This window comes from Phoxinus phoxinus (assembly GCF_949152265.1).
Source record: "Phoxinus phoxinus genome assembly, chromosome: 9".
In the NCBI taxonomy this organism is placed as follows: Eukaryota; Metazoa; Chordata; class Actinopteri; order Cypriniformes; family Leuciscidae; genus Phoxinus; species Phoxinus phoxinus.
The window spans coordinates 24,954,179-25,021,087 of record NC_136884.1 but is presented as its reverse complement, the minus strand read 5'-3'; the positions used below and the strand labels follow the sequence as shown (position 1 = coordinate 25,021,087).

The window sequence follows — 66,909 nt, the reverse complement described above, 5'->3', positions numbered from 1 at the left end:
AGCTTTCCAGGTCGAATCGTGTTGAAAGCAGAGCTATAATCCTAGAAAAGCATTCTTACGTATGTTCCGCTCCGGTCCAGATGTTGAAGAGAGAGATGCAGAGCCATGGCCACTGCGTCGTCCACTGACCTATTAGGGCGATAGGCAAACTGTGATGGGTCAACATTGTCCGGAACCACAGAGTTAATGTGTCTTAGTACAAGTTTCTCTAGACATTTCATGGGGACTGATGTCAATGCGACTGGCCTGAAATCATTCAGGGTAGATGTATCTACTTTCTTGGGGACTGGTATAATAATCGACGACTTAAATAAGCGTGGTACCACTCCCTGTGTGAGAGACATATTGAAGATGTCTGTGTACACACCTGCCATTTGTTCGGCGCAGACCTTCAAAACTTTTGGCGATACCCCATCAGGTCCCACTTGTATGTAATTGTGATTGTGTGATTAGTGTGATTGTGTAAAACAAATAAACAACAATGAAATTACCTTGATGGAAGATTCAGCCCTCAAGCCTATGGCCCCGTTTACACGATGGGAAAACGCAGATATTTCGCTGCGTTTTGGCCTGTCATTTACACGAAAACGCAGTTTTTATCCCAGAAAACTATTATTTCTAAAAACTCCGGCCAAAGAGGAGATTTCTGAAAACTTCGGTTATATGTTGTCGTGTCAACTGGGAGAAACGGGGTTTTAGGTTCTCTCTTGTCGATTCTGAGGATTCTGATTGGCTTGCATGGCTTTATCCTTGGTTTGGCATAGTTATGATGGCGCTCGACGGCGTATTTATGCGGGTTGTGTGCACGATGTTATTATTGAAAACGGAGGGGGGGGAATATTCGTTTCTCTAAATACCCGGCTATGTGTAAATGTGGCCTATGTCTACCCTTTTGAGGGAGATCCAGTTCTTCTCATCAGAGATGTCCAATTTAATGAGCTACAGGGGGGTTAGGTCTTGAATGAGCTCCCTTCTGATGAAGCGCCTCAGTAAACTCTGATGATGACAACAAGCAGATAGTTACCAATCCATTCCATCAATTAATACAGGTTTACATTCAAATGAGTTAATCAAAACCTTTACAGTGATACTTACCAAGAGAAGCTGAGTTAAATCTTTTGCCAAAAATGGCAACACAGGCTCATCTGTCTGGTATTTTTGGAAAAAGGGGTTGAAACTTCTTGCAATGGAGAGGAAGAATTGGAGCTTTGGGATTAAGAGTGGATCCCCCTGTGCTGCCAGGATGGCGTCATAAGAGGCCGTGTTTGGTTTTTGAACCTTCTTATTCTCTGCAGCATTGATGTATTTCTGAATCATAGGCCAAATTTCCAGGACTCTCTCGGCAACTGGCACATTTCTACCCATCTGTGGCCACAGAAAGAGAGGGGAAAGCAGGACGACCCAGTGGTGATGGTGTAGTGGTGAACCGTAACAACCTCATCAACGGATCATGCACAGATAACATCTGTAGTTACATACACGGGAAAACATGGCGGCAGCGGCAGTAGGTAACAGTAGTAGCAGCTTGGCAGGCGCTGACTCTTCACCTATCCCTAAGACATCTGGGAAGCCGCTTGATACAAGAATTGCCGTAACAATCTGGCCATTGTGGCCATGGACAAAAGATATAAATGCCCAAGCCTTAAGTGTGCTAATTGTGTTGCTTTACCTGATGGCTCTCACTACTACACAAATGTTTGGGAGCTGGGTAGCTGCTTGCGAATGCTCAACTTCACTTGGCGGTGTGCCAAAGACGCTCGCTGCTCCCTTGGACTCGTGGAGCCAGTATATAATCTACTCTAACGTGCTGGACGGTGGGCGAGCCGTATGCCAGGATGATCACCGCGGTCAGCTACGCGCACGGAGAGTTTCTCGTCACGCAAAAGTTCAGCGAGGAGGTGCGACGATTCTTTGCATTACGTTACTACTATGCGGGGATGTCCATGCAAATCCTGGCCCTATGGTCTTACAACATTCACCGCAGCTGAATACATCTACGGCAACACCAGTGACCTCCATGCTACAAGGTAATATCTTAGCATGCTGTGCGTCTAAAACAGCAGAACTTAGCTCGCTGCAGACTATTGTCACCTCCAAACAACGAAACACTAAACTTTTTCAAACAGTAAATCATGCATCGGTACTATGGAATCCTAAAACAAAACCAAAAGTAATATTTGGCGGACATATAAATATACGTAGTGTGATTTCAAAAACGGAACAGTTGGAACATTTACTTTTGGACTTGGTTAACATCCAAAACTCCTTTATCCGTGTTTACAATTCCTGGATATAATGTTTACAGACGGGACAGAGGGAGGGGGAAAGGAGGTGGAGTCTTAATCTACGTGAAAGACAGCATCGATAGTCATCAAATAGACATTCCAGTGCAAACCTTGGAGTGCGTTGGTGTTACTATAACCCTTTCAGCACAAATGTCATTAATTTTACTTGCTGTATATCGACCACCAAATGCGACAAATGAATTTTATCTTGGCTTAGCTGAAATACTTAAAAAATATGAAAGAAAAGAAACTCTGTTAATGGGTGATCTGAATATAAACTGGCTTGATAAAATAAGAAAGAAAAAACTTAAGGATATCACAAATTCGGTACAAATGACTCAAATGATAAACAAGCCAACTAGACTAACAAAAAACTCCCAAACTTTGCTTGATCTCATATTTACAAATAAACCAGATAGGGTTACTAAAATATACAATTTAATAACAGGTTTGTCAGATCACAACCTGACTCTAGTTGCTAGAAAAATTAATAAATCCAGGTACAGGGACAAACAGCAAATAAATAATCAACATAAAATTTTCCATATTCCTAAGAGAAATCAAATTGCACTGATGAATGATTTAAATGAAATAGATTGGGAGTGTAAAGTTGACAGTAAAGGCTGTGAGTATACATGCAATAATATTATTTTAACTTTACAGGAGACCGTTACCAAATATACAGAATTAAAGAGAAACAAAACTAATAAAAAGAAATTGACATGGTTTTGTAGCTCTCTTTGGGATCTAATGAAGCAGAGAGACCTGGCACTTAAAACCTTTCTTAAATTAAAATTGACCACTGATCATTATGTATAGAAAAGTCTAAGGAACAAGGTTACCACGCAGCTTAGAAAAGCCATGGCAAACTTTTATTTAAATCTGATTAAAGATGCAAAAGGCAATAGTAAACTTCTTTGGAAAAGCATGGATAAATTACTTGGAAAAGAAAAAACAAATTGTTATCATGTACAACTTAAAATAAATGGAGTTATTCAAAATGACAATACAGAGGTGGCAACACATTTTAATGATTATTGTTTAAATTATGTGCGGGATCTGGCAGACACGTTTCCGAAATCAATGTGTATATAACTTAAATTGTGATGAGTCTTTTTTTAAATTATCTCATGTAGATGAAGGGACAGTTTTAAAAGTAATATCACACTTAAATAATAGTAAATCTAAAGATATTTTCTCCATTGATTCTGTGTTTTTAAAAGAGCACAAGGCATTTTTAACTCCAGTACTAACTAAAGTTATAAATCAGTCTATAAATGAAAGTATTTTCCCTACAGCTCTGAAAACAGCTATAGTAAAGCCTATACACAAGTCAGGAGACAAGCTCCAGGTCTCTAACTATCGACCTATAAGCATCCTTCCCACTATCTCCAAAGTATTTGAAAAAGTAGTTGCAGCGCAGCTAGTGGAACATCTTGATTACAATGCTGCATTACATCCTCTCCAGTTTGGTTTCAGAAAACGATACTCAACGGAGACAGCATGTTGCTATTTAATAGAGGAAATAAAATCAAGTCTAGATAGTGGAGGAGTTGTAGGAGCGGTCTTTCTTGACTTGCGTAAGGCATTTGATACAGTAAACCATGAACTACTGATAGATAAATTAACACATTTCTCTATTAGTAAAAGTATGATTAATTGGATTCAATCTTTTCTCAGTGCAAGGCAGCAGTGTGTATCGATAAATAATGTATCATCTCATATCATGTCACTGATCACTACATGGTAACTTGCATACTACGTACGGCTGAAATGTGTCATGTTGCGCCGCGTTATCGACCAGGCAGAACAATCCTTCCAACTACTATAGATAGATTCTTGAATAGCTTACCTGATCTATCTCAGCTTCTCAGTGAACCCAAACAAACAGATGAGCTAGAGGAAATGACTAGCAGTATGAGCACCATTTTCTCTAGTACATTAGAAATTGTTGCACCAATTGACCGTTCGCAAAAGCCACGCCCCTTAGTTATTGTTACTACGCCCGTCAAACAATTGAGAACCAGACACATGGCTGGGTTGAGCTCCATACATTAAGTGATTGGTTTTGGAGTAATGCAGCAGACATATCCTCCAAGGCACGACAGAAAGTATAGACAGAATAGCGCACGGGAGCACATGCACAAAACAGTTTTGTAAAATTATATATCAATAATTTTTATTTGATCATATATCATTTTACAAAACTGTTTTGCGCATGTGCTCCCGCGCGCGCTATTTCAGTCACAACACTGCAATCAGAGGACGCGCTGAAACCATCAACTATCCATGCTGTTCTCTTCATAACTCGTAGCCGACTGAGAAGGACATATTTGTGTAAATAAATAGTTGTGCAACTGCGCGAACTTTGTTTTGAAGTTTAATGCTTGAGTTCCAGAGGAATTTGTGACTGTGTACCTGTTAAACCACATCTAAGTTTCGTAATTAGTAAGTCCGTGCTTTTTCTCTTTTTTTCTCTCTTGTTTGCTGACTGATGAGGGGGCCGCAGTGCCGCAGTGAAACGGTGTTTGTACATGTAGCCTATTTTTTAATAATAGTTGCAAGCAATCATAAAATACAGCAAGTTTTAAGCCCGTGCAGACCTCACTGCCATAGGCGCATCATTGCACTATCTTGCTGAAATCGGAATGTTTGACGGAGGTCCTTCTCCTTAGTTACAGATGCTGAGCTAGGATTGGGATTTTGCGAACGGTCAATTAGATTAAAAAAGGTAAGAGAGAAAACTAAAGCACCATGGTACAACAGTGCTACGCATGTTATCAAGAGAGAAACTCGTAACTTAGAGCGCAAATGGAAACAAACAAATTTAGAGGTCTTTAGAATTGCGTGGAAAGACAGTATGTCACGTTATAAAAAGGCTCTAAAAGCAGCCAGGGCTGAGCATCTCCGCAAACTAATAGAAAATAACCAAAACAATCCAAGGTTTTTATTTAACACTGTGGCTAGATTAACAAATAAACAGACATCACCTGAACAAAATATTCCATTACATTTTAATAGTAATGATTTCATGAATTTCTTCACTGAGAAAATAGAAAGCATCAGAAACACAATTGTAAATGTACAATCTTTGACAGCGTCTTATGATTCAGCCTCAATTATCACCCCTCAAGAACAACTACAGCGCTTTACAACTATAGGACAGGAAGAGCTAAATAAACTTATCACTGCATCTAAACCAACAACATGTTTATTAGATCCAATACCCACTAAACTACTGAAAGAAGTGTTACCTGTAGTGGAAGAGCCTCTTCTCAATATTATTAACTCGTCTCTATCTTTAGGACATGTTCCAAAAACATTCAAGCTGGCAGTTATAAAGCCTCTTATTAAGAAACCACAATTAGATCCAAATAACCTAGCAAATTACTGACCCATTTCAAATCTTCCATTTATGTCTAAAATACTAGAAAAAGTTGTGTCCGCTCAACTGTGCTCTTTCTTGCAAGAAAACGATATCTATGAAAAGTTTCAGTCTGGATTCAGGCCACATCATAGCACAGAAACTGCGCTGGTTAAAATTACAAATGATTTACTTTTAGCTTCTGACCAAGGCTGTATCTCAATACTAGTTTTACTCGATCTTAGTGCTGCATTTGACACTATAGATCATAAAATACTCTTAGATCGACTTCAAAATTACACTGGTGTTCAGGGACAGGCATTAAGCTGGTTTAGATCGTACCTATCAGACCGTTACCATTTTGTCCATTTAAATGGGGAAAAATCAAAGATAACGTCAGTAAATTATGGAGTGCCGCAGGGATCTGTATTAGGCCCCCTGCTATTCTCAATTTATATGCTGCCACTTGGTAATATTATAAGAAAACATGGAATAAGTTTCCACTGTTATGCTGATGACACTCAATTATATATTTCATCAAGACCAGATGATAACACTAAATTATCTAAAATGACAGAGTGTGTTAAAGATATAAAATATTGGATGACGTGTCATTTTCTTCTATTAAATTCAGATAAAACGGAGGTATTACTGATTGGTCCAAAAAACTGCCCACAAAACCTCTTACAATACAACCTTAATCTAGATGGACGTCCTGTTACTTTATCCTCTACAGTAAAAGACCTGGGTGTTATACTAGACCGCAACTTGTCTTTTGAAAATCATATTTCAAATGTCACAAGAACAGCCTTTTTCCACCTTAGAAACATTGCTAAGCTACGTAATATGCTATCAGTTTCTGATGCAGAAAAGTTAGTTCATGCATTCATGACCTCGAGACTAGATTACTGTAATGCTTTATTAGCTGGTTGTCCTGCATCCTCAGTAAACAAGCTACAATTAGTCCAAAATGCAGCTGCTAGAGTTCTTACTAGGTCAAGAAAATATGATCATATAACACCAATTTTATCATCTCTACACTGGTTACCTATTAAGTTCCGTATCAATTACAAAGTATTGTTACTGACTTATAAAGCCCTAAATGGTTTAGCTCCTGTGTATTTAAGAGATCTTCTATCGCCATATAATCCATCGCGCTCTTTAAGATCGCTAAATTCGAGGCTTCTGGTCGTACCTAGGATAACTAAGTCCACTAAAGGAGGGAGGGCGTTTTCACATCTAGCTCCTAAACTCTGGAATAGCCTTCCTGATATTGTCCGAGGTTCAGACTCACTCTCCCAGTTTAAAACTAGATTAAAGACGCATCTCTTTAGCCAAGCATTCACATGATGCATCTCATACCTTTTATACTACAGTTAAATCAGATAAAATGCATTCATATTATGAACAGCAGCTACGCTAATTATTTCCCATCTGCCTTTTTTGTTGTTATCTCGGGACACCTGTCCCGAGATAACTCAAATAGAGTTCGTCAGCTCCAGTTATGTATCCAGCCTCTCATGGAGACTTCAGATGCCCCAACGCCTGTGATGAGACGACTCGACGCCTGTGAAGAGACGACCCAACGCCGGCGATATGTTATGCCCTAAATTTTATGATTAACTAACTGTATTTTTGTATGTATATTTTTGAAATGCATTTTCTGTAAAGCTGCTTTGAAACAATATGTATTGTGAAAAGCGCTATACAAATAAACTTGAATTGAATTGAATCTCCCTTACGAGCATGCACTATGGGTGTGCCGCAGGGCTCTATATTAGGGCCCTTGTTGTTTTCTCTTTATATTAATGATTTTCCGTCTGTGCGTATTAATGCTAAAATGATAATGTATGCTGATGATACAGTGGTGTATATTCATGGTAAAACTGTTAAGGATGTTGCCCGAAAGTTAACTGAGGAAATGGAAAAGATTACCATTTGGTTGAAAAACTCTCACTTAACTTTGAATGTTGACAAAACGGTTTCTATGTTTTTCACAAACCGCTGTAAGTTCTCACTATGTGAAACTGAACCAAAAATCATAATCGAAGGTCAAGAAATCTCAAGGGTTGACCAAATTAAATATTTAGGAGTCATTCTTGACCCAAATTTAAATTTTAAAAAACACATTAAAAAGATAACCAACACATTGAAAATTAACATAGCACATTTTAGATATATTAGGAATTCTTTGACCATAGATGCATCTAATATATATCTAAATGCGATGATAATTCCGCACTTTCGTTACTGCATGACGAGTTGGTCACAAGCATGTAAAACAGCATTAAGGCCCCTGGAATCATTGTACAAACGTTCTCTTAAGGTTTTTGACAAGAAATCTCGGCTATTTCACCATTGTCATATTCTTAAAAAACATAGTATATTAAGTTTTGAAAACATAATCACATATTCTACTCTCTGTCTTATGTTCAAGATAATAAATGGTACTGTAGCTCCTCCGTTAAAAAAGTTTATTTCACTGAGCTCAGAAAGTACTTCTCGAGCCACTCGATCGACTGTTCGGGGCGAGTGCAGGATTCCTCGTTGTAAAACAGCATTCGGCAGCTCAGCTTTCTCAAGTGTGGCCATCAGACAGTGGAATAAATTGCCAACAGAGCTAACCACATGTGTAAATTTTAACATTTTTTCACATCGGGCCAAAAAATGGTTTCTTTTAAAACAAACATGTTTACATAATGTATTGTAATTGATATGAATGTGAGTTGTATTTTTAAATGTTGTGGAATGAAGGAAGGGTGTGATTATTACTATTATTATTTTTGTTTTTTGTTTTTGTAAGACTATTGACATCAGCCTGCCGAGGGACTACAGGTGAAAATTAGCACAAGTGCTACAACCTGGTAAAATGCATCTCTCCTTTTTAAGGTTAATGTATATTTTGCATTGTCCCTGTTTAAATAAATAATAATAATTAAAAAAAATAGTCCTCTCTGCGGGCAGGAACGTTGTGAAAGAGGAAATGGAGCGCACGCAGGAGCTTGTCAATTTGCCAGGCTGTAAAGCCTGTCTTCATGGCATTGTGGAGAGTGTGAAGTCCACAGCTCCCAACTATCAGGACTTGAGCACCTCCATACAGCTCTGTATGCTCCTTTTGAAGGAGATCGAGGAGCTTGAAGTTTACGTTGGGGCCATCCATTTCCACAGAGAGGAGCCGCCTCATGTTGAGCTGAGAAAGTTTTGTTTAAATAACATTTTTTGATAAACCACATTCAATATACAGACCGACAGTAAAACTGTATACAGAATCAAAAATTATTTCTAAACGTATTTAGAGGTATGCATCACCTTTTATGTCAAATTCTTAAACAAATTATATTAATTTGTCAAATTAAATTATATTAGAATAACACAGTACCACTGTCAAATTAAATAATTAAATTAAAATCCATCCTTGCAGTGCAGAGAGGTGACACAGAAGCGGAATCCGAACTGGCATTACTACTCCTCTCCACTCCGACTTCAACAAACAGGAACTGGACAAATACTCTGATTCATTCTGAACTTCTGACCTGTAATGCTCCTGAATCATAATCATCCACTGTTCACTCATTGGCCAGAGGAGAACTGGCCCCCGACTGAGCCTGGGTTCTCCCAAGGTTTTTTTTCTCCCTTCTGTCACCTGATGGAGTTTTGGTTCCTTGCCGCTGTTGCCTTACCTTCTGGCTTGCTTAGTTGGGGACATTTAATATTCAACAATATTATAGATCTGCCTTAAAGGTGGATGATGATGAAATTGTTTTTTGTATTATTTTCAAGTTATCACTGTGAAGCTGCTTTGATACAATCTGTATTGTAAAAAGCGCTATATAAATAAAGGTGACTTGACTTGACTATATTTACACTTAATTTGCAATTGCATAAATAAAGCTATTCAATATTTAAATATGAAATTATTTATAATTTTAACATTTTAATTAAAGGGTACTTTAAATATGAAACTAAACCCGCCAGTAGGTGGCGGTAAGTCACTGTCTTAATAAGCGAGTTGTTGGAGTCATATTCAACCGATTTGTTCAAACGGACGATTCATTCATTGAATCAAATGATTCGTTCAAAACGCGGATTTCAGTTTTAAAGGGGTCATGACATGAGAAACCAAATTTGCCTTGATCTTTTGGTATATAAGAGGTCTTTGTACCATTAAAACGTCCTGCAAGTTTCATAGCTTAAGACGTCCTCCCCATTATAAACGAATCATTTATTTAATCAAGCTCTAAATACAGCTCGTTCTGGATCCATGGTAAGAAGTGACGTCACGGTACGAAGTGACGTACCAGCGTTTGCATATGACCGCCTCCGTCACAAGACAACTACGCTTAAAGCGCAAGACAACTACGCTCATTTCGTATCGTTGTCGCGCCCGCGCCGCGCGCCTCACAAGTGTTCAGTCGACGGACAGCGAGTGGGTCTGTGTACAGGGAGATTACGACGCCGCAGATGTGCTGTTCCTGGCTGTGGACAAACTACATCTTTGAATACGCTGCGAAAGATCCAGTCGGCAGGGAAAAATGGATGCACTTTATTTTTTGTGGACGTCTCAGTCACGGCAGTGTTAGTTTAAGCGTTTGTTCTGTACATTTGAAGGATGACTAACTTTGAGCTTTGCCAGAAAACTGTTGCTCAAAGATAAGTCCGTGCCGTCTATTCTGGGCTCAGCATCGACGACGCAAACTGTAAGTAATGTATTTAAAACTTTAAACTACTTTTTAAATACGCTGAAAGATCCAGTCGTCAGGGAAAAATGGATGCACTTTATTTTTTGCGGACGTCCCAGTCACGGCAGTGTTCTATACATTTGAAGGATGACTGTTTTGAGGAAAAAATCCCAATATGATGCTTGGCTTTGCCAGAAAACTGTTGCTCAAAGATAAGTCCGTGCCGACTCTTCTGGGCTCAATAAAGACGACGCAAACGTACTTTTTACCATGGCTAATATAAACACATTTGTATAAGAAAATCTTGAAAATATGTCGCCTTTCTAGTAGGCCTACATGTGATAGAACATTAAAAATGTTGCCTTTATCAATGCTGCATCTTCAAAGATGCCCTGTGCATGCATTTTTGTCCGTGGTACACCCTATCATTTCATTGGAATTAGTTAAATAATGTTAAACTGTTAGCAAATGAAGCTATAGGATAATTATGCAACAATAATCCGTTTTCAAGTGTCTCGGGTTAATTTTTTTTTATTAATTCAAAATAGTTTCACTTTCCATGTGGACACGGGCTGATCCAGTCTTCGTTGTTGTGGTGATGGTTCATTTTCCTCTGATTCCTCATCTGATTCCGGCTCAAACATAATAAGGTTTTATCATTGCAAGAGCCATCGCTTCGCATGCATCACCCGCTATTAAACAGTTACGCCGAATCCGCAAACGTTCTGGCTGGGGGCGTTAATAATTGATGCATAGGCACTGACGTTAGCCAATCATAACAGTGGGCGTTAACACTGAACTCTTAAAGGGGAAACACCCCCAAAACAGACTGTTTGGATCAGAGGATGAGAAATAGGGTGGGAAAAGGTCATAAATCACTACATTTTAAAAGTTTTTTGTAAAAAAAACTATAGTAATACTATAATTGCACCTAAGGGAACATAATAATAAAATAAAAAAAAAACATGTCATGACCCCTTTAAAAAAAGAATCGCTGTCTGTTGGACTACAGTTTCATTATGAAATTCTCGTCGGCGAAATAAAGGGGGAAACAAACAATATTGTGTCTAAAAAGTAACACACAATGTTAACTTTATTGTTAATTTAACTGTTGTATAAAATAAATAGCACATTTGCAATTGTGCACAGGAAAACGGCACTCTTGCTCGTGATATTCTAATATAACAACATATGATATAAATATAATAAGACAAAAACTAATTTGGGGACATAACGTTACCTATAACTGCACTGACACATCACGCAGTGAAAGCAAGCATGAGAGACAAATGCGATGTCAGCTCGCACTGGCAGTGACTCGTCCCCTTACAAAAATAACCTACAGGAATCCTGCAGGATTTTCATTTTTCTGCAGGTATCCTGCAGGAATGATAAAATCCTGCAGGATTTTTCACTTGTGCTGCACAACAGTCCTGCAGGAATTATAAAATCCTGCAGGATTAAAAAAAAATTCTGCAGGAATTATAAAATCCTGCAGGACTTTTCACTTGTACTGCACAGCAGTCCTGCAGGAATTATAAAATCCTGCAGAATTTTTTTTTTTTCTGCAGGAATTATAAAATCCTGCAGGATTGTTTCGCTTGTGCCAAAGAACGTATATTGACAAGAAGTGAAAGCCAATAGAACGTTCCATTGCAACACCAGCGCCCAGCAGCAGCCCTACGTTTCCGCCATTTTGGGGTGAAAGCGACTCGGCAGTCCACTACTAGTGATGTGTCGTTCGCGAAGGAGCCGGCTCTAAGAGCCGATTCTTTGAGAAGAGCCGGACTTCCCATCACTATCCACTAGCTTCTTGCTGTCGCTATGGCAATATCAGCTGCTTTATATATATAAAAAGTAAATTAAAGATCAAATCCTAACTGAATGATGACAACATATAATAACGTACAATCACTGATCATCAAATCCCGTTTAACAGTTTATTTCACAGACTTAGACAAGTCACTGCTTTCTTTTATTCCACTTGGACTTCATTGTCATTCTGTTTGTTTATGTGTAACTGTTACGGTAACTGTTATCTGTGCTGTTGTCCAGTAACTCCAGTTGGAATCTTCACCCCAAAATGGCGGCCGCGCCACCTAGTGGCTGTTACCCAGAAAGCATCAGAGTTTCGCCTCTTGTTCTTCTATACTCTTTGCTTGTGCTGCACAGCAGTCCTGCAGGAATTATAAAATCCTGAAGGATTACATTTTTTTTCTGCAGGAATTATAAAATCCTGCAGGACTTTTCACTTGTCCTGCACAGCAGTCTGGACTGTCGTGCACCTCATGCAGAAACAAAATGTTTCCTTACAGGAGTTTTTTCCTTTAAATAAAAAATAAATAAATACAAAATGACAAATACATACCTACAGGTTTTGGTTTCAGGATAGGCTATATAATGTCTAGACTAGAGAATAAAACTCTGATAGCTGCTGTAGTTTTATACAATTCATGCAATTTATTTCATTAGATTAATTTCATGGAACTATTTTTTTATATGTTATGCTCTGTCTGTTGGCAGCAATAGAAACAATGAATCTTAACAAATAAATTAATAAAATTAAGAGTAAGAAAAGATATATGCAATTATAAAAAATTAACCATTTCTCTAAATCATTTCAAAATTATGCATTTATGCAAGCATCCGAGACATTTCAACATTCACGAGATAGGAGTCTGTATACTGTACACTTTTACCTTGTATAACATTAAGATGCAAATCCAGCTATTTATTTTTAATCCAACTCCCATCTATTTGGTTGGATGCAAAAAAAAATATTTGCAATACCTGGTAGGTCCTTGAGGTAGACACAGGTTGAATGTATGTCTGTGCATTTTACAAGTTCAACTGAGTCTATTCCTCTTTCTTTTAAAATGCTTGTTGCTGTTATCCCCGATTCTCTGTCTTTGCTGATGTCATTACTTGTTGTTTTCATAACATCAATGAAAGCATGACCCTCTCCTTGTGCATTACCTACATCTATAAATGATCGTATTAATGCTATAGACCCATGTTTGGTTTGAACTGCATGATTGATTCTTTTAGATAAAGATTTTGCTCCTTTTGAATGGATTCGCTTGCCATTAACCACAGCCCTAGAATAAAAACTGAAAGCTTTATTTACACTAAAACCTGACTCTTGAAGGAGATAAGACTCTCTTGGGGTTGGCTGTCGTACATGTGGGCATCCAAGAAACATCACGCTAGAACTACCAATACACTTTTTCACAATCTTGGTGCCTCCCAACATTTTTTCAACAAAGCTTTTGCTTTGCTGTGTTTGTTCATCATTGAATACAGCAGCAATGAGTCGTGGAACATGTTGGTAAAGATTAAACATGTTAACAATTTGTTCTGCTACAGCTTGTGTGCCATGAAAGAGTTTCTGAAGGTGTCCATTATGGGACTCATATAAGAATGCACTGTGACTCCATAAAGGACCCCAATTTTTCACAGATGCTGCTGCATGTACAAGTATGTGGACATTATAAGACACATGACACTTTACATACAGAGACTCAAAACGGCCAACAAATGCTTTTAAAAGGCCATCAGCTTTATCAATGTCGTGGGGGGGAATTGAATCTTGAAGAAGAATGTATGTAGCCTGTACTAGAAGTAGTAAATGTTCAAGATATTTTCTGGGTAAAATGCCGAACAAACAGGGAAGGCTGTAAAATAAGAGAAAGTGTCTGTATTCCGAAGCTTTCCAATATTTACGCAAAGAAATTGAACGAGGTGGTCTTGTTATACTTGCAGGTGGTTTAATGGCAAGTAACCTTCTTTCAATTTGCTCGATTTCTCTTCCAATGTACCAAGGCTCTGTATGGTATTTGGAGTCAAACCATAGGGTAGTCAGCTGGCGACAAACACCAAGTAATATGCCATGCATGTAATCATATGCAAATCCAGAAACCATGTTAAAAAACATCAGCAGCATTAGAGGAGATGGACCTTTTACACCATTTATGCATGTTCCAGAATCAACAGCTTGCTGAGCATCTTTAGTGTGTTTTTTGTGTGATCTCAGCTCTGGCTCCGTTGACTGCAAAGGATACACCCTTGTAAACCCATTACCCTTTTCTACAACTTCACCCTTTTCTAAATTGCTTGACATTCTGTACAGCACACCGAGCCACTGAATCACAAATGCAAAGCAAACTGTAAACATGGACTATTGAGTTTTCTCCTTTCCACTGACAAGGTAACCCTTGGTTTTCAAGACTTCGCAATTCATTAACAAATGATTGCAGAAATGAGTTCATTTCTGGCTTTCTTGGGCCAAACCACAAACCGCCAAGAATGACATGCTTTGCCCTAAGATTAGGGGGGAGCTCGTTGATTGTAACTTGAAGTGGCCAGATATGAAAAGGAGAAGATTTGAAAATTGGAACACCATCAACATTCCATGACACTGAAATATTCGCCAAATATGGTTCATTTAGTGCATCAATAGATTTGTACATAGTGCCATCAAATATGTCTTCAACATTTTTTGAGTTGCACTTTGTCCTTGACCATTTGTAATTCAGAGACTGACAAAAATCGGTATCCTTAAATTTACCTCTTAATTGATCTGAAATAGATAACTTGATAAAGACAGAGCCAGATTTGATTAGGTTTACCATGTCCCCTGGGGTACCATTGCATGAAGAACAATGGGTGGGGATTTCATTACCAAAGAAATATTGGCAGGATGGGCAAATATACTGGACTTCAAAAGTGTCACAGTGAAAGGATTTCATGAACTTGTATAAGCTATCTGGAACACCATTGGTTGAATCAGGAGAGTGGAGATTGATAAGATCTAACAAGTCACTCAAAGCCACTTTGGATGTTGTATGCCTGAGGCTGTAGGCAAGTATACACAGTAGAGATTCTTCATTAGTGATTTTGGCATTTGGATATATTTTTTCCTCACTGGCACGCCACTCTTCTCTTTCTTCTGTGCTTCCCTCACAAACTGCACTGTGGTTTCTGTCAATCTAGAAAGTAAATATTGCACTAATTACAAGCTTACACATAAAGAAGTGTGTGTTTTTAAAAAAGTATGAGACTAGACTAGATACAAATTCAAAGCTGCATTCTCACATGAGTCTGTGGAAAGTTCTCATAAGCAGCGCTAAAAACATCATCCTCGTCATCAGCGGAAAAGCTTTCCTGTCAGAAATTGCGCATTTATTGCACATTAAAACAAAATCCATATATGAACACAGATATTTACAAATGTATGCAAAAAACATTGGATTAAAAAAAAAGATCGGAAAAAACATTCTCACATCAGCATCTGAAAAGTTCCCATCAGCATAGCTGACGACCTCATTCTCATCATCAGAAGAAAAGGTTTCCTGTAAGACGTACAGATACTTGGACCACTAGTTTTATGCATGTAAATTCAATTGAATTCAATATACTAGTGTATATACTTTTCACTTTCCAATTTAGATATGTAGGCTACTGGCTGAAAAGGAACAAAGAATTGCCAACCTTATGACAATAAAGAATCACAATTCTAAAAAAAATTTAAAATAAACTATTCTCACATGAGCATCAGGGGAGTTCCTGTTAGATTGGCTGATATTGTCACCACTGTCATCATTGGAAATGTTTTACTATGCAATTATAAACATACAGGAGCATGTTAGACATGGCTTCTTGTCTACAACAAATGACCATGAATTTATCACTGAAAATGTTTTTAGGCCAACATCAAAACCTGAATTACTTCAACTATATCGGGAATAAGCCATGTCTTGTATGATCTTCTTTTTTTTGCGCCTGAAGAAGAAGAAGAAAGAGCAGACGTCTTTGCTTATTTGATTAATGTAAGTCAATGTGTAACTGTACAATAAGAAGCAAATTGGCTGAATTACAGTTATTTGCATATTCTGAATTCAGCAACCTATTATATTCTGTGTCCATCGTCTTTTTGTAGCTGCTGGAACAGGTGCCTCTTCGTTTAAGTATACTTTATACTCCATTTGTATCCTTCAAAAAGAAACAATTTAGTGTTATTTCTTTGTAAATATAATAAAGTTTTTTTTTTTTTCATTAACCAAATAGCTTAATCCAAATTTTAATGAGAACTAAATGGCTACAATAACGAATCTGGGTATTTGACAAAATTGACTTAGTAATAATAGGATCACATTGGCCTATTTTATTTTAGAAGGCTATTTTTTTTAAAGAAAATAAAAGTTTGGTCGTGAAAGAATAGTGTTTCAAGGAATGTTGAATAAGAGTCTTTCACCCTCAAAAAAGACGCTCGTGTAACTTACATAAACAACTGGTAAATGAATCTTTTTAGAGATTCGATTCACTGAGGTGACGTGTTTCATTGACGCCCTACTCGCTACACGTAGCCGATTCACGTGACGTCATTAAACGTCATTCAACTGTCACTTTGTCTTGTGAAGGTAAGTCCGCCTTTTATTATATATTAATTGTATCGTTATAATGCTTTAAATTACTGTTCTGTTATACTTTTCTAAATTAATGTGTATTTGTAACACTAAAACATATGAAGTTGATTTTTTTCTTTCTTTTTTTGCTGTCGATGATATTATAGGCTATATTATAGGCTAATGATACAGCCTATCAAAACTTTTTAAAATAAATTACTATACAAAAATTTGCTTTATCTATTGTTAACAAAAAACATTAATTTGTTTTGTATTATTTTCATCACTAATAATTGATATATTGTACCCTTTTCTTACCTTAGATTATAAATAAATTATCTGCACCGGACGAGACCGCTGGCTTGTTGACGTTAAAGGTAACACTGTTGTCATGGATACAATCAGCTGAAGGCAACAGATGAATGTGAATGATGAGACTTTAGAGTTTTGTACACCTTTGGATTCATATATATTTTATTAATGTATACATTTATTTATGTACATTCTATTGTATGTATGTAAATATGTATGCATGTAATTATTTATTTATTTAGAAAATGAACAAAATATGGGTTCTGGTGGAATGGAGGGAGGAGCCTCCCACCTATGATATTGTCCCTAAAAAGGACATACTAAAAAAAAAGTTTGAACCTGGAGATGTTGTGGATGTGGTGTATGAAGAGGAAAGTTCCCCAGCCACAGTTATAGATATTGATGGTAAAAGTTCAGCAAACAAGACTCAGTCATGATAGAAGATATGCATTTCCTACTTGAGTATTTTTTGTCCCTTTAGAGAGCAAAGAAACCCTCAGGAGGAGGATGTTTAGGCTAGAGGGGAAAAGAAAAAAACAGCCATGCATGCTAAATGAAGCAAAAAGAGTGGCAAAGAAAAAAAAAACATACACTCCAACTCAGTCCCCATCTCACTCCAAAACGTCCCCATCATCTGACCAAGAGCCTCCGGTCAAACATCAAGTAATACCTACATCTTTTAAATGGCTACTTTTATGATACTTTTTTAAATCACAAATATGAATGACACCGAGATACTAATATTGTGTGTCCATCTTTAGGTCATCCAAAGAAAAGATAGCGTTTTAATGCAAGTAATAAACAGCATGGACAGTCAGGCTGGAGAGCCTTCAAGCCGAGAAACTCGACTTGAAAACGAAATTCGCAAACTGAAACAAGAAAATGAACATCTCAGAGCTCTTAATATATCTCTGCAACAAGGTATTATTACTTTTTTATGTATTTCTGCCTATCCATATATCAATGTATCTGTCAGTGTGGTTGTCTGTTAATAATCTTGGTTTTATTTTTATTTTTGTAAAGAAATTCTTCCAATGCTCAAGAGCATGAACCATGAACCTCTTGTTAATCAACCACAAGATAGTTCAAGACAGAAGAATCCCCCTGAAAAGGTGAATAAAAATATATTTGTTTGTTTATAAAGCCTATATTCACGTAACGTGTTCTGCAGAAGTCGTAGAGGGCATGTTAACTTTTGTAACAAAATACAAATTTGGTATAATCACCCCCTTGCCTATAATACAGCTGGCACACTAAAGCAAAATATAGAACTTTTTAGAATCTATAAGCCTAACACTTTTGCACAGTATCTATGTAGTCAACGTTAAATGCTTTTAGATATAGTGTCCCTCATTTTTTTTTCTTGACAGACACAGGGGCTAGGAGTTAGTACAGCTGTCCTGACAAGTTGTGGACGGGGTGGCACATCATGTTCTGCCATGGTAAAAGATCTGGCGGTGGCAGTGTTTGGGAGAGAGACATTGGCCACACATGGGCTATCTGGAAGGGCTGGCAATGCTAACAAAGACGCTATAGCAAAGCCAGCTCTTGACCAGGACAAAGTTGTGCTGATCCTAGGTGAGTAAAATGTAATGATGAAAACATGATTTTGCAGTACAGTGTAAAATTGTAATCATGTTATCAGATATGATAAGTGGAATTGCATTTACAGACACAGTGCAAAAAAAGTTTCCTGATGTTCCCAAAAAGTTCATCAGGGCAGCACTAAGGGAAAAGCTAAATGATGAGCACAAGTTACGAGTAAGGTAATAATTTGTCATTCGCTCGCCTCTCTCTCTCTCTCGACTCGATCTCTCTCTCTCTCTCTCTCTCTCTCTCTTTCTCACACACACACACACACACACACACCTCACACATTCATCTCTCTCTCTCTCTCTCTCTCTCTCTCTCTCACACGTTCATCTCTCTCTCTCTCTCTCTCTCACACACCTCACACGTTCATCTCTCTCTCTCTCACACACACACACACACACACACACACACACACTCACACACACACACACACACACACACACACACACACACACACACAATTAAAAACATTTTTTGTTCTTTTTTTTCAGGAAACCAGTGTAGAGGCTTTATTATCTGATAGAGCAACATTTGGCTGTGAATTGGACTCCGCTTCGCTCTGCTCTGACAGTTTCAATAAATAAAATAAATAATTTGTGAAAATACATTTGTTATTTGTGAAAAAGTTTGTTGTGAAGTAAATTCCCCTGCATGAATCGTGCAGAAGACAACTTGCAACTCTGCAATAATTGCATCATGCACAACAGTCCTGCAGGAAGTTACAGTTTTTTTGGATTGCTTAAGCACGATTTTCAAAACAGGGCCCGTGTTTTCAAAACACTACACACAGTTAGCAGAACCACACACCCAATAAGCAAAACCCTACAGATCCTTTGCATAATTAAACACACTTGTAAAAACTATACACTTCTGTTTTAAAACCACACTTTGTTACCATATGAAACACACACGTTTCACATTGCTATACTCTGTTTGCACGAGTTACACTCTGCTGTGATAAACCTAAAACACTTTTAGCACTTACTTCCCTGTGATTAGAGTAGGCTACCATCAACAAAGTATATATAATGTAAATTCACCAAACACTACACAAGACCAATGTTGCAGACTGAAGAAACTCATTTATTTCTCAACTCGCCCAAAATGTTGACATGGAGATTCATAATACTGTAACAAAATGTCCCTTTACGTATTGTACTGTAAGTTTACTGTAAAAAAATAAAATAAACTAGACATTGTCTCTTCGCCTATAGCTGGATCTGGCCAGAGAATTTCATCGCAAGCAATGTTGCAATGTTGTCATTAGCAAGACACCTTGGAAAGACACATCTTGAATGACGAATCCATCCTTGCATTGCTGCTACCTCCATCTGGTCACAGGCGTCCTCCATGGCTTGGATGAGGGGTACCTCAGCCTGGAGATGGAGATCATACACCTTCCACCGCCATGCCGAGAAAAACTCTTCTATAGGGTTGAGGAATGGAGAGGATGGTGGAAGATATAGGACGGTGAAATGTGGATGTTGCTGAAACCAGTTCTGAACCAGAGCAGAGCGGTGGAAAGACACATTGTCCCAGACAACAATGTATTGCATATGAACTCTGCATATGATCGATTTGATTTGCTGCTGTTATGTTGTGCAATTGGTCCAAGAATGTAAGTATGAGTGCTGTGTTGTAAGGGCCCATAAGGGCATGGCGGTGGAGGACCCCATTCTGTGTAATGGCTGCACAGTGTTATATTACCCCCACGTTGCCCTGGGACATTGACTATAGCCCTGTGGCCAATGATGTTTCTTCCCCTCCTTCGTGTTCTCGTCAGGTTGAACCCAGCCTAATCTACGTAAATGAACTCATGCTGGATCTCCTCTCCATCCATTCGTAAAACTCTCTGAAGAACAGTGTCAGGCAAAATTGTGCAGTTCAGTGTAGATCTAGTACCTATTTTCCAATCGAAATGTTCTTATCACACTAGCCATTGTGTATCGGCTTAGATTTGGCTGTACTCGCAGTCCAGCCTCCCTCAGCGTCAGGCCGTGGTTGACAACGTGGTCAACCAGTGTTGCGCGGATCTCATTTGTCAGATTCGGTCCTCATTGAGCACCTTCTTGTCTTCCTCTTCCTCTACCTCCAGCATGGCCTCCATATCTTCCTCTTCCTCTGTTGATTCCTCTTCCTTCTCTTCCTCCCCTTCCTCCTCCTCCTTGTCCTCCTCCTTGTTCTCCTCATTCTCATTCTCCTCCTCGTCTTACTCTTTCTCTGACTCTTTCCATTGTACTTGAAGACCGATGAACTCACCTGCTGCTTTTTATAGTGCTTATACCTGATTGCTGTGTCTACAATTAAGCAGACAAGTGTTTGCACACCTGATGACTGTGTTGAACCAATTGGTTGGACGGTGCGGTAATTTGACAGTCAGTGCTTTGGTATTGCAAGGAAGTGACTTCATGATAGATTTTTGTGTGTAATGTATGTTAAGTGTGCTTAGTGTTTTGCAAATCACTGTGTGTAGAGTTTTGCAACAAGTGTGAGGTTGACAATGTGCTTATAGTTGTGCAAATATGGCCTGATGTTTTGCTTCTTGAGTGTAAGGTTTTGCTAATAGTGTACTACTTTTAATTTTAGTGTGTAAGCAATCCAAAAAAACTGTAAATATTATATTATATTATATTATATTAAAACCCTGCAGGGATGTAATTCCTGGAGGATATAATTCCTGCATGTTTTCCTTCATAAAATTCCTGCAGGTATTCCTTCAGGAAAATGAGCTGAAAATCCTGTAGGAAATCTGCATAATATTCCTGCAGGATTTCTGTAGGTTATTTTTGTAAGGGTCGTACGTAGTTTAAACAATGATTACAATATCATCATAGTTCATAGACAATCCTAAGCACAAAGAATGAACTTACTATTGAACTGACATTTACTCGTTTTCTTATCCTCTCCTCTCGCGTGCAGGAGACAGACGAATGCTTATACGCTGCCGTAAATGACGCGAATTGTCACGTGAACAAGCAAATCCACAAAGATAGAATAATAAAAAATAATACGTACGCTAATTAGATAGTTTTCATTTGGAAAGAATATAGATAGCCTACGTCAAAGTGTCATCTAAAATTTAAGACATTTCATAGGTAAAAATAAGACTTTTCATAAGTAAAAATAAGACTTTAAGGCTTTTTATGGCCTTAAATAATAAAAAAAAAAATCGAATTTAAGACCTTTTAAGACTTTTTAAGGATCCGCGGGGACCCTGTCTAGTGATCAATAAAACTGTAAGACAAACTAATAGGCAAAAATGACAAGATAGCTTATTAAACTGTTCTCAATGCTTGAAAACAAGTAAGTTATATAAAAATAAACTTAGTTTGATGTGCTGCAACAGATCCTCAGCTATTCCATGTCCCAGAAATTGTGAGCCAAAATACCTCAAGCGGACACAGCCATCCTCCAAAAAACGAATGTGTATGTCCATTTGTTTTTTCTTTGACGATTCATTCAGACTCTCATCAAACATAAGTACGTATGGTCCGGCATGATTTATAGCTTCAACCAGTTGCTTCTTAAAATAGGGGGCGATGCATAATTTAATCATCTTTGGCCAAAGCAAACGATTTGGCGATTTGGGAATCCGGGAACATCATGCTAAACAGCTCTCCTATGCCATCATTGGACTTGAACGAGTGGTGTTTCACTGCCTAGTCTAAACACCATAGTACTTCAGCCTGTAGCGTAGCGGTGGTGGTGCAGATCGTCTGTATGCTGGTGGTAGGAGGATTACTGGCAGTGGACTGCGAGGAGCGAGCAGGCAAGGTTGAGGAAGCAGTGGAGGTTGATGGCGTCGATGTAGCCGTTGGTCCAGCGCAAAACAGCGGTAGCTGGGTGTTACGTCCTCCCCGCATCCTGGCTTGGTGGCTAGTAGACTCCCTGTGGGAATTAACCGCCTTCACCCCCATCCAAGTAATATTTATCGTTTTCTTGCAAACGTTGTATTTTTTCTTATCAGTGCAAAAGATATTCAAAATACTCTGTTGGTTTTGATCTTACATTTAAGTGTTTAACATCATTCGATCCAGTTAAGTTTCTATTTTTTTTGTGTATACTCACAATAAAAACAAAGTGTTGTGTTTTTCGCCAAATAAAGAAAAATAAACATGATGCGAGTTCTGCCTTCTCTCTGTCAGGGAAGTCCATTCTGAAACGCGTCCGAAAAACTTGTCACTCAGGAACGAGAGAGATTTGTCTTTATGAAGCTAGAATTCTCTTCTTTTAAATGAAGTAATTTATATTAAAAAACACATATTCTTAGTTTATGTAATCCATTTGAAACCAAGGAGAGGCACAGTTTTTCGTTCTCCCTTCATTATTTTTAATGAGCTGAGGCTGACACGCCCCCCGGCGCTATTCACATGGTAATAGTTTAGGTGATCTATATGCCTCGCACACGCCCCCCGATCAAAACATGCAGTTTCTTCGTCAGATTCACGGATAGTTCATCGCGTTTTGAGGATGGCACGCTTCTCCGGTAAAGTCGTCCTCCAGATGATTATGGACAGCGAGGAAGAGTTGAGTTCACCTTTTCCTCAGAGAAAGATCGCATCTCAGAAGACGAACGGCTCCATTTTCAAGAGCGAATTGATCCCGCCGAAGATACAAGTTCGAGTAAGTTGTTTAGTGTTATATAATTATTTTTCTCATTATATATAACTCTCATGAATTTTCAGACTAATTTCAGATGAATTTTTTGCTTAGTTTTGGTTAGCTTTTGACATCTTACAAGAAAGATTGCCTTACAATATCCCTAACATATGGTCGTGTAAACTGTTTCAATGTGATATTACTCTCTAAACATATTTGTATTATATTTCACTCCGTTTTGATTAGCTTATGACACTGATTATCATGCTAAAAATACTGACTTTTGCATAATGTAGCTTATTTGCGAATATCTGCTTAGGTAAATATGATTTCGTTCAAATATATTTCAGCCTCCGGTAAAATGTGATAGGCCTACTGTCTAAATACTAGACATTATATTTTTATATATAAATGTTTGGTTTTGGTTAGCCTATGACACTTATCTTGCTAAAATATTGCCACAGATGATTGTGAATACAGGTGAAAATGTTTGAAATGCTGTAAGTGCGTGCGGTCTAAATGGCCATCAACAGCTCGCGATGACGCGATCTATGGCCCATAAATAGATATTTCTCCGTCCTATGGCCCATTAACAGATATATAGACTACATGCATTGTGCGTCCATACCCATTAATCGCCCATCTTTGGATAATGTATGCTAACAGTTGTTTTTATTTTTTTAGGAATGTGTCTGCATCACGCTCTCCTTCTCCAGCAGAGAGGCGCGCAGGTGTCGTTCAGTTCTCAATCGAGAATGATGGTAAGTGCACTGACGTAATATTTTACTGATGAAATGTAATTGTATTGACATCGTCATAATATACAAGTAGGGCCTACCTATTCTTGTGTGAAATTACAAAAACTGTTGTCTTTTTTTTAATCCATGTCCATTAGTGATGGATAATGATAATAATACAGTTTCTTTGATTGTGTTATCAACAGATGTGACAATGAACATGTCCAAGCACCGGTCCCGAAGAGAGCCATGGCAAACAAGCAGGCAAGCAACAGGTCCAAGTCCACCCTGTCATGGAAAACCGAGACTGATGTTGACATGGTTGCACAGACTGCACGATTCCTGCCCGCACGGGAAACTGGACTGCAACTGACCTCTGTTGACTCACATTCGCCCATGAGTCTGTTTGAAACAGTATACACTACCTTTCTTTCTTTTTTTGAAAGGATGTGTTAAGTTATATTGTTAGGAAAGATTTCTATTTTGAATAAATGCTTTTCTTTTTAATCAGTGAATCCTGAAAAAGGTATCACAGGTTATAAAAAAATATTAAGCAGCACAACGGTTTCCAACGTTGATAATACCTGATTATCAAATCAGGATATTATACTGATTTCTGAAGGATCATGTGACACTGAAGACTGGAGTAAGGATGCTGAAAATTCAGCTTTGATCAAATAAATAAATTATATTTTGAAGTATATTAAAATAGAAAATCATTATTTTAAAGGGGGGGTAAAATACTTAGTTTCAGTCAATCTCATGTTAATCTTGAGTACCTATAGAGTAATAGTGCGTCCTTCATATCTCCAAAAAGTCTTTAGTTTCATCATATTTATAAAATAAAAATACAGCTTTCCGATTCTATCCGGAAAAAGCCGAGGTCCTTGATTCTGGGCGTGGGCGGAGCTATAGAGTCAAGCGGGAGCAGCTTGAGCCAGCAGTAACACTGGGTTCTTTGGGAAGCTGAACAAGGTAAACTTTCCCTCACATCCCAAAACACACTTTTTTGGAGACATTCTTGACATCAACCATTCCTATTTAGCGCTGCAGATGATGATTTCCGGTAGTAACGCGTCGATGAGCGCGGCCTTTCTCTCCTCTGGTCGACGTGTGCGTGAACGCGCTTTTCCGAGAGCAATGCTCATATAAGGAGTTCCACTCTGGTCTACGTCATTTGATCTACGATAGAAAAAAAACAGCCGAAACGTGTTGCAACCCGGAAGTATGATTTTCAGCACAGAAATTCTCTGTTATTCGTTCAAAATAACTTTTCAAACTTTGGCCATTATTAGCATGAGAATCCATCTCTTTAACACTGTAAACAACTCTGAATATATGAAACACCATTGTACCCCCCCTTTAAATTGTAATAATATTTCACAATATTACTGTTGTTTCTGTATTTTTGATCAAATAAATGCAGCCTTCTTCCAAAAATATTAAAAATGGTAATGTGTCCAAACGTTTGACTGGTACTATATGTTTATATATGTACGGTAGCACTGTGGTCTTGTGAGGCACAGCATTTAGTTCCTCCACATAGAGTAATTACAATAAAAACAGATTAAAAAACAAAACCTTTGAATCTCCTCTCATTCTCAGATTCTCCTCTCTGTGATGGGGGCATTAGTCATTGATGGGGGGAGTGTCTATTGTCTCCCCTCATTCATATTCATGGTCATCAACACCCCTACGCATAAAGCAGTGCTGGCACAAAAACTGACTTACAAAGTTTAAATCGTTATATTGTTGTTTTGTGAAAGAGTGATCAGAATGATTTTCACATCATTTTGTAGTAAACATTCTAGCCTACAAGAATGGTAACTCAAAAGTCTTGTGCCAAACTATTCAGTATGAGTTATATGGGCTCATTGCCGCGACAATTTTTCCCCCAAAACTTACTAACCACGCATAATATTTTTTTCCTATAAAATGCAAACATGTAACTTCCATTTTGCTCACATATTATTGTAGCAGAGATTGTGCTGAATACAGCAGAATTATGAGTTGGCCAAAGGTATGTTGTAAGTAGCAGAAATAAGCACAAATGTCAGGGCATGTCAAAACATTTCAAGGCCCCCCAAAACCCCTCAGACCCCAGAGGGTTAATTGCAAAAACTGCACCTCTTCTGTGGCTAATATTAATTCTCCGTGAAGTCAAGCAGCAAAAGTTAAGTGATAATGTGCAAATATTACTGGTCCATTTTGGGGTGAACTAATATGCAAGACTAGTCTTACATGTCACTGTTTATAACACAGAGCGTTCATCCTTTGCTGGGACGCTTAAAAAAATATTGGGGGCATAAATTAAGAGTATACCCACTTCTCCAGGCACCACTACATCACTGGCTCCAACCCATGAGCCCGCTGCATGTACATTAGGTAAGAGCATCGCTTTTCTTATTTTCTTTTCCTGATGTTGGATTGCAGCCTTCTTTTGAATGTAGTCAAAATCATGCAACACAACTTAGACCAACACAACAGAATCCACTCCAGAGCGTGATCCAGCCCATGGGCACCCTACAGAATTCAGTCAAGCCCATGAGCCTGCTCTAGGTAAATCAGGTAAGAGCATCACTTTACCTTTTTTCCTCATGTTGATTTGCCACCCTCTTTTAAGTCAAAATCATGCAACGCAAATTCAGTTGAAGTAATCAAAATCATGCAACGCATCGTCAATGCATTGTGATATTAAATTGAACCGAATCATTGACATGATAATCGTAATTTAATCAAATCGTGAGACCATTGAATAGTTTTTATTTTTTATTTTTATCATCCTCTCAGTGTGATTTATTCTGACAAGCATTAGCTGAATCAATCAATTTCAAAAGGGAAAGTGTATTTTCTTCTTTCTTTCAGTTTGTAAGAAACACAGTATAAAATCTGAACAACTGTCCTCTTTTGAGAAATGTCTGGCTTGCCATGGACCACTCTCCTCTCTAAAGTGGTCTGGAGTCAAATGTATAGGTCATTGGATTTGTCTGGATTTGTTTTATAGATATTTTGAATAACACTAAATTATTGGCCAGTTCTCAACAACAATAAATGGTGAACAGTTTGTAATTGTGAAATAATCTAATTACATGTACCATATTTGAAAATCTCATTGTGCTGTTTTTAATCTGTCTTCATTTGTGGTTGCCTTCTTTATTTTCAATTTGAACTGATTAAATTATTTGTACTTCGCAGCTTGCTTCACTGTATGGCACGCACAATGTTTCGAAAAACTGAGAAATTATGTAAGCAATTACCATAAATAATTCCATCAAAATATATTAAATAATTTTCTATGCATGCATATGAAATTTAATTATGTAACATCTACTCCCCAATGTTTCTGAAACCATGCCTGTGTCTATTTCTATGGACTACACAGTGGTTCAAGATACAACACAAAAAAAAATATTTTCCTGACAGCTATTCAGAAACTCAAGCATCACCAACACTCGCCAAAGCAGGGCAAAATTTTAGCTTTGTGTGTGGAGAACCTCAATCCAAAATTTCAGGACACTTTAAAGTCCATGCCAAGGAAGACATGGATATAGCAAAGGCTCTGAGTTTACCTGCACAATTGAAACAAAGGAAACAACTGCTTTAAAATTGATAAACCGAGGCAACTTCAACCACTACAACAATGTCCTTAAAACAATAGAATGTACATTAAAAGTAAAACTACGGACACAGGTTCAACCCAGAAGAAATATGAATACTGCTTCTATTGCAAGGGAATGTTTTTGTGAAATGAGCTGTGGAGGCACATGAGAGGATGCAAGTCCAAACCAGGCAAGACAGATAAGACTACTGAGGGCAGACAGAGAGTCCTCTCCATTGCTGCAGTGGCAAAATCTGCCTTCTCTGGTAAAACAGATGAAGGGGTAATGAGAATATTGAGTAAAATTAATGAAGATGAAATTGCCCATGTTGTGAGACATGATTCTGGTCTTCAAATTGCTCAGTCCATATAATCGCCACGGATTTCACACAACAAAGCATGAATACATCCCGCCAGAAGGTCCGTGAGCTTGGCATATTCATAATAACATTGCGCAAAAAATGTCCATCTGCAACTCTAGATGATGCCATGAAGCCAACAAATTTCATGAATGTCATTCAAGCAGTTAGAGAAACTGCAGGATTTCATGAAAACACACATTCTTACCAAACTCCAAGCGTAGCTTTAAAAATCGGACACTCCCTCTTAAAAGTTATTATTGCTGAAAACGCAGAGTTGGCAAGCAGAACAGAAGCATTCCAGAAACTGTACAAATCAAAGTGGTCAAAGTGGCCACTCACTCAAGACATTGAAAAGCTTAATGACTATCTACAAAGAAGTGCAGAATCGGCCTTCCAGAAACTTAGCCAAAAGACCTCAGAGGGCAACTATGCATGTCTCACCAAGCTAACAATGACAAGAATCATCTTGTTAAACAGACGATAGGTTGAGGAGGTCTCCAAGATGCATTTAAAAAAATTCCTCCAAAGAGATGGGCCATCTGACGAGCTGGGACTTTCAGATACACTGAAGATTTTTTTTATACAATGCCCATTTTGCAGGTTTTCCCACTTACAAAGCATGTAGAAGTCTGTAATTTTTATCACTTTAACTGTGAGTGACGGAATCTAAAACAAAAATCCAGAAAATCACATTGTATGATGTTTAAGTAATTAATTAGCATTTTATTGCATGACATAAGTATTTGATACATCAGAAAAGCAGAACTTAATATTTGGTACAGAAACCTTTGTTTGCAATTAAAGAGATCATACGTTTCCTGTAGTTCTTCACCAGGTTTGCACACACTGCACACACAGATGCTTCTTACGGAGCCACTCCTTAGTTGCCCTGGCTGTGTGTTTCGGGGCGTTGTCATGCTGGAAGACCCAGCCACGACCCATCTTCAATGCTCTTACTGAGGAAAGGAGGTTGTTGGCCAAGATCTCGCGATACACGGCCCCATCCATCCTCCCCTTAATACGGTGCAGTCGTCCTGTCCCCTTTGCAGAAAGCATTCCCAAAGAATGATGTTTCCACTTCCATGCTTCACGGTTGGGATGGTGTTCTTGGGGTTGTACTTCATCCTTCTTCCTCCAAACACAGCGAGTGGAGTTTAGACCAAAAAGCTCTATTTTTGTCTCATCAGACCACATGACCTTCTCCCATTCCTCCTCTGGGTCATCCAGGTGGTCATTGGCAAACTTCAGATGGGCCTGGACATGCGCTGGCTTGAGCAGGGGGACCTTGTGTGCACTGCAGGGTTTTAATCCATGACGGCGTAGTGTGTTACTAATGGTTTCTTTGAGACTGTGGTCCCAGCTCTCTTCGGGTCATTGACCAGTTCCTGCCGTGTAGTAATGAGTGGACAACAGGAGGACTTCTTAAAGAAAAACGAACAGGTCTGTGAGAGCCGGAATTCTTACTGGTTGGTAGGTGTTTAAATTGAGCGTCAGCTCAATTTTATTGTCTGTGTGTTCTGTGTTCTTGACTTTATGGACCTGACAGAAATACTTATGTCATGCAATAAAATGCTAATTAATTATTTAAAAATCATACAATGTGATTTTCTGGATTTTTTTTTTAAACCTGCAAAATCGGCAGTGTATCAAATACTATCAATATACAAATACCACTGTATATTACAGTCGGGTAGAAAACAAAGTATACAACACTATCCATTCTAAAACACATATTTTATGTATTCAGATGTAAATTTACAATATCAACCATTTATTCACAAGCAATTTTTCAGAGCCCCAAAATGGAATTGAAAAAAAATTTAATATTACGCCATGTGTCAGTTACGGTTACTATCATCATAAGGTCACGATTTCATCTTTAAAACAGATGAAGAAATCAACAAATTGTGGTGTTGAGCTGAGAGGGTTGTGGTCTGCTGTTTTTTAGCTTATATCTTTCAATGCAGGTTTATATTGTTTCAACCATTTTTGCCTGACCCCTGGGGGCTCCGTATATTTCTGATAATATTTGTGGAGAAACATTACAGTTTTAATTCAGAATCCTAACCATACATTGTACTTATTAAATTAAGTAAAATAAAAAAATAACACAAAAGGTCAATGAATCTGTACCAGAAGTGACAGTGCAATGTAGCAGCTAAAGTAAAATTGCTAAATAAACCAAAATCCTTGGTGAATCTGGAGGGGGGAAAGACGAAATGATTCAATGAAAAGTCCTTAAAAAGCAGTTTTTTTTTTTTTTTTTTTTACCATTCCTTTAAAGGAACAAGCTGACTTTTCGGGATTTTAGCTTATTCACCGTATCCCCCAGAGTTAGATAAGTCCATACATACACTTTTCATCTCCGTGCGTGCCGTAACTCTGTCTGACGCACCCACCGCTAGCCTAGATTAGCACAAAGACTGGAGGTAAACGGCTCCAGCTAGCATACTACTCTCAATAAGTAACAAAATAACACCAACATTTTCCTATTTACATGTTGTGATTAGTATAGTCACAGCGTGTACAAATAACAAGGTCACATGAGACGCAGCCATCTTCTAACCGAAGCACTGCTACTTCTGCGGAGTGATTTGCTCGCAGCATCTGAGAAGCCCCGTGGTGAGGAGCAGAGAGTTCGCTCAGTGTTGCGCTAATCACTCCGCAGAAGTAGCAGTGCTTCACCTTCTGAGAATATAGTTCCCATGTATACTGTTAGAAGATCTCATGGGGCCTGTTTCAGAAAGGAGGTTAAGTGAAAACTCTGAGTATGTTAACCCCGAAATGAGGGAAACTCTGGGTTTTCCATTTCAGAATGGGAGGTATATCAAACCCGAGAAACCCGAGTAAGTCAAGCCCATTTCTGAAAGAGAGATAACTTATACTCAGAGTCAGTTACCATGGTAACTTAGGCCTACTATTTGTCATCATTTCTGGTGTATTGGCTACTTACAACTGCCTGGGGTTCTGTTGGGACAGGAGGCTCCAAAAGACAGATATTACCATCAGAATATGTTGGGACCAATGAAAAACCCAACCCAAAGTAAAATAAATGGAAATATAAAAATAGCACATATGTATACAAATTTATATGGGTATACAAAAATACCCATACAAAAATAGGACATATGTAGACCTCTTACATTTTATGAAGGCCCTTGGATCTCCGGGAGTGACTGGCTCTGATGAAGGAATTCCCTGAGCCAAAAATGCTGCTGCACTGTTAGACACTGGATGCTATTTAGTTATTTAATATGTCAAATGTTTGTAAAGTCAGGTAGCCTACACCCATGATATGCTCAAGCCTTACCTGATTGAATTATGTTTTTATATTTCATTTTCAGCTGCTGCCACATTCTTTTAATGCCTGCAGGATTGCACCTAGCCTACATGCAAATTAAAATTAGGTTGAATAACTGTTCTTCCAGTTTCACCTGATATTATAACAGTTGGGTAAGTTAAAATAGTAAATAATTACTAACTACAAATGATGTCGTCAACAGTGTAGTTAGATTAATGTAATAATTACTATCTTTAGAAAGTATTGGTCTACTTAATATTAATTACTAAATCCCATATCAACCTCAACCACTTGAAAAATACAAGGAGAGACAAGAAACTGCACTTCTAATGCTTTCAAATTAACAATATACAAGTGCATGAATTATTCTTGAATTGACCAAAGTGTGTAGATGGAGAAGGTTACATTAAAAAATATACCTTTTAAAAATGTATGTTAAATCCACTGTTGTTTTATACAGAATTGTTCTATAGTCTATGCAGTAGCCTCCTTAATGTAATTACATCAGATTTTATTTTAAATGACAGTAGAATTAAGAGTAATCCCTTTAACTAAATTACAATATTTAGATTACATGGTAATTAATTACACCCAACACTGTATAACAGTAATTCCTCTTTTTGTTTGGCGCTGTTGCCATGGTTACTCATAATATCTGCGCTCCATTGATAATGGCTTTTTATAGTTGTGGTGCACGCGCTTAACTCAGAGTCAGTCAACTTAGAGTTGATTGAACTAACTAATTTCAGCTGATCTGTAACCGAAAACTCAGAGTTTCCCATCTCAGGGTAAGTCAACTCAGAGTTCAAGTTTTAACTCAGAGTTGGTTGAACCTCCTTATTGAAACAGGCCCCTGTTCTCTATTTTCTCTATTTGTTATTTTAACTTCAAAATAGAGGGAGTCATATTTTTGAAGTCATACTTTTTTCTTCTTTTTTTTTTATTAATTTGTTTACGTGATAAACTAATAATGATGAAATAAACATGTAGAAAAGTTTTTATTTATGAAATGTGCTTTTTTGTCAAATAAACTATGATTATCTTTTTTATGTTTGTGCACATGATTCTCTCATATGTTATGTATTCAACCTCACATTCACCAGGTTCTAGTCTGTACAGTCTTTAAACACCAAGCCTGGTACCCTTAGCCACTTGGTGCATCATAGAAATGCTCCTAGCAAACACAAATAGCAAAATCAATACATTTAAATATGAAAGCATATCCAAACATCAACCAAAATTGAATCTGATCAAATAATTACTTACCCATTCTAAAAAAAATTGGTCCTCCAAATAAGGAAATAAAGTGGCAATTTCATGTGCATTGTTGGTCCGAAGTTTGTGGAGTTGTTGTTCTGTTTTTCAGTTAGGTTTCAGTTAATATAGGTGTGCTATTTGCACATCACAAATATTGTCATAAAACAAAATAACATTATAAAATACGTATTGTAAATTAGTAAAACACTTACTCTGTGTTTTCACTGTTAAAAGCAAACTGAGTCAAAGATGTAGGGGCCTAGTCTGTGAGAAAGGTTTAGGCGCGCACATAACTTAAATATCGTTATAAAACAATATAATCCCATGAAATACATGTTGTAAATCGGGTTAAAACACTTACTTTCTGTGTTTTCACTGTTAACGTTACAAGCAAACCTCGTCGTCAGCTCCGTATTGAGTCAAAGATGTCGCCCTTGAGAAAAGTTTTGGCTCTTTAAGCGCGCATAGCATTTAAATATCGCTATAAATCAATATGTTATAAAATACATATTGTAAATTAGATAAAACACTTACTTTCGTCGTTTCACTGTTTAAAAGCAACCTCATCCTGGTCTGCTCCTCATCGCGCGTCAACGGAAATGCCTTTCTGAGAGCGGTTTAGCCGTGCACTGCACATAAATATTGTTATAAAACAATATGATGTAATAAAATGTTATAAAATGCATATATAAATGCGATAAAACACTTAATGTATGTGTTCTCCCTCTTCATATGCCTTGCATCGCGAGTCTCGCGTAAATGTCCCGGATGTAATTAACGAGTTTGTTTGCCCATAAAATCTTTAAGATATTAGGTTAAACTTATTTGGCTTGCTGTCCACTGGAGAGGGGCTCGATGAAGCAGCTTCAACTCAAGCTCTGATATACCCCCCAGTGGCTAAAATGTAGGATATAATGATTAAAAGGGGCAAGGTACCTAAGATGAAGGTGGAGTTTGGGGAGGTGGAGGGATACTGGAACAGCTGATGCTAGGGAGAGGTAAGCGGCTGCTTATATACTGTACTCGGCTGATGATTGAAAGATTAGATTGGCTCACTCCTCCCTAACTTACGTTTAGAAACTTCATCTAATTACACTCTCTCTGTGTTATTTAGATTTAACTCTACATATTTTCACCAGCCAGAGGGTGCGGTTTACACTAGCAGTGTTAATTCAACACCAGAAAATTAACTCTTTACTCTAAGAGTCCTTAACACCAGGATTTCAACACTGGAGATTTTGCTGTGTAGAGATTACAGACTACAACCTGAGGCAACCATCCAGGTGACCAAAATTTCAAAACTGATTCTAGCCCTTGAAAAGGGAAAGCTGACAGAATTAAAAGGAAAATCTCTTGATGAAATCCAAGGTACAGTTACTATTATTATTATTTTAATCAATCAAGTAATGAGTACAAACTAACATCAAAGGAGCATGTTAAGCTTATTTTTCCATTGTGTTTTCTAAGATTTTACAGAGAAGGATGACGACCAGAACATTGACAGCAATGAAGACTCCATTGGAGCCATACCTCTGGAGCTCAACTCAATCAGTAATGGTATTTGTTATTAAATTTGTGTAAACGTGTATGTATGATGATTAATTTCAGTTAATTATCCAACCCAACCCCCATAGATGCACGTGAAGCGTCAAGTGTAAGCGTCCCAAGTTAACCCCCTGAAGATGTTGAAAAGGAGATCTAAAGTGTGGCTACATTTCTCGAGGCTCGATGCCAACACCGCGCGATGCCATATTTGCGGCAAAATAATTGCTGCAAAGACCGGTACCACGAGTAATATGACAAAGCACTTGACAGTGCACGGACTAAACCTAAGAGCAGAAAGTTGCTCCGTCTTCGACTGCAAGAAGACCAACCCTGTGCAGTCATCCCGTCCTCCTGCTAGTGCTATACGAGTCTTCCTCCAAAACTACAGATGAAGGCAGCGCTACGAGTGGGACTCCGACAGGTAATATTAGCATTTAAAAATTAAAAAATAAAAAGAATAATAATAGGCTAACTTACTTGTAGTGGTACATGCTTATGTACTATTTAAGTTAACGTTTCTGTGCATGCCTGCATGGTGACTTATGCTGCCGTCTGGTGCTCTCGGAATTAATGTAAATACTAGTTTTCTAGTTTAAAACAAATTGACATGAACGCCCTTTCACGTCAACATTTGAATGCAATGAGCTCGTAATCACGACTTTAGGAGTGGAAATACCCCTATTTCTCATAGCACGTGAAGGCAGCATAACTTCTAATAACTGGGACCTATGTAACGTTAGATATTGTTAGGCTGTATGGCTATAGATGGCTAGCTAAATCGATGCTAAAAATGCTTTAAGGTTGACAGTAACATTAAACTAGTTATCTTGTTAAAGCGTGCAATGTTAAAAATCTTGTATAATATTAGTTGCTGTATTTTCTTCTGTTTGCTTGGTTTTTATTGTATGTAATTGTATTTTTGTAATTCATTTTTTGCCATGAAAATAGTCACAGATGCTGACATGGCATTAAATAAAACTATACTGATACTATTAAAGTGTTCTTATCCTTAAGGTTGGCTGCATTAACAGGTTAGCTTTCTTGTTTTTTTCCCCTCTTCACATTAATGTTATTATAGCCTCTGCCCCTGCCGAGTCCGACCCTGGCATGAGGAGACCATCATCAAGTGTCAATCCTTTCACACTGGCAAAAAAAGGGAAAATGATTAAGGAAAGGCAAGATGAGTGCCACAGGGCAGTCACAAACTTCATTGTGAAAAGTTTGCTGCCTTCTTCTACAGTGGAGGCTCCATGGTGGAGGTAAGATAAGAAAGCTGTAAGTGGTGGTGGTGTTGTAGGTTGTTGGCCAGGTGTTTTTAGGTAGATAATGTTTTTCATTTTAATTTTGTAAAAAAATAAATAAAGATTTTTCTTTTTTTTACACACCTTTTTATAGTAAGCAACACTGATAAAACAATGCTATTTTTATGTTTTGTTTTCTGATTATGTAAATTATAGGGAGATGATAAGGGCCTTAAACCCCAGATATCAGTCCCCCAGTCGAGACATGCTCTCAAATACCCTCATACCTGTATGGTATGCAGTAGAAAAAGAAAACATCAAGTAAGAGTTACAAGATGTGAGGGATGTGGCTGTGACTGCTGATGGATGGACCAGCATGGCACAAGACCACTACTTGACAGTGTCAGTCCACTATGTGAGAGAGGGCTCCATGAAAGAGAAAGTCCTACATACAAGGGCAGTATACACATCCCAGACAGGGGAAATTGTTGCAGAAGAGATAGGAGATATTCAATGTGATGATGATGAATTCAATAAAAAGGACAGAGTAGTTGCAGTCACAGTAGATAATGCAGCAAACATGGATGTAGCAATAAAAAAGACGAGTATTAAAAAGATTGTCTGCTTTGCTCATACTCTCAATATTGCTGCACAAAAGCTTTACACTATACCCTCAGTCTCACAGTGGGCAGGGAGGATCAGAGCAATGGTGGTATGGCTGAAAAGGTCCAGCCTGGCTAAACCTGTCCTTAAAGAGAAGCAGCGTCTTCTCGGTAAGTAGAAATCAAAATAGGTCAATCTAACTCTTTGGCTAAATAGTTAGAATAAAATCCTTTGCTAAATCATTTAGTAAAAAATCTCTGCAAAGGAACAATCACTTTTGTAACCACACATATATCCACACTCACCAATTTCCTCTCTTTCTATTTCTCTCTCTCTCTCTCTAGGCCTTGCAGAACATGCTGTCATCCTGGATGTGAGGACAAGGTGGAATAGCCTGTTCCTGATGGTGGAGCGATTCCTGGAGCAGTTCCCTGCCATCCAGGCTGCCTCAATAAGAAATCAATGGAGAAGGACAGGTAAAGAAATTTGTCATTAGCTTAATTTAATTTCAGCCATTTTCAGTGTGAATCATTGTGCATCATTGTGCTCATAAAACTAGAGGGCAGCTATGAAATTATATTTTTCAGACTGCAGAGAGTTTCTGATGAGGATTTCAGAAAAGCAGAAGAGTTTGTCAAAATAACAAAGATACTTTACACTTCAACCCTCTGCGTCTCTGCTGATAGGAGCCCAACGCTGGGTCAGATTCTGCCAATCTTGGATAAACTCCAGCACCACTTCACAGTTAATGATGATGAGGACTCCTCCTTTACAAAAACCATCAAGAAAACTATCTGGAATGACCTCTCAAAAAGATACCAGGTGTGTAGTGTAATCCTATTGATTTATCACTTGTTTTCATTTGGATTATTGAGGGAGTTCTTGGAGGAGGGCACAGCCTTGGATCCCAGATTTAAGTCAAAAGTGAAAGATGAAGTGTGGACCAGACTGAATGAGGAGCTGATGAGAAGGACCCCAGGACAGGTGTTATTTTTTTTCAAATTGGTAATCTACTTCTCCTTAATTGTAGATCTATATATTAGGGCTGTCCCCGACCATGAATTTTCATAGTCGAATCAGAATTTTCGAATCTTTCTATAGTCGACCGATCGTCGAATCATCTATGTGTGTGTGAATGGGTTGGGAGGGGCACGACACTATAGTCAGCAGGAGGGTAAAACTATTTTTATTTTATTTTACACACTGCACACAGCAACAACTTTTAATAAAGCGACCAAAACTGCATGCCAACTGACAGACGAACTTATTTAGGTTTAAATAAAAAGGGTAATGTGGTGGATAAACATTTGTAAAAGTTTTCTCATAATATTCTAAAGCCGCGATCGAAATACAGAACATCAGACAAATAATAAAAGAACATTTTGATAAATAAACCTAAAAAAAACACATTTTGCGAAATGAAATTAAATCGGCAAAATTGCCTGTGCCAGCATGCTTTCAGTGCAGCGCAACATCGACACACACAAAAAAGCATTAATTTAAAGAATTAAATTAGAACAGATTATACATTTCTAATAATAAAAAATAAAAATAAAAAACGAAATAAAGTCAGAATCAAGTCACAGGGAGCATAACAAATGTGTGCAAAATGCCAAAGTGCAGGGGAACATATATATATATATATATATATATAAAATAAATAAATAAATAAAACACAGTTAAATTAGGTAACCCTGAGTGATCAATGAATAAAATAAAACGAAATAAATGATTAGAACACTGAAAGTTTAGCCAGAATTGTGAACGCTCTCTTTTTAACTGCCGAAACAACAATAAACGCAAACTGGCAGTTTTTTACAGGGTCCCCGCGGATCCTTAAAAAGTATTAAAAGGTCTTAAATTCGATATTTAAAATTTAAGGCCTTAAAAAGTCTTAAAGTCTTATTTTTACTTATGAAAAGTCTTATTTTTACCTATGAAAGGTCTTAAATTTTAGATGACACTTTGACGACGTATCTAAATGCTTTCCAAATGAAAACTATCTAATTAGCGTACGTATTATTTTTATTATTCTATCTTTGTGGATTTGCTTGTTCACGTGACAATTCGCGTAATTTACGGCAGCGTATAGCCTGCGTCTGTCTCCTGCACGCGAGAGGAGAGGATAAGAGATCGAGTAAATGTCAGTTCAATAGTAAGTTCATTCTTTGTGCTTAGGATTGTCTATGAACTATGATGATATTGTAATCATTGTTTTAACTAACGTTACGTACGAGGCACTGCGAATTCGAGCTGACATCGCGTTTGTCTCTCATGCTTGCTTTCACTGCGTGATGTGTCGGTGCAGTTATAAGTATGTCCCCAAATGAGTTTTTGTCTTATTATATTTATATCATATTATGTTGTTATATTAGAATATCACGAGCAAGAGTGCCGTTTTCCTGTGCACAATTGCAAATGTGCTATTTATTTTATACAACAGTTAAATTAACAATAAAGTTAACATTGTGTGTTACTTTTTATATTGTCAATATTGTTTGTTTCCCCCTTTATTTCGCCGACGAGAATTTCATAATGAAACTGTAGTCCAACAGACAGCGATTCTTTTTTAAAAACGGAAATCCGCGTTTTGAACGAATCATTTGATTCAATGAATGAATCTGCCGTTTGAACAAATCGGTTGAATAAAACTCCCAACAACTCGCTTATTAAGACAGTGACTTACTGCCACCTACTGGCGGGTTTAGTTTCATATTTAAAGTACCCTAAGTTAATTAAAATGTTAAAATTATAAATCATTTCATATTTAAATATTGAATAGCTTTATTTATGCAATTGCAAATTAAGTGTAAATATAGTAATGCCAGTTCGGATGCCGCTTCTGTGTCACCTCTGCACTGCAAGGATGGTTTTTTATTTAATTATTTAATTTGACAGTGGGTACGGTCTTATTCTAATAGAATTTAATTTGAATGTTAGATTTTGACATAAAAGGTGATGCATACCTCTAAATACGTTTAGAAATAATTTCCATATTTAGGTGAAAATGCCCCTGGAAATCAATTTAAGGTGGCAAATATTGTTTATAAATATTGTTATAATTTTTTTTATTTTAGTCACTGTGAACTGACCACTGCATAGATAGAATATGTTAAATATGAATATCTTTGTGAGTCTGCTGTCAACAACAGGCCTAAACCAGCCATAGTATCAGTAAAATATCATCTAATTAATTATCAACAAAACTTTGAAAATATCGAGATATATTTTTGTTAATATTGCAAACCCCTAATGTACGGTATTAATTTTGATTTCTTCAGGTCTTAAAAAGGTCTTAAAAAGCCTTAAATTTGACTTTAAAAAATGTGCAGATACCCTGTTTTAGCTAAACATGTTCACAGCCAATTAAAATGAGAAAACGGCTGAAATGTTTGAAAACAATTGTACCCTACCCGATCAAAAAAAATCCAGTCTTTCACTCTGCTTGTGTGCGTTTGAGGCCACATTTACACATAGCCGGGTATTTAGAGAAACGAATATTTCTCCCCCTCCGTTTTCAATAATAACATCGTGCACACAACCCGCATAAATACGCCGTCGAGCGCCTTTATAACTATGCTAAACCTATGGGCGGCAGTGTAGGGAGAAGGATAAAGCCATGCAAGCCAATCAGAATCCTCAGAATCGACAAGAGAGAACCTAAAACCCCGTTTCTCCCAGTTGACACGGCAACATATAACCGGCGTTTTCAGAAATCTCCACTTTGGCCAGAGTTTTTAGAAATGATCGTTTTCTGGGATAAAAACGGCGTTTTCGTGTAAATGACAGGCCAAAACGCAGAGAAATATCTGCGTTTTCCCATCGTGTAAACGGGGCCTGAGTCTTTTCAAATTGTCTGTTTTCTTAATCCAGACATTGTTAAATAGCCTAATCCCTGCCGTCAAGATGGTCCTCGTCTCGTCATGGATCAGGGAAAGTGAAACTTAAATCTGTCACAGGGGTGGTTGGATTTATTCACAAACACGTTAAAATTATTTATTGAACGCTTCTTTCTTTTCACTTTTTTTTTTACTGCATTATCATAATCTAAGGCTGTATATAACTTAATATAACCATACAAAACCAGTAGTTCTGTGTGCAATTAGACATTGAGCACCCCCATATTGCCAAAATGGTATGATGCTCGTTTCACCCGCGAAGATTCGACTGTGAGATCGGTGGTCGAATCAGGCTCCGCATATCGATGCATCGAATCTTCGATTATTCGGGGACAGCCCTACTATATATATAATTTTTTTTCTTATTCTATTGAATACAGATTCAGTACCAGCAGATGGAACAGGGGCTCGAAGAGAGAGCAGGAGCAGGTGACCAAGCTGACAGCTCATCTGATGAAGAGCATCTTCAGTAGCAACACTGGTAAGAAAATTAACTTCAGAAGAACATTATCTTGTTCACATTTACCTTGATAGTGTTTTACATGATTCTTTATTTCTTTACTTATTTGTTCACAGAAGAGGCCAAAGCTCTCTGCCCTTGAGGAGCTATTTGCTATGGAGGACATGGAAATTGAAATAAGAAAAGAGACCACTGTCAGCAGCACTAAAGAGAAGATACAGGCAGAGTTAAATAACTACAGATCACTTCCATCTACGCTATCCTCAGTGAGTCCAGTAACCTGGTGGTGGGATATGAAGGACACTCTGCCAATGCTTTCTGATTTGGCAACAAGGTATCTCTGTGTGCAAGCATCATCCACACCCTCAGAGCGTACATTTTCTATCGCTGGGGACATTATCAGTCAGGAGGGCGCTTGTCTGTCTCCTAAAAAAGTAGACATGCTATTTTTTTTAAAGAAGAACTGCTGACTAAGTGATTTAAAATATTTTATGTAAGCAGCAGTCTTGAGCCTCACAAAACTGTTCATTTTGCACTGAAACTTTATTAAATCTATTTGGACTGATGTATGTTGGTTACATTTTGTTCCTTTGTGCTTTTTTTGTTCCTTTGTTCACTGGCTAAGGAGGAGCATGAGTCAAACTAAAAAAATAAAACCAAAGTTTTTCTAAGGTTTATGTGTTATGTAATCTTGTTAAAATGGATTTCATAAAATTGGTATCGAAAAAAGTATCGTTCAGGAACCGGTATCGAAATCAAGGTATCGGTATCGGTACCGAAATTGTTTGAACGATACCCAGCCCTACCGCTAAGAGAAGTCTGTAGGAAAAATGGTACACTTGAGTATTAGGTACCACAACTAAACCAATGTACTGTGATACACCAGCAATACAATACATTCCAGCATGAGGTAGTGAGGTGATGATTCGATTTCATGATTATTTCTACGGACAGTAGGCTATGCGATGCTGTTGTAATGAACAATTTTTACCTTTTTCAATGAGGTTTTGGCTGCTATATTAGACTGCATTAGCTGTAGCCATATTCATCCATTAACCTTCATCAACATTTACCTGCTGTACATTCCAAGAAAAGAGAAGCCGGTGTGCTTTGGCGCAAAGTGAATGGAATGCCTCCAAGGAAAATGTTTGGTGTTGTGGTGAGAGCTGTCGAATGTCCTTCAGCAGGCCCTTTCTGGAAGCAACACTTTCCAACTTTATCGCAGCTGTTGATCCTGTATAAAACAGTGTATTTTATAAGTACTGTGTTATTATTATTACAAAACACTGACAAGGCATGACTACATTTAATAATCTTTAATAATGCCAGTGTTTCCCCTACAATGTATTCAGCACCGCTGTAAAATCTTCACATGATCAGTAATATCATGACATTTACTTCATTCACTTACACATCTAAAAACACTTGTTGACAAGAAAGGAGGAAAGAGCCACATATGGAAATATTTACGATTAGGCTATGTCACGTTGCCATAAGGGGCTGTTCACATAGCACGTTTTTTGGGCGTGCAAATTCGTTATTTCAAATGTAGGGGCGTGGCAAGCGTGCTCATAATAGAAGCGGCGCGGCTCGCCTCTGTTCATGGTTACATAGCAACGACAGACGCCACGGGAGAGCAAACGCTTTCTGGAAAGGAGAAAGTGGTACGAATTGGGCTAATCACAAACAGATCTTTTGTACGTTTAAGGCATTAAATATACTGTAGGCTACATTCTCTTATCACCAAGCAGAAAGACGTGTTCTGATAACTTTCACATTCTCTGACGATGAAACGAACGGTCTTCGCTGAGGCGCACTTCAATAAAGATGGTCAGCTATGTTAATATTTTATTGTCTCACTTTATTTATAGGTTTCTCCACATATTACAAAATTCCAACCAATCCAGAACAGCTACGTTAATATTGAGGAAGGTCTGTAACGTTAACGTTAGTTAGGATAAGGTAAGATTAGGATAGCTACGTTAATACTCTTTATTGGGTTAATTGAGCTGTATAACTGAGGGAGTGACGGAAGAATAGTGAGTTTTTTGTTTTTTTTATACGTGGGTTTGTTGTTTTGGGACACCTACTGCCCATAGTCCTGTAAGCTGTAAGCTAGTCACCTTTTAAACTAATGAAAAGTTTAATTTAGATTTTAACCCTCTGGGGTCTGAGGGGTTTTTGGGGCCCTTGAGATGTTTTGACATGCCCTGACATTTGTGCTTATTTCAGCTACTTACAATATACCTTTGGCCAACTCATAAATATGCTGTATTCAGCACAAACTCTGCTACAATAATATGTGAGCAAAATGGAAGTTACATGTTTGCATTTTATAGAAAAAAAATATTATGCGTGGTTAGTAAGTTTTGGGGAAAAAATTGTCACTGCAATGAGCCCATATAACTCATACTGAATAGTTTGCCACAAGACTTTTGAGTTTCCATTCTTGTAGGCTAGAATGTTTACTACAAAATTATGTGAAAATCATTCTAATCACTCTTTCACAAAACAACAATATAACCATTGAAACTTTGTAATTCCGTTTTTGTGCCAGCACTGCTTTATGCGTAGGGGTGTTGATGGCCATGAATATGAATGAGGGGAGACAATAGACACTCCCCCATCAATGGCTAATGCCCCATCACGGTGCTGTGAGGCAGAGAGGAGAATCTGAGAATGAGAAGAGATTCAAAGGTTTTGTTTTTCAATCTGATTTTATTGTAATTCCTAAATGTTGTGCCTCACAAGACCACAGTGCTACCGTACATATATAAACATATAGTACCAGTCAAACGTTTGGACACATTACCATTTTTAATATTTTTGGAAAGCTGCATTTATTTGATCAAAAATACAGAAACAACAGTAATGAAATATTACTACAATTTAAAATAATGATTTTCTATTTTAATATACTTTAAAATATAATTTATTTATTTGATCAAAGCTGAATTTTCAGCATCCTTACTCCAGTCTTCAGTGTCACATGATCCTTCAGAAATCATTCTAATATCATGATTTGATAATCAGGTATTATCAATGTTGGAAACCGTTGTGCTGCTTAATATTTTTTTAATCTATGATACTTTTTTCAGGATTCACTGATTAAAAAGAAAAGCATTTATTAAAAATAGAAATCTTTCCTAACAATATAACTTAACACATCCTTTCAAAAAAAGAAAGAAAGGTATATACTGTTACAAACAGACTCATGCAAATGTGAGTCAACAGAGGTCAGTTGCGGTCCAGTTTCCCGTGCGGGCAGGAATCGTGCAGTCTGTGCAACCATGTCAACATCAGTCTCAGTTTTCCATGACAGGGTGGACTTGGACCTGTTGCTTGCCTGCTTGTTTGCCTTGGCTCTCTTCGGGACAGGTGCTTGGACATGTTCATTGTCACATCTGTTGATAACACAATCAAAGAAACTGTATTATTATCATTATCAATCACTAATGGCCATGGATAAAAAAAAGACAACAGTTTTTGTAATTTCACACAAGAATAGGTAGGCCCTACTTGTATATTATGACGATGTAAACACAATTACATTTCATCAGTAAAATATTACATCTGTGCACTTTGTATGATTCTCCATCGCACTGAACGAAGGAGAAGGAGAGCGTGATGCAGACACATTCCTAAAAAAAATAAAAACAACTGTTAGCATACATTATCCAAAGATGGGCGATTAATGGGTATGGACGCACAATGCATGTAGTCTATATATCTGTTGATGGGCCATAGGACGGAGAAATATCTATTTATGGGCCATAGATCACGTCACTGCGAGCTGTTGATGGCCATATAGACCGCACGCATTTAGAGCATTTCAAACATTTACACCTGTATTCACAATCATCTGTGGCAATATTTTAGCAAGATAAGTGTCATAGGCTAACCAAAACCGAAACATTTATATATAAAAATATAATGTCTAGTATTTAGACAGTAGGCCTATCACATTTTACCGGAGCACAAAATCATATTTACACCAAGCAGATATTCGCAAATAAGCTACATTACGCAAAAGTCAGTATTTTTTGCATGATAATCAGTGTCATAAGCTAATACAAACGGAGTGAAATATAATACAAATATGTTTAGAGAGTAATATCACATTGAAACGACCATATACACGAATGTTAGGGATATTGTAAGGCAATCTTTCCTGTAAGATGTCAAAAGCTAAGCAAAATATAGTCTGAAAATTCACATGAGTTCTATATAATCAGAAAAATAATTATATAACACTAAACAATTTACTCGAACTTGTATCCTCGGATATCAATTCGCTTTTGAAAATGCAGCCGTTCTCCGTCTGAGATGCAACCGTTTCTCTGAGGAAAAGGTGAATTCTTCCTCGCTGTCCAGAAGAATCGTCTGAAGGCCGACTTTACCGGAGAAGCGTGCCATCCTCAAAACGCGATGAACTATCAGTGAATCTGACGAAGAAGTATTACCATGTGAATAGCGCCGGGGGGGGGCGTGGCGGCCTCAGCTCATTAAAAATAATGAAGGGAGAACGAAAAACTGTGCCTCTCCTTGGTTTCAAACGGATTACATAAACTAAGAATATGTGTTTTTTAATATAAATTACTTCATTTAAAAGAAGAGAATTCTAGCTTCATAAAGACAAATCTCTCGTTCCTGAGTGACAAGTATTCGCTGAGTTACAGTTCATTTTCGGACGCGTTTCAGAATGGACTTCCCTGACAGAGAGAAGGCAGAACTCGCATCATGTTTATTTTTCTTTATTTGGCGAAAGACACAACACTTTGTTTTTTATTGTGAGTATACACAAAAAAAAATAAACTTAACTGGATCGAATGATGTAAAAAACTTAAATGTAAGATCAAAACCAACAGAGTATTTTGAATCTCTTTTGCACTGATAAGAAAAAAAGCGAGCAGATCACGCCAGCGTGATTGCCGACCCCAGAGGGTTAATGTTAAAAATGTCTACAGGATAAAGTAAATGAAAGTACTGGTTACAAGTATCTAAGTGTTAGTGTGTTAAAGAAAAAAAGATCAGTAGTGCAGGTGAGAGAGGAAAGAGACCTCAAGGAAGAGACTCCAAGAGAGCAAGAGAGAGAGGCTGCATTGGTAGGACATGAGCGAGATGACCGAGGAAAAGTGAGAGGACAGGACCAAGGAGAGACTACAAGAGAGCAGGAGAGAGAAGCTGTAGTGGTAGGACATGAGCGAGAGGAGGTGCGAGGAGAGGTGGATGGACAGGACCAAGGAGAACGACCAAGGACAGCAACAACTACAGGACGACACAGGCGGTCTGGATGGGACCCTAACTGGGTTGATATCTCCAGATTCAAGCCTTGGTTGTACCACGTACAAAGCCATGGTGATTATTCAACATAACCTGATTTATCCACCATATTTGTACTTTTGAGAGAAAATATAATAAATCTTTTGTTGCCTGTAGGAATGTTCTGTCGCTTGTGCCGACAGCACAAGAAGGCACCCAAAAGAGGTGTGGGAAAGAGGCCGTTTATCGAAATTGGGAGCCAGCTTTATCGAGTTGGACAAGCACCTCAACACTCAACATCACCAGGAGAGTGTAAAATCTCACTTCTCACTGATACAAGGTAAGATCCTGTGTAAATGGCCTGTTGGCATATTAAAGGGGTCATGACATGAGAAACCAAATTTGCCTTGATCTTTTGGTATATAAGAGGTCTTTGTACCATTAAAACGTCCTGCAAGTTTCATAGCTTAAGACGTCCTCCCCATTATAAATGAATCATTTATTTAATCAAGCTCTAAATACAGCTCGTTCTGGATCCATGGTAAGAAGTGACGTCACGGTGCGAAGTGACGTACCAGCGTTTGCATATGACCGCCTCCAGCGCAAGACAACTACGCTCATTTCGTATCGTTGTCGCCCTGCGCGCCTCACAAGTGTTCAGTCGACGGACAGCGAGTGGGTCTGTGTACAGTAAAATTACGATGCCGCAGATGTGCTGTTCCTGGCTGTGGACAAACAGCATTTTTGAATACGCTGCCGAAAGATCCAGACGTCAGGGAAAAATGGATGCAGTTTATTTTTTGTGGACGTCCCAGTCACGGCAGTGTTAATTTAAGCGTTTGTTCTATACGTTTTAAGGATGACTGTTTTGAGGAAAAAAATCCCAATATGATGCTGGCTTTGCCAGAAAACTGTTGCTCAAAGATAAGTCCGTGCCGACTATTCTGGGCTCAACAACGACGACGCAAACTTACTTTTTATCATGGCTAATATAAACACATTTGTATAAGAGAATCTTGAAAATATGTCGCCTTTATAGTAGGCCTACATGTGATAGAAAATTAAAAATGTTGCCTTTATCAATGCTGCATCTTCAAAGATGGCCTGTGCATGCATTTTTGTCTGTGGTACACCCTATCATTTCATTGGAATTAGTTAAATAATGTTAAACTGTTAGCAAATTAAGCTATAGGATAATTATGCAACAATAATCCGTTTTCAAGTGTCTCGGGTTACAATTTTTTTATTAATTCAAAATAGTTTCACTTTCCATGTGGACACGGGCTGATCCAGTCTTCGTTGTTGTGGTGATGGTTCATTTTCCTCTGATTCCGGCTCAAACATAATAAGGTTTTATCATTGCAAGAGCCATCGCTTCGCATGCATCACCCGCTATTAAACAGTTGTGCCAAATCCGCAAATGTTCTGGCTGGGGGTGTTAATAATTGATGCATAGGCACTGACGTTAGCCAATCATAACAGTGGGCGTTAACACTGAACTCTTAAAGGGGAAACACCCCCAAAACAGACTGTTTGAATCAGAGGATGAGAAACAGGGTGGGAAAAGGTCATAAATCACTACATTTTAAAAGTTTTTTGTAAAAAAAAACTATAGTAATACAATAATTGCACCTAAGGGAACATAATAATAAAATAAAAAAAACCCATGTCATGACCCCTTTTAAGCTAGTTAACAATAATATATTGGCATTCATTTTCAAACATTTATGCACAGGTTTTGTCAATATACTTTTTTTGGTTGTATAGTTTAGTGGTTGCTTAATAGTTTAAAATTGATTGTTAATGATGATGCAGATACATAAAACTTCCCACAGGAAAAAACTCAGTACTGGTCGCCTTTGAACCCATGGTGGTGCTTGAGCATGAGGCTGTAATAATAGGGGGCTTTAAGTGCCTCTGTCACACCATCAAATGAGAGTAGGCACATCACACCAATTGTCCTGCTTTGTTGGATTTTGCAGAGATATTGGGGTGTGATTATTTCAAAAAGCTCAAGGTAAAACATACATTTTGGCACTATATTTGTCACGAATTCAGCCTCTGTGGCTCCCTCCGCTCACCACCAGAGGTCACCATCACCTGAGTACTAACTCTCTGGACTGCATTTCCCATATACCCCGTACCTGTGGCTGATTTGACTCACAGGTGTTTCCCATTGACTCTCTACTATTTAAACTGTTCTTTCAGCTTCCTCTTTGCGAAGTCTTGTCTTGCCATGCAAACATTTCTGAGCGTTTATTCCGTGTGTGATTTCCCGTGTATGACCTGGACTGTTTACTGGACTCTGATTATTTGCCGCCTGCCTATTCTGATTCCATCTGCCTTGTCATTTGATTATCCTGTGTGTTTGCCGCCTGCCCTGATCTTCAGCCTGAACTCTGACTTTGATTCTGCCTTATCTACATTGTGCTTGAAGCCTGTGATTGAACTCTGCCTGTTTGACTTGCATTCTGTTTTAATAAAGCTGCATATGGATGCTCACGACACTGACTCCTCGTTACAATATTCAACATAAACATTATTTTTATATATATATAAATATTTGATTTGATTTCTTCAGATTGGGAAAACAACTAACTATACATCACATAGAATTATAGATGAGATGTTAGACATCATAAACAGAGTGGTGGAGGAACCAATCCTCAATGATATCAATCAATCTGTAGCAATCGGATTGGAAGTTGACGAAACCACTGACATTTCTGTCAGTCGACAATTAGATCTACACGTGAGGCAAATTTGAGTAAGACATTTTTTTTTGCATATATTATGAAACGCTACCATTTAATTTTGTTTTGATTTCCTGTCTTCATCAGATACACAGATGTAGAAGGGCAGGTCTTCAGTCAATTTCTTGACATGATTAGTGTCCCTGATGGCAAAGCAAAAACCATAGTGGCAGCCATCAAAGGTGTCCTTTTTAAAAAAGGAATTCCCACCACAAAATTGTATGGGTTGGGAACAGATGGAGCTGCTGTTCTGCAACAGCGCCAATAGGACTGCTCCTCTGAAGATGGCAGGGCAGACCTTGGGCATCGATGATTTGAAAGTCAAGGCAAGTTTTGTTGAAAGTAAAACAATACTTGCATCACCAATTGTAGGTTGATTTGGATGAAAGCATCTGCTAAATTAAATTGTATTTAATATGTATTATGAGTACATCATAGCAGTAATGTCACGTAGAGGTACTTGTTCTACTGTAATGGTGCATATGTCTGTATGTTCAAGGAGGCCTGAGGTACTCACAGGTTCCATGCGATACTGTATTGAATATTAAAAAGTGTACTTGTGTGATAAAATTATCTTAATGTGTTTTCAGGATGCTGACACTGTTCTAGAGCCCTCTCAGTCTGGGACCACATGTGACAAAGTGAATATTAAGAAATGAAAACAATGTGACAAGAGTATTCAATGAAATAATTTAAATCTATGTTGCTACAGAACCCAGAAAACATAAAAGGAGTGTATAAACGCTACCTCCTTAAACAAATGGAAGCGATTGATATCGACATCCAGTATAAAAAACTGAAGATGAGGAAGTTGGAGCTGGAAATTCAACAGCTACAGAAAAATGCAAGCAGAACTACCATTTTTTAAAAAGGAAAATAAAAAAAACATTACCTTTTTGATCACTTTCCACAACATTTATTTGTGTGTTTTCACCCCTAACAGGCAGATTCACTCTGAATAAAGACAAATCACATTAAATACTTTGACTTCTGTGTGTTTGTTCAACTAAGGAGAAAGTTCAGGGGCCAGTGGAAAATTTTAAAGGCTACACATGGTTTAGACCATATTAAGCAAAATAATTATTTGCATATATGTCTCGTATAAGTCTGCCTGTTTCGTTTTCTTCCAATACTGCTTCATTGCCCCAGTCTTCCTCTTCAACAATCCTTGGTTGCCTCTCTCTCCTCAGACAAGCAGTGTTATGGAGCACTACACAAGTAACTACAATGTCACATGCCCTAGGTGGAGTCACTCTGAGGTGCTTCAGGCACTGAAACCTTGACTTTATCAGCCCAAATGCCATCTCTATACGACCTCTTGTGCGTGCATGGGCAATGTTGTATCGGTGCTGTGCCTCTGTCTGGGGCTCCTGATAGGGAGTCAAGAGGTAAGGCAGGCATGGGTATGCCTTGTCTCCCAGGAAAACTCCTGAGAATTCTCCTGCATAGACAGAATGAATATATATAGATATATAATGTAGTTTTTGTTGTTGTTTTTTTTAAGACTTTTTGCGATTTAAGTGATTACTAGCATACCTCTTGCTAGTTGCTGGTAGAGAGATGAGGCTAAACACTGGTGCCCAGCTTAGTACAGAACACTCAGTGCTAGAGCATAGCCTTCAATATCATCTCAGTGGGACCGTACCTGTACATTGATGCTGTGTACTGATTTCCTATTCACAAAGTCCGCTTCATGTGGACCAGACGGACACTTAATACGCATATGGGTGCAGACCAATGCACCGATAACATTTGGGAAACCTAGGAACATTATTTGTTTGTTTTAAATATGTCAATATGTTTTAAAAACAATTCCTAACACCACAAAATGCACTGACAAACTAAAGATATGATATATTATGACCCACTGTAAAAAAAACAACAACATAGAAATGATTAACTTCAGTGTTTATCGCACGGACTGGGTTCAGGAATGAAAGGCTTTCAATGACCAAAAAATAATTCAGACTGACAAAATAATTAAAATGACATTCTTCTTCTTTTAAATAATAATACTAATACAAATAATAATAATAACAACGACATTCTTCTTCTAAATAACAATAAGCGTCATTAATAATCAAAATCATAATACTAATAATAAGAATATTACAAATTGTCATGCAATTATTCACATCATCATTGTACACCCCATTACATGTGACGTCATGCGAAATTCAACGCTAACAGTTTCAAAACACGTGCTGTAAAATAATGCATTGTTGTGATAGGTAATTTGCTCAACCAACCAGCGATTTAAACTGGATTTCCACCGAAGAAGTTTCTCCTCTTTGCCGTCTTCCGTGTGTCCATGGCGTAAAATGAGGGCGTGGGGGAGGCGGAGACGTGAATATATAGGGGCGTGTTAATCTAATGACGATCGTTTTCAGCCGCGGCATTTATCAAGGGCAGGTATTGTGTACACCTGAATTTCAAAGGTACGCACAGCTTCATAAATCAGGCGGTGAAGAGGAGTGTAAGCATAATCTTACGCCAAAATATACGCCCGTTTCGACGCAAGATTGATAAATGAGGGCCATTGAGTAGTCTTTTTAAAGAAAGGTACACAGTTCATACAGAGCGGCAAACTGATGCTTTGCTGATATTCTCTGCATCTCCAACTGTGTCCAAAAATTTTCCACTGGCAAAAAAGCGAAGTGCAATGCACACCGTCTGTGGGACTGTGAGCGCTCTGTTGCGGCGTGTATTATTTGCAATGTGTGGGCAATCTACAAATATATGCAATCCCATCTCTTGAGAACCTATATCGCTCATACAGGTAGCTGTCATTAAAAGCCAATGGGTCTGACCTGTCTCTGAAAGTTCTCTCTCTTTGAAATGCCCTCCGCAAGACTATAGCTGGGGGTGGTGATGGCGCAATGGATAAGACACTTGTCTTTGGTGTGAGAGACCCGGGTTCGAATCCACTGTGAGACAATCCCTGAGCAAGACACTTAACCCTTAGTTGCTCCAGAGGCGTGCGACCTCTGATATATAGCAATTGTAAGTCGCTTTGGATAAAAGCGTCAGCTAAATGAATAAATGTAAATGTATAGCTCCCTCATCCACCACCTCATCTATGAAAGGACACGCCATGGTTAAGCTGGGAAACGAGTTCAGCTCCCTATTTATGTACTTTTAATTAATTAATTACCAAACTCATTAACCAAACACACAAGTTTTGAACATTTCTTAGTGTATTTATTAGGGCTGGTCCGAAAACTATTTTTTGAGCTTCGAAGCTTCGGTAGTAATGAACATCGAATATTAGAAGCTTCGGAGAGAGGGTGCTGAACATAATCTTCTCTCTAATAAAAGCAGGAATCTCTATGTGTCTGTATGTCTGTTTGCATTTTGATTATTTCGAGAACCGTTCATCCAATCGACTTCACAAGGGAGTGCAGTGTCGATTTGGTGCGACACATTCAGAATTAATAAACTTTTAATAAACTACAGAACAGCGCGAGCGGGAAGCGGCGCGCCTCAACGCGGGCTCTGAGAACGCGGACACTGCACTACAGTGATATAAAACGCACACACACAGGTCTGTTAAATTAAGCACTACTTTTAAGGTAGTCTAATATTTTTCTGACTAACAACTGACAGAGTAAAGGGTAGATTTAAATAAAGAAAAACGAAATTTAAATAAAGAAGAACTAAATTTAAAAAAAGAAAAACGAAATTTAAATAAAGAAAAACGAAATTAAGTTAAATTAAAAACGAGATTAATTTAGATTGATAATAACGGGTAAAAAGTCTAATACATTTTGTTTCTATTATTTTCCACAATGTCAAAACAACGCAGCTTAACCCAAAACACAAGCTCATCATGCACTTCCACATGCACTTCCACACACACTCCGCTGTTCTCATGCACTTCTGTCCACACACACTCCGCTGTTCTGCTCTAGAACACTCCCGTTGCTGGAACACTTAAGCCTATGTTATACTCCAGTTTGGACTCGTACACGACAGCTGCGCACAGCTCGGACGTAGACTACTTGTATTTATACTTTCTGCTGAGGTCCGCTCTACTCGCATGCGCAGTAGATCGGTCTCGCCAGTATAATCGATAATATTTTAAATATTTATAGTTTATATTTGCATTTATGTCAAAACCTATCACTTTCAAACATCAAAATTACATTTATTAATATGTATTCGTGTCAAAATGACATATAAACATCTTAGGCGTTGGTTCTTTTTCTAGCATGCACGCGTTTTCCGCGTGGCTCAAGTCACGCCTGAGACTCGTGTATCAGCAGGTAGTGTGCAAACTCCAACCTGTTAACATGGGTGCCGAAATAAAAACGGACATGCCACACAGCCAGTGTGTCGCCGGCCTTATTCAAGCGCGAATGAGAACTGTTTCGCGGGGGATCCCAGGTGGGCAAAAAACAAAACAAAAAAAACGAATATTCGAATGTCAAATTTTCAAATCGAATACCAACCCACCGAACGAATATTCGATTATTTGAATATTCGGGTCCAGCCCTAGTATTTATACCTTATAATTTCTTACATTTATTAGTAAAGTACAAAAATCATCCGAATCTACCAAAAATAAGCCTGACTAACCGAAATGAGCCTGGCTTATACTCTAATCTTGGTTTATGGAACAGCCCCCTGGTTTTATGGTCCTATTCTTTACATTGGAAGGTGCTGTTTGGACCCACATGTCTATCTGGTACTTTACTCGGAAACTGACCATATTTAGATGTGTTGTATAACTATGCTATATGATATTATATGATGTAATGTTATGGTTTTATTGGTTGGAGTGGTAATACTCCCCCTTTTATGTAACAGAGTTTGGGAGGAGCATGTTCAGGTAATCATCCAATCAGCACAAGAAGGAGCCAGTATAAATAAAGCCTTTCCTTACCTCCTGTCTCATGACAAATTTCTCAGCATCCCACCTCCACCCCTTCACCCCACATTCGGCTGGGTCCGTTCATAGATACCTATGATCTCTAAAGTTATGGGGGGAGTACTCTGGGGTCGGGCCGAATTCTGAGCTTGGAGCCCTCCCCCCGGACAGCAAGCCAAATACGCATTATAATATTACATCAGATTTCATTAACATGTAAACTCGTGAAATGATAACCCATTGTTTGGGGAGCAGAGAGAACATCTCTCCCCAGCGCTGGTGATTGTTTATTCATGCCTGAATAAAGACAGAGACTGAGGCACTTTCGTTGGACTCAATTATTTTCTAACAATATGTTTATATATGTACGGTACCACTGTGGTCTTGTGAGGCACAACATTTAGTTCTTCCACATAGAGGAATTACAATAAAACAGATTGAAAAACAATACCTTTGAATCTCCTCTCATTCTTTGTTCAGGCTGCCTCACAGCATCTTGATGGGGCATTAGCCATTGGGGGAGTGTCTATTGTCTCCCCTCATTAATATTCATGGCCATCAACACCCCTACGCATACAGCAGTGCTGACACAAAAACTGACTTACAAAGTTTAAATCGTTATATTGTGGTTTTGTGAAAGAGTGGTTCACATAATTTTGTAGTAAACATTCTAGCCTACAAGAATGGTAACTCAAAAGTCTTGTGCCAAACTATTCAGTATGAGTTATATGGGCTCATTGCAGTGACAATTTTCCCCCAAAACTTACTAACCACGCATAATATTTTTTTTTCTATAAAATGCAAAGATGTAACTTCCATTTTGTTCACATATTATTGTAGCAGAGTTTGTGCTGAATACAGCATACGGTAATTATGAGTTGGCCAAAGGTAAGTTGTAAGTAGCTGAAATAAGCACAAATGTCAGGGCATGTCAAAACATCTCAAGTGCCCCAAAAACCTCTCAGACCCCAGAGGGTTAAGTAGATTTGAAACCAGTACTTTTACACTTTTACTTGAGCAAAAAGCTTGAGTTGATACTTCAACTTCTACAGAAGTCTTTTTAAACCCTAATATCTATACTTCTACTTGATTAATGAATGTGAATACTTTTGACACCTTTACTATATGGACAAGTGTATTGGGACACCTGACCATTACACCAACGGGGACCGCATTCTAAATGCATTGATCTCCTTCCAAGAAAAGTGGAAGCTGTTATAGATGCAAAGTCAACTCAATATTAATGTCAATGTATTTAGAATGCAATGCCATTAAAGTCCCTCCCAGCTAACACAGTACGTTGTGACGACGTTGTCAGTTAGTCGTCATTTGTTCAGCGTGACATTGACATTGACAACGTTGTGAGGACGTTGTGCTAAAGTTCCATTTTTTTTTTATCTTGGCTAACGTTCCAGAAACGTTGTGGGCACGTCCTCAAAAGACGTCGCTAGTTTATCCCATGGAGAACGTTGTGAGGACGTCGTGGTAAAGTTCCATTTTTTATAATCTTGGCTAACGTTCCAGAAACGTTGTTGGCACGTCCTCAAAAGACGTCGCTAGTTTATCCCTTGGAGAACGTTGTGAGGACGTCGTGGTAAAGTTCCATTTTTTATAATCTTGGCTAACGTTCCAGAAACGTCATTGGCACGTCCTCAAAAGTCGTCGCTAGTTTATCCCTTGGAGAACGTTGTGAGGACGTCGTGGTAAAGTTAAATTTTTTATAATCTTGGCTAACGTTCCAGAAACGTCGTTGGCACGTCCTCAAAAGTCGTCGCTAGTTTATCCCATGGAGAACGTTGTGAGGATGTCGTGGTAAAGTTAAAATTTTTAAATCTTGGCTAACGTTCCAGAAACGTTGTGGGCACGTCCTCAAGTCGTCGCTAGTTTATCCCATGGAGAACGTTGTGAGGACGTCGTGGTAAAGTTATTTTTTTTTAAATCTTGGCTAACGTTCCAGAAAGGTTGTGGGCACGTCCTCAAAAGTCGTCGCTAGTTTATCCCATGGAGAACGTTGTGAGGACGTCGTAGTAAAGTAACATTTTTTATTATCTTGGCTAACGTCCCAGAAATGTTGTTGGCACATCCTCAAAAGTCGTCGCTAGTTTATCCCATGGAGAACGTTGTGAGGACATCGTGGTAAAGTTACATTTTTTAAAATCTTGGCTAACGTTCCAGAAACGTCGTTGGCATGTTCTCAAAAGTCGTCGCTAGTTTATCCCATGGAGAACGTTGTGAGGACGTCGTAGTAAAGTAAAAAAATTTATTATCTTGGCTATACGTTCCCATGGAGAACGTTGTAGAGACGTGGTCCACTGGCCTGGTCCCCAGATAACTTTCCAGAAAATTGCATTACAAGTATATCCTAGTGGTGTCATTTGGATATTATATGGGACATTTACTTAATTCAACAAAGATTTTATTAAGTTATCAGTGGACCGTCTCTATAACGTTCTCCTCGGGATAGATGTAGGCCTATTTTGAGGACGTGCCCACAACGTTTCTGGAACGTTATAACGTTATATATATATTTCAATATATTATATGTATTTTTTAATTATTATTAAGCGTGTTAGTAAAAACAACAATACAAAATCTTAAATTATAAAAGTGCACATATGAGCGGGTCGAGCTTCAAAACGAGTTTTAAATTCATGAGATTATTATTAATGTAGCCTAATGTGTTAATTCTAGATGTTTATTTATGTAAATGCTGCTTGGCTGACTATGGGCGTGTGCGTTGAACATGCGAGTAGTTTTCAAACACTGGAGTGGTTGCCATGGAAACGGTGAAAGACCACAGCAACTGACAAAAAGCAAAACTCCATCTCTCGCTGTTGTTTTCACTACTTTTAGGTGAGTTAAGTCTAAAATCACACAGATAATACACAACTGTTCCTGACATTTTTCATGCGTGTTATTGAAACACATCTGTTGAATATTTACTTCATAGAAATAGTTTAGTGTCTTCGAAAAAAGTATGTTAGCATCTCAACCGTTTTTCAACCGTACGATATCAATCCGCGGAAAAATAAACCTGATTGGCTCGTCTGTCTCTGGGGACATGCCCTCCACACATTATAAAGTTTGATTGACACATTTTTGGACTAATCATTTTGGAGAAATCTTGAAAAAACTGCCGGAAGACGCAGTGTCCGGATTACAGTGAGGACTCACGGTGTTCCGGACGGCTGACATTTTCTACTCACGGTGTTTCGGACAGGTAAGTAGGAGTCATTTCTAATATAAAACGCATGCATTTTAACAACTATAAGTTGGTAAAATAATTATATTAATCTTCATATGTTGTATATTTATTATTTATAAGAGCCTATATACTCTTTTAATCGACGATTGCTCATGTGAAGCACATGTGAAGCACATGGCGTCGATAACATTTTATTCTAACGTTAATCTATTTAAGAATTTTAAATCGTCTTAGTATATTAGTATATTGTTACTTAAAGTTTGTCTCGATTACACTTTTTAATCTACTGTAGATCTTAGTATATTGTTATAGGTAGAAATACTGCTCATGTAAAGCCATGTGGAGGATTCATTTACCGTAATGTTAAATAAACACAATTCTGCCAATTTGGTGAATTATTGAACACATTTAATTATTTCAAAAAAGAACAGATTTCCCAACATAAAATTGATAATTAACATAAAAAGACAAATAACACAAATAAGAATTAACACAAATAACAGTAAATTAACACATCTTAATTTTAAAAATAACAATTCATAATGGTTTAACTTAACTTATATACAGAAATTATAGTGTGAATATAATAATAATGATGATAATAATTATATATATTTATAAGGTGACACCACACTTGTGACACAGCCACTCTCCATCAGGGACAGTGGCTGCTTCCACACATGCCATGTGGAACCACAGCTGGCAGAGGTCGCACTGGATCCACTCATCCACCTCTGCGTTGGACCCTGGTGGTAAGTTTTGTTTGCAGATGGAGCAGTAGCTGCCATCGTCCATCGCAGGGGTCCCTCGTCCCCTCGCTGCCTTAGCCCTTTTGGCTTCCCTGTTTTTCTCCTGTTCCTCCTTCCTTTTCTTCTTCTGCTCTTCTTTTTCCTTCTCCTTGGCCTCCAGGTTGTCAAGGTGTGCCACATAATCCTCACTGGTGATGACCCGGGCTTGGAGTGGCACCCGACGCCGTACCCCTTCCGCTCTCTGGCCAAAGGTGGGTGTGATCAGGATGTCCGCTAAATATTGTGGAATAAGGCCAGTTTCCACCAAGTAATTTTTTGTACTTCTATTGCAAGATGGACAGATGGAGCATGGTGAAGTAGATGTGGTGGTGGGCACAACAGAGGAGGAAGAAGCCATTGCTGTGGTGGAGCTGGGCACACCGTGGAGGAGGTGGGAGCATCAGCTGCAGTGGAGGAGGTGGGCACAGCGGCTGCAGTGGAGGAGGTGGGCACAGCGGCTGCAGTGGAGGAGGTGGGCACAGCGGCTGCAGTGGAGGAGGTGGGCACAGCGGCTGCAGTGGAGGAGGTGGGCACAGCGGCTGCAGTGGAGGAGGTGGGCACAGCGGCTGCAGTGGAGGAGGTGGGCACAGCGGCTGCAGTGGAGGAGGTGGGCACAGCGGCTGCAGTGGAGGAGGTGGGCACAGCGGCTGCAGTGGAGGAGGTGGGCACAGCGGCTGCAGTGGAGGAGGTGGGCACAGCGGCTGCAGTGGAGGAGGTGGGCACAGCGGCTGCAGTGGAGGAGGTGGGCACAGCGGCTGCAGTGGAGGAGGTGGGCACAGCGGCTGCAGTGGAGGAGGTGGGCACAGCGGCTGCAGTGGAGGAGGTGGGCACAGCGGCTGCAGTGGAGGAGGTGGGCACAGCGGCTGCAGTGGAGGAGGTGGGCACAGCGGCTGCAGTGGAGGAGGTGGGCACAGCAGCTGCAGTGGGCACGAGCTTTACAATCTAGATAGAGTGCTCAAGTTAAAAACTGGTATTCTTCACATTGTTAGATTTAATTGCATATCACAATTAACATGAATATTTTTAGGGAATACAATGAAGAACCTAACCTGTGTCATGTCCACTGCTTCTCTTGACAGAGGATAGATGCCTGCCTTCCGGAACCCTGCTGTGATGTTAGCTGCAGTGACGGCCTTTTCATAGACGTGTTTTAGCACAGAGGAGAAGTGCTTTTTTCCCACCACCATGTCTCCTCTCACCAGGCCCATGCGACTGGCCAGGGTGCTAAATACTGCCTTCAGGGGGTTGAAAACGCTGATATCCAGCGGCTGCAGCATGTGAGATGTGTGGGGGGGTAAGAGGAGAATCTCGACTCTGTTTTCCCTGCAGACGTCTATTAACTGACGACCACAGTGTGTCTCATGCTGGTCCATTATCAGAACAAGAGGGCGTGCAGGAGGGGCATATTTTATGAAATGGTCCAACCATTTCAAAAATAGCTCTGCGGTCATGTAGCCCTTGTCCGCATAGCCGTAAAGGCTATTTTCTGGCCCACCCAAGGCATATGCCACACTGGGAAGGCAGCGGGGATAAATTATAAAGGGAGGGACACTTTCACCAGCTGCACTAGCAGCTACGTGCACAGTGATGTGCTCTCTTGTGGTCGTCTGCTGCCGGTAGATGTGGCGCCTCCCCTTCTGGCAAATCACCTTCTCCTTTGACTTTGGCTTATCTCCGAATCCCGTTTCGTCACAGTTCCACAGCTGATGAGGTTTGTCATGCAGACTGTGGAGATCAATAATATTTTCAAGTAATTGAAAAAATGTGTCTATTCTCTCAGGTGTTGCAGCAAGGACCCTGGCCCTATCAAGGGAGTCCGGTGTCCGGCTGGTGAGCTCTGGGTGGCGAGCTTTAAAGCGGACCCACCAGTTGTCGCTCAACCCTGTCTCCAGGTTGACCAGAGTCTTCCGGCTGCTTTCTTTAATAATTTCCAGGGCTAGACACTTGACAATGGTTCTTGTAAGGGGAAAACCATGATCTGCCATCCAAACAATATAATTGACCAAAGCTTCTTCTTCCTCCAGGGTAAGGGCCCTATTTGGATGAGGACCACATTCAGATTTCCCCAGCTTGTGGTCTGACAGGGTTGACTTCGGTATCCCAAATCTCTTTGAGACATTCCTCACACTCTCTCCTGACTTTACAGCACTTAATGCTGCGTCTAGCATTTCCCTGCTGTACCTCTTTTTCCCTGACATTCTTCCCTAACATAACGTTACCAAAAGAAGACATGCATTTGTAAGCTTTTCTGTAACTCAAAGTTAAATTTGTAATGTTAATACTGTTGTGAGTTCTTATACGGTAACACTTTACAATAAGGTTCATTTATTAAACATTAGTTAATGTATTAAGTAACATGAACTAACAATGAGCAATACATTTGTTACAGTATTTATTAATCTTTGTTAATGTTAGTTAATATAAATAAAGCTGTTCATGTTAGTTCACAGTGCACAAGTTAGCTCATGTTAACAAGATTTTAATAAAGTATTAGTAAATGTTGAAATTAACAAAGATTAATAAGTGTTGTATAAGTGCAGTTCATTATTAGTTACGTTAATGTTAACTAACGTTAATATGTTAACCAATGAACCTTATTGTAAAGTGTTACCTCTTATACTTATGGCTTTAAGTGTTTTTAAAGCATTGTTTTTCTTTTTAACAGGCAGGGAGAGAGGCCAGGACACACCAGGGAAAGGAGGGAAACCTAACTGTTAATCAATGTTCAATGTATATAGTTTCATGTTAAATATTTTTTATGTTATTAAAAGTTCCTTTTTATAAAATGAAGTCTGATTCATTTTTATTGGGTCCTCAAATAACGTTAATGTTATAGAAATTATGATTAACGTTACTTTTATGGCTTATAAGTAAGTTATCTTAAACATAATATGGCTTGAAATGTTGTTAAATTGCATGTTATTTAATGTGTGCTGTCCTAATGTTAACCAGATAATATGAAATTACACAGATGTGTTGAAATGACCTTTAAAACAGCATTTGACATGAACGTTATTTTTACTTGAGGTGTTTTAATGAGTGTGCAATGAGGCGCCTCTGCTGCTCAAATTCATGTCGGACAAAGTGCCTCGTTGAACGTGTATATTCCTTAAAATACAAATATTTAGCAAATTGTAACTCATAATTATTTTATTAGACCATAAGAATATATATTTTTTGTCATTTTCTAGTGGTTGATCATGTTTTAAGAGCTGAGGTATTCTCCCCTCTTCCTTTTGTCCGGCCGGAAAACCCTCCCCCCGCCATTTTCTGAACAGTCATTGGTGTACGTCAGACACTCACGTTGATTTCTTAGAAACGACTGGCTCTGGAAACACAGGGTTGGTTGGAGTCGAAAGAGGAGGAGGCAAAGATGACACGGATATATATAGATGCAGTAACCTGGAAGTGTTTATTTATAGAATTTGCAGGAAAAGGTCAAGTGTCCGGAATACCGTGATGTCCGGAATACAGTGAGTCTACGTTAACGTTAACTGTTAAGCTAACCTAAGCTCTTGTTTATAAAAGTTTGGGCTTTTAATCACATCTTTATGTGTAGGTGAGATTTTTTTGTTAGTTGTGTAAAGATTTGCTGGCAGTTGAATGGGTGATTGGAAGTTGGCTAATTAATTTAACCAACTGATAAATTATCCAATAATTTGCTGTTTATCGATGACGTCACTTACACGGAGCCACTGATCTAGAATGACTGGATAGTATTTCTGTTATCTTTTCTTTTCTTTTCTTCCTTAATATGTAAATCGAATGTTCTGTAGCTTTGATATGATTGTGACTTTAATCTTCCTTACATGATGCTTATGATGCTTTGGAATCATTTAGAACATTATATGTGAAACATTTGTATCACTGTTTTTTTTTCATGTATAATTCTGGAAATAATAATAAAATATAGCTGCAAGCAGCAATCACCGGGCCAAGCGCAAGCAAGACGACAAGACATGCCAAAGTGGCTGGGAGTGTGAGACCCACTGCAGCAAAGAGCAATTAAAGACATTTGAAGATGAATTTTGGCAAAATGGTTGAAAAATCACATACAATAACTAAAAATATGATTATCACTTTCGACCAATAGGTGGCGCAGTTACGAAACTGATGTGATGTGGTCAGAGTGAAGTGACAATGACACATACAAAGTTTGGTGTCAATATGTCAAGGCATTGCAGATATAAAGCCTGAATAGTCATTTTGGCATCATGCCTCAACTTTGCCACTGCGGTATACGAAAACGGTTTTGTCTATCGACACGAAATCCATAACTTTTACTCGGCACGGTCTGGAGATGACACGATCCGATTTTGGTGAAAATCGGACGTTCGGTCTAGGAGGAGTTTGAAAAAGTAGGTTTTAAAAGAAAATAAAGATGGCGGACAGGAAGTTTGGCTGACTATGGCAAAATTGGTATCTATGTTTTCAGCATAACCCAAGGAATCTATTGAGATCAGTGTCATTACTATAGGCAAATTTATTCAAAAGTTATTAGCATTTTTGGAAATTTCATTATAACTTTTGACCAAAAGGTGGCGCTGTCTCATAAATTTTTGAGTACTTTTAGGGCGTTGTACTGATGACCCATACTGAGTTTCGTAACGATACGTTCATGCGTTCATAAAATACAGCATTTTAGCACATAATTCAAAATGGCCGACAGCCAAAATGGCCGATATGGGAAAATTGGATATCAGTCGACTCAGCACGATGCCCTGAATCTAACGAGACCACTTTTGTGATTTTTGGACAAACCGTTCAGAAGTTATAAGCAAAAATATAAATTCTTCATATCTCCGGACCAGTAGGTGGCGCTGCGCCGAAACGCAGCATGTAGCCTCAGGTCATGCTTGTGATGACATGTACCAAATTTGGTCTGAATCCGATAAAGCGTTGTGGAGATACGGCCTTACGTCTGTTTTTGCAAGGGCTACGTAAAATTTATTTGCGCGGTATTCGAGAACGGTAATTCGAATCAACTTGAATTCCATAACTTTTTGTCGGCATGGTCTGTAGATGATCTGATTCAATTTTCATGGAAATTGGAGCAACGGCCTAGGAGGAGTTCGAAAAAGTAGCTTTTTCGGAAAATTCAAAATGGCGGAAAACTTTTCATGGCGCAAAATGACGTCATTGGGTGCAATCGAATCGTCACGAGGTCAGGAATCAGAGGAAAAAATAATTTTGTTTCTAGCCCTTGTGGTTCAAAAGTTATTAGAATAAACATGAGTGAAACTTTGGACAGTTGGTGGCGCTAGAGGGAATGACTTAGACACACCAAAATTGGTGTATTTAATGTTGGGACTGTCCTCTATCCGAATGTCAAACCATTACAACTTTCCCGCGATCGGTTCTATGGGCTGCCATAGACTCCCAGAGTGGAAGAAGAAGAAGAATTATTTTTGGTACGGGAACAGATACAATAGGTGCCCGCACCTTCAGTGCTTGGCCCCTAATAATAAGGGAACCTTTTTGCCATTTATAGTGCCACCTATGGTCCGATCTGCATGAAACTCGGCACGCTTGTTCACCATGTCATGACACATATGCTCAGCGATTTTCGTGATGTTCTGAGTTTTTGTTTAGGATTTATAGGCTTTTGACTGTATTTTGCCCCGCCCATTTTCCAAATGACCCTGTTATAGCCAACCAAATGCAAAAATTCTACTTTTTTTCAAAAACTATTGATCGAGAGAGTCCAGAGAAATGTCCTAGACTGGTTTGGCTCCGGTCGGGCGAAAAACCAGGGACTAGTTCGCAAAAGTAGGTTTTGGACAAAATTCGACATAGCAGAAATTTTTTCTGGCCTAAATCGAAATCGGAGATGGCCATTTTGTCCGCCTTGAGCCAAGGATTCCAACGATTTGGGGCACTTGATCCTGGGACAAACGGTCTAAGAGCTATGATCAATTTTGAACTTTTGGTTGCTGTAGCGCCACCTATGGGCCATTCGGGGTCATACTCTGATAGGTTGTCCCCAAATTGAGGCCTACCATCTGGCCAGGTTTCACGTCTCTAGGCCTTACGGTTTGGCCTGCACGATGCGTTTTACGAATCCTTAATTACAATAGGGTTTCAGCATTTCATGCTTGAACCCCTAATAAGATTGAAGGCTTTTTGCCAGTTACAGCGCCACCTATGGTCCGATCTCCATGAAACTCTGCATGCTTCCTCACCATGTTCTGACACATATGCTCATCAATTTTGGTGAAGTTCTGAATTTTCATATGGGATTTATAGGCTTTTTAGTGTATTTTGCCACGCCCCTTTTCTAAATGACCCTGTTACAGCCACCCAAATGCAAAAGTTCAACTTTTTTTTCGATATTTATTGATCTAGAGAGTCCAGAGAAATGTCCTAGACTGGTTTGGTTCCGATCTGGTGAAAAACCTAGGACTAGTTTGCAAAAGTAGGTTTCGGACAAAATTCGACATAGCAGAAAATTTTTCTGGCCTAAATCGAAATTGGAGATAGCCATTTTGTCCGCCTTGAGCCAGGGATCACAGTGGTGTGAGACACTTGAGTCTAGGACAAACGGACTCTAGGAGTTATGGGCGATGTAGTACTTTTGCACTAAATCTGTAGCTGTAGCACAACGTAAAATTTGTTTGCGCGGTATTTGAGAACGGTTTGACGAATCAACACGAATTCCATAACTTTTTGTCGGTACAGTGTGGAGATGATACGATTCGATTTTGGTGAAAATCGGACAAACGGTCTAGGAGGAGTTCGACAAAGTAGGTTTTGACTGAAAATCAAGATGGCGGACAGGAAGTTCGGCCAAATATGGCAAACTTGGTATCTATGTTCTCAGCGTGACCCAGCGAATCTATTGAGACCAGTGGCATTTCAATAGGCAGATGTATTCAAAGGTTATTAGCCTTTTTGGAAATGTTGTTATAACTTTTGACCACAAGGTGGCGCTGTTTCGAAACTTCTCACGCTCCTTCAGGGCATCGTGCTGATGACCCATACCATGTTTCGTAACAATCCATTCATGCGTTCTTAAAATACAGCATTTTAGCACAAAATTCAAAATGGCCGACAGCCAAAATGGCCGACATGGTAAAATTGGATATCAGTCGACTCAACATGTTGGCCTGAATCTAACGAGACCAATTTGATGATTTTTGGGCAAACTGTTCAGAAGTTATAAGCAAAAATAGCCATTTTTCATATCTCCGGACCAGTAGGTGGCGCTGCGCCGAAACGCAGCATGTAGCCTCAAGTCATGCTTGTGATGACATGTGGCAAATTTGGTCTGAATCCAACAAAGCGTTGCGGAGATACAGCCTTACGTCTGTTTTCGCAAGCGCTACGTAAAATTTGTTTGTGGGTTTTTTCGAAAATTGCTAAGCGAATCAACTTGAATTCCATAACTTTTTGTCGGCATGGTCTGTAGATGATCTGATTCAATTTTCATGGAAATTGGAGCAACGGCCTAGGAGGAGTTCGAAAAAGTAGCTTTTTCGGAAAATTCAAAATGGCGGAAAACTTTTCATGGCGCAAAATGACGCCATTGGGTGCAATCGAATCGTCACGAGGTCAGGAATCAGAGGAAAAAAGAATTTTGTTTCTAGCCCTTGTGGTTCAAAAGTTATTAGAATAAACATGAGTGAAACTTTGGACAGTTGGTGGCGCTAGAGGGAATGACTTAGACACACCAAAATTGGTGTATTTAATGTTGGGACTGTCCTCTATCCGAATGTCAAACCATTACAACTTTCCCGCGATCGGTTCTATGGGCTGCCATAGACTCCCAGAGCGGAAGAAGAAGAAGAATTATTTTTGGTACGGGAACAGATACAATAGGTGCCCGCACCTTCAGTGCTTGGCCCCTAAAAATGACTGGATAGTATTAGAAATGTAATGCTGCGTTCACACCGGACGCGAATAGCGCGTCAAATTTGCGCCTGCCGCGTCTAGTTTGACGCTTGATCACTTTGTGTCCATTCGCGCGTCAAGGGTGAAATTAACGCGCGATGTTGATAGATCGAGAGAGATTTATCGAGAGAGTCACCGCTCTGTACTTGCTCTGGAGAGCAGAACAGCGGCGTAGGGGTCGACCCGTACAGCGGCGTAACACATTATCTTGTTAGTGAAAAGCAGTTGTATATTTGCGGGAAAATAGTTGTAAACTATAGTTTGTTCCTGTCTCTATAAAAATACGAACTTGAGTCGTATAACTCTGTGTGACCACTCACAGCCAAAATGATTTTCTCCTCCATTTTGAATGAGTGACTTCGAGCAGGTGTTTGTTATGCTATGTCACTTTATACCACGTGAAGCAAGCAGGCTCCTGATTGGTTAACGCGGCGCGAATTGTCGCAGAAGTTCCAATTTTTCAACTCGGGCGGCAGGCGCGAATTCGCGTCAAACGCGTGAATGCACAAAAAGCACTACATAAATCATTCGCGCGTCCGGTGTGAACGCAGCATTAACGCGCCAGACGCTCAATTCGCGCGTCAGCATTTACCGCGCCACACTCTACGCCTTATTCTCGGCGCAGGAATTTTTTACGTGCGTAGCACGTCTTTGCATTGACTTAACATTGAAATCACTCGCGCCTGACGCGCTATTCGCGTCCGGTGTGAACGCACCATTAGAATGTAATAGAAATGTTTTTTGAGCATCAAATCATAATATTAGAATGATTTCTGAAGGATTATATGACATTGCAGACTGTAAGTTAATGATGCTGAAAATGTAGCTTAGATCACAGGAATAAATTACATTTTAACATATATTCACATAGAAAACAGTTGTTTAAATTGTAATAAAATTTCACAATATTACAGTTTTCACTCTATTTTCAATCAAATAAATGCAGCCTTGGTGAGCATAAATGACTTTCAAAAGCATTAAAAGTTGAAGATTAGCAACATTAATAAAGTGCTCCTCTGTTTTAGCTGCCTAGAAGGACGATAAGGTGACAGTGCAGCTGGAGGAGGAGGAGAAACACGTAAGTTAGACAATTTTCTTATACCTTTCTAACAAAAAGCTATAAACCTGACTACAATCGCATGGTACAATTAATTTTTCAGCTTCTAGTGATTATATAGAGCGAGACCCTCCTCCTATCCGTGCCTCAGAAGACCCTGCCCTCCCTCCGCTGGTGGGGTAAGAAAGACACTCTTCCTCTTCTCAGAGGTACACAGTCGTACACCATCCAGTTAACAACATACAGTTTAAAAAATCAAACATACTTAAACGTTTGAACTGGGTAATTGTGTAAATTCAGCAGTGTTGGGCAAGTTACTTTTTAGAAGTAATTACAGTCACTAGTTACTTCCAAAAAGTAGTGATGCTCCGATTGATCGGCCGCCGATCATGATCGGCCTATATTGGCTAAAAATAGCTTGATCGGCGAACGCCAAAAGCGCCGATCAGAAAAGCCGATCATGTGACGTAAATTACTTGCGCAACTTTTTTCCACCTGCATGCGCAGCGCACGGTCACACAACAGCAGACCAGAGCTTGTCAGTGGCAACATGACTTGTTCTCCCGTCTGGAAGTTTTTTAAAGTGATGATGTTACACGCGCTTCATGAGGCACACGCGCGCGGTCTCTTGCTCTCTCTGCCGTGCACGTGTAACAGGTATAGAAAGTGTACTGTTAAATATGTATTGTTAATTAGAATTCTCACAAAATTGTTCATTTACATACACCTGATGACTGCCTAAGTGAAGTGAGTGCCTTTCCCCTTTAATTGATTTGACGTCATAAGTCAATATAATTTCCTGTTCTGTCCCCTCCTCTTCCTCTTGGCATTGTTAATGCACTGGA

General features: G+C 38.7%; 3 protein-coding genes across 13 annotated transcripts; all 3 read left to right on the top strand.

Moving 5' to 3' along the window:
* The first annotated feature begins 16,593 nt into the window (after positions 1-16,593).
* LOC307003678 (uncharacterized protein) lies at positions 16,594-18,825 on the top strand. 2 transcript variants are annotated; one of them, XM_079622392.1, is made up of 7 exons: positions 16,594-17,109; positions 17,287-17,449; positions 17,526-17,707; positions 17,806-17,965; positions 18,068-18,156; positions 18,415-18,622; positions 18,717-18,825. In XM_079622392.1, the coding sequence occupies exons 2-7, from the start codon at positions 17,290-17,292 to the stop codon at positions 18,812-18,814; spliced, it is 897 nt and encodes a 298-aa protein (XP_079478518.1). In that variant the 5' UTR covers positions 16,594-17,109; positions 17,287-17,289; the 3' UTR covers positions 18,815-18,825. The 2 variants fall into 2 exon arrangements, with proteins under 2 accessions (XP_079478518.1, XP_079478519.1); XM_079622393.1 differs by lacking the exon at positions 16,594-17,109 and having other exon boundaries at positions 17,195-17,449.
* An 11,671-nt stretch (positions 18,826-30,496) lies between these two features.
* On the top strand, positions 30,497-40,859 carry LOC307004482 (uncharacterized protein). Of its 9 annotated transcripts, none has more exons than XR_013799040.1 (9): positions 30,497-33,859; positions 33,959-34,042; positions 34,126-34,457; positions 35,115-35,295; positions 35,955-36,050; positions 36,225-36,356; positions 36,567-36,864; positions 40,160-40,260; positions 40,356-40,859. XR_013799040.1 is itself a non-coding variant. In XM_079623804.1 (8 exons), the coding sequence occupies exons 4-8, from the start codon at positions 35,984-35,986 to the stop codon at positions 40,379-40,381; spliced, it is 462 nt and encodes a 153-aa protein (XP_079479930.1). In that variant the 5' UTR covers positions 30,497-33,859; positions 33,959-34,457; positions 35,115-35,295; positions 35,955-35,983; the 3' UTR covers positions 40,382-40,859. The 9 variants fall into 9 exon arrangements, 4 of the variants coding, with proteins under 4 accessions (XP_079479930.1, XP_079479931.1, XP_079479929.1 ...); XR_013799041.1 differs by having other exon boundaries at positions 33,959-34,048; XR_013799042.1 differs by having other exon boundaries at positions 33,959-34,457; positions 36,756-36,864.
* A 3,496-nt stretch (positions 40,860-44,355) lies between these two features.
* Positions 44,356-49,421, top strand: LOC307004393 (uncharacterized protein). Of its 2 annotated transcripts, none has more exons than XM_079623543.1 (3): positions 44,356-45,597; positions 45,679-45,841; positions 48,342-49,421. In XM_079623543.1, exons 1-3 carry the CDS (start codon positions 45,439-45,441, stop codon positions 48,353-48,355), a joined length of 336 nt encoding a protein of 111 aa, XP_079479669.1. In that variant the 5' UTR covers positions 44,356-45,438; the 3' UTR covers positions 48,356-49,421. The 2 variants fall into 2 exon arrangements, with proteins under 2 accessions (XP_079479669.1, XP_079479668.1); XM_079623542.1 differs by having other exon boundaries at positions 47,337-49,421.
* Positions 49,422-66,909: the final 17,488 nt, after the last annotated feature.

What these genes read in the sequence shown, in the direction of transcription:
- LOC307004393 (XM_079623542.1), top strand. Translation starts at nt 45,439, where the DNA reads ATGAGCGAGAGGAGGTGCGAGGAGAGGTGGATGGACAGGACCAAGGAG. An exon ending in GTACCACGTACAAAGCCATG is followed by an intron (nt 45,598 to 45,678) that starts GTGATTATTCAA and finishes TGTTGCCTGTAG; the next exon opens with GAATGTTCTGTCGCTTGTGC. An exon ending in TCACTTCTCACTGATACAAG is followed by an intron (nt 45,842 to 47,336) that starts GTAAGATCCTGT and finishes AACTTCCCACAG; the next exon opens with GAAAAAACTCAGTACTGGTC.
- LOC307004482 (XM_079623802.1), top strand. Translation starts at nt 35,858, where the DNA reads ATGGATGTAGCAATAAAAAAGACGAGTATTAAAAAGATTGTCTGCTTT. An exon ending in AAATCAATGGAGAAGGACAG is followed by an intron (nt 36,357 to 36,566) that starts GTAAAGAAATTT and finishes CTCTGCTGATAG; the next exon opens with GAGCCCAACGCTGGGTCAGA. An exon ending in CATCTTCAGTAGCAACACTG is followed by an intron (nt 40,261 to 40,355) that starts GTAAGAAAATTA and finishes ATTTGTTCACAG; the next exon opens with AAGAGGCCAAAGCTCTCTGC.
- LOC307003678 (XM_079622392.1), top strand. Translation starts at nt 17,290, where the DNA reads ATGAACAAAATATGGGTTCTGGTGGAATGGAGGGAGGAGCCTCCCACC. An exon ending in AGCCTCCGGTCAAACATCAA is followed by an intron (nt 17,708 to 17,805) that starts GTAATACCTACA and finishes GTCCATCTTTAG; the next exon opens with GTCATCCAAAGAAAAGATAG. An exon ending in AGAAGAATCCCCCTGAAAAG is followed by an intron (nt 18,157 to 18,414) that starts GTGAATAAAAAT and finishes TTTTCTTGACAG; the next exon opens with ACACAGGGGCTAGGAGTTAG.